Source organism: Anthonomus grandis, chromosome 3 (assembly GCF_022605725.1).
Source record: "Anthonomus grandis grandis chromosome 3, icAntGran1.3, whole genome shotgun sequence".
Taxonomy (NCBI): Eukaryota; Metazoa; Arthropoda; class Insecta; order Coleoptera; family Curculionidae; genus Anthonomus; species Anthonomus grandis.
In genome coordinates this window covers 33828273-33900361 of record NC_065548.1, presented here as the reverse complement: position 1 = coordinate 33900361, position 72089 = coordinate 33828273, and positions in this window count along the sequence as shown.

Below are 72089 nucleotides of genomic sequence, written 5' to 3'. Positions count from 1 at the left end.
TGGCTATCTCGTATATGTGAAATAGTAAATTTAAATTATATTTGAATAAAAGATAACAGTAATAGATTGAGATATAATTATTTTTTTTTAAAACAATACATCGGAAAAATTTTAAAAATAATTTACAGTAGATCAAATGAACTTCAAAAATTAAATTGGAATGAAATCGGACAATGCTATAATGATTTTTTGTTTTATTTTCTTAACCCTGGTTATGTCCAAAACTTAAAAAGGATCATTTGGGTCATCTTGTATAACCTAAATAATAATTTTAAAATAAATTTGAATAATAGATAACCGTAATTGAGTGAGATATGACTATTTTTTTTAAACACAATACATAAAACTATTTTTAAAAATCATTTAGGGTTAATCAAATTATATCTAAAATTTAAATTAAAATTAAATCTGAACAATCGTCAACGCTATTAGTTATTACATTTTCTTAACTCTGGTTGTGTTCAAACCGTAAAAAACATCATTTGGTTATCTCGTATATGCGAAATAGTAAATTTAAATTATATTCGAATAATAGATAACGCTAATAGAGTGAGATATAATTATTTTTTTAAAAAACGATTCATAATAAAAATTTTAAAAATAATTTACAGTACATCAAATGAACTTCAAAAAGTAAATTGGAGTCAAATCGGACAATGCTATAATGATTTTAAACACAATACATCAAAATATTTTTAAAAATCATTTAGGGTTAATCAAATTATATCTAAAAAATTAAATCGGAACAATCGTTAACGCTATTAGTTATTACATTTTCTTGACTCTGGTTGTGTTCAAACCTTAAAAAACATCATTTAGCTAACTTGTATATGCGAAATAGTAAATTTAAATTATATTCGAATAATAGATAACAGTAATAGAGTGAGATATAATAATTTTTTTAAAAAACAATTTATAAGAAATATTTTAAAAATAATTTACAGTACATCAAATGAACTTCAAAAATTAAATTGGAATCAAATCGCACAATGCTATAATGATTAATTGATCTATTTTCTTAACCCTGGTTATGTCCAAAACTTAAAAAGGATCATTTGGGTCATCTTGTATAACCTAAATATTTTATTTTTAAAATAAATTTGAATAATAGATAACCGTAATTGAGTGAGATATGACTATTTCTTTAAACACAATACAACAAAATATTTTTAAAAAATCATTTAGGGTTAATCAAATTATATCTAAAAATTGAATTAAAAAATCGGAACAATTGCCAACGCTATTAGTTATTATATTTTCTTAAAGAGTTAAGAAAATAGAAACCAGAGGTTTGTGTTTAAACCGTAAAAAAACATCATTTGGCTATCTCGTATATGCGAAATAGTAAATTTAAATTATATTCGAATAATAGATACAAGTAATAGAGTGAGATATAATTATTTTTTTAAAAAACAATTTATAAGAAAAATTTTAAAAATTATTTACAGTACATCAAATGAACTTCAAAAATTAAATTGGAATCAAATCCGACAATGCAATAATGATTAATTGTTCTATTTTCTTAACCCTGGTTATGTCCAAAACTTAAAAAGGATCATTTGGGTCATCTTGTATAACCTAAATATTAATTTTAAAATAATTTTGAATAATAGATAACCGTAATTGAGTGAGATATGACTATTTTTTTAAAACATATTACATAAAACTATTTTTAAAAACCATTTAGGGTTAATCAAATTATATCTAAAAATTGAATTAAAATTAAATCGGAACAATCGCCAACGCTATTAGTTATTACATTTTCTTAATTCTGGTTGTGTTGAAACCGTAAAAAACATCATTTGGCTATCCTGTATTTTAAAAATTTTTAAAAATAATTTACAATCCATCAAATGAACTTTAAATATTAATTTTAAAATAAATTTGAATAATAGATAACAGTAATTAACTGAGATATGACGTTTTTTTTTAAACACAATATATCAAAATATTTTTAAAAATCATTTAGGGTTAATCAAATTATTTAAATTATATTTGAATAATAGATAACCGTAATTGATTGAGATATGACTATTTTTTTAAAACATATTACATAAAACTATTTGTAAAAACCATTTAGGGTTAATCAAATTATATCTAAAAATTGAATTAAAATTAAATCGGAACAATCGCCAACGCTATTAGTTATTAGATTTTCTTAACTCTGGTTGTATTCAAACCGCAAAAAACATAATTTGGCAATTCTTGTATATGCGAAATAGTAAATTTAAATTATATTCGAATAATAAATAACAGTAATAGAGTGATATATAATTATTTTTTTAAAAAATAATTTATAAGAAAAATTTTAAAAATAATTTTCAGTACATCAAATGAACTTCAAAAATTAAATTGGAATCAAATCGCACAATGCTATAATGATTAATTGATCTATTTTCTTAACCCTGGTTATGTCCAAAACTTAAAAAGGATCATTTGGGTCATCTTGTATAACCTAAATATTTTATTTTTAAAATAAATTTGAATAATAGATAACCGTAATTGAGTGAGATATGACTATTTCTTTAAACACAATACAACAAAATATTTTTAAAAAATCATTTAGGGTTAATCAAATTATATCTAAAAATTAAATTAAAATTAAATCGGAACAGTCTTTAATGCTATTAGTTATTATATTTTCTTAATTCTGGTTGTGTTGAAACCGTAAAAAACATCATTTGGCTATCCTGTATTTTAAAAATTTTTAAAAATAATTTACAGTCCATCAAATGAACTTCAAAGATTAAATTGGAATCAAATCGCACAATGTTATAATGATTAATTGATCTATTTTCTTAACCCTGGTTATGTCCAAAACTTAAAAAGGATCATTTGGGTCATCTTGTATAACCTAAATATTAATTTTAAAATAAATTTGATAATAGATAACCGTAATTGAGTGAGATATGACTATTTCTTTAAACACAATACAACAAAATATTTTTAAAAAATCATTTAGGGTTAATCAAATTATATCTAAAAATTGAATTAAAATTAAATCGGAACAATCGCCAACGCTATTAGTTACTACATTTTCTTAACTCTGGTTATGTTCAAACCGTAAAAAACATCATTTGGATATCTTGTGTATGGGAAATAGTAAATTTAAATTAAATTTAAATAATAGATATCAGTAATAGAGTGAGATATAATTATTTTTTTAACAAACAAATCATAAGAAAAATTTTAAAAATAATTTACAGTCCATCAAATGAACTTTAAAGATTAAATTGGAATAGAATCGGACAATGCCTATAATGATTAAATGATCTATTTTCTTAACCCTGGTTATGTCCAAAACTTAAAAAGGATCATTTGGGTCATCTTGTATAACCTAAATATTTTATTTTTAAAATAAATTTGAATAATAGATAACCGTAATTGAGTGAGATATGACTATTTCTTTAAACACAATACAACAAAATATTTTTAAAAAATCATTTAGGGTTAATCAAATTATATCTAAAAATTAAATTAAAATTAAATCGGAACAGTCTTTAGTGCTATTAGTTATTATATTTTCTTAATTCTGGTTGTGTTGAAACCGTAAAAAACATCATTTGGCTATCCTGTATTTTAAAAATTTTAAAAAATAATTTACAGTCCATCAAATGAACTTCAAAGATTAAATTGGAATCAAATCGGACAATGCTATAATGATTAATTGTTCTATTTTCTTAACCCTGGTTATGTCCAAAACTTAAAAAGGATCATTTGAGTCATCTTGTATAACCTAAACATTAATTTTAAAATAAATTTGAATAATAGGTAACCGTAATTGACTGAGATATGACAATTTTTTTGAAACACAATATATCAAAATATTTTTAAAAATCATTTAGGTTTAATCAAATTATTTAAATTATATTGGAATAATAGATAACTGTAATTGATTGAGATATGACTATTTTTTTAAAACATATTACATAAAACAATTTTTAAAAATCATTTAAGGTTAATCAAATTATATCTAAAAATTGAATTAAAATTAAATCGGAACAATCGCCAACGCTATTAGTTATTAGATAATTAACTCTGGTTGTGTTCAAACCGTAAAAAACATCATTTGGCTATCTTGTATATGCGAAAAATTAAATTTAAATCATATTCGAATAATGGATTACAGTAATAGAGTGATATATAATTATTTTTTTAAAAAACAATTCATAAGAAAAATTTTAAAAATAATTTTCAGTACATCAAATGATCCTCAAAAATTAAATTGGAATCAAATCGCACAATGCTAGAAATGATTAATTGTTCCATTTTCTTAACCCTGGTTATGTCCAAAACCTAAAAAGGATCATTTGAGTCATCTTGTATAACTGAAATATTAATTTTAAAATAAATTTGAATAATAGATAACCGTAATTGAGTGAGATATGACTATTTCTTTAAACACAATAAAACAAAATATTTTTAAAAAATCATTTAGGGTTAATCTAATTATATCTAAAAATTGAATTAAAATTAAATCGGAACAATCGCCAACGCTATTAGTTATTACATTTTCTTAACTCTGGTTATGTTCAAACCGTAAAAAACATCATTTGGATATCTTGTGTATGGGAAATAGTAAATTTAAATTAAATTTGAATAATAGATATCAGTAATAGAGTGAGATATAATTATTTTTTTAACTAACAAATCATAAGAAAAATTTTAAAAATAATTTACAGTCTATCCAATGAACTTTAAAGATTAAATTGGAATAAAATCGGACAATGCTATAATGATTAATTGTTCTATTTTCTTAACCCTGGTTATGTCCAAAACTTAAAAAGGATCATTTGGGTCATCTTGTATAACCTAAATATTAATTTTAAAATAAATTTGAAAAATAGATAACCGTAATTGAGTGAGATATGACTATTTTTTTTAAACACAATATATCAAAATATTTTTAAAAATCATTTAGGGTTAATCAAATTATTTATATTATATTTAAATAATAGATAACCGTAATTGATTGAGATATGACTATTTTTTTAAAACATATTACATAAAACAATTTTTAAAAATCATTTAAGGTTAATCAAATTATATCTAAAAATTGAATTAAAATTAAATCGGAACAATCGCCAACGCTATTAGTTATTAGATTTTCTTAATTCTGGTTGTGTTCAAACCGCAAAAAACATAATTTGGCTATCTTGTATATGCGAAATAGTAAATTTTAGTTATATTTTTTTAATTCTGGTTGTGTTCAAACCGTAAAAAACATCATTTGGCTATCTTGTATATGCGAAATAGTAAATTTGACTTGACTAATTTCCTTTCTTAATTCTGGTTGTGTTCAAACCGTAAAGAACATCATTTGGCTATCTTGTATATGCGAAAAATTAAATTTAAATCATATTCGAATAATAGATTACAGTAATAGAGTGATATATAATTATTTTTTTAAAGAACAATTCAAAAAAAAATTTTGAAAATAATTTTCAGTACATAAAATGAACTTCAAAAATTAAATTGGAATCAAATCGCACAATGCTATAATGATTAATTGTATATTCTTAACCCTGGTTATGTCCAAAACTTAAAAAGGATCATTTGGGTCATCTTGTATAGCCTAAATATGAATTTTAAAATAAATTTGAATAATAGATAACCGTAATTGAGTGAGATATGATAATTTTTTTTTAACACAATACACTAAAATATTTTTAAAAATCATTTAGGGTTAATCAAATTATATCTAAAAATTAAATTAAAATTAAATCGAAACAATCGTTAGCGCTATTAGATATTATATTTTCTTAATTCTGGTTGTGTTCAAACCGTAAAAAACATCATTTGGCTATCTTGTATATGCGAAATAGTAAATTTAAATTATATTCGAATAATAGATAACAGTAATAGAGTGAGATATAATTATTTTTTTAAAAAACAATTCATAAGAAAAATTTTAAAAATACTTTAAAGTACATCAAATGAACTTCAAAAATTAAATTGGAATCAAATCGGACAAAGCTATAATAATTAATTGTTCTATTTTCTTAACCCTGGTTATGTCCAAAACTTAAAAAGGATCATTTGGGTCATCTTGTGTAACCTAAATATTAATTTTAAAATAAATTTGAATAATAGATAACCGTAATTGAGTGAGATATGACTATTTTTTTTAAACACAATACATCAAAATATTTTAAAAAATCATTTAGAGTTATTCAAATTATATCTAAAAATTAAATCGGAACAATCGTTAACGCTATTAGTTATTACATTTTCTTAACTCTGGTTGTGTTCAAACCATAAAAAACATCATTTGGCTATCTTGTATATGCGAAATAGTAAATTTAAATTATATTCGAATAATAGATAACACTAATAGAGTGAGATATAATTATTTTATTCTAAAAACAATTCATAATAAAAATTTTAAAAATAATTTACAGTACATTAAATGAACTTCAAAAATTAAATTGGAATGAAATCGGACAATGCTATAATGAATAATTGTTTTATTTTCTTAACCCTGGTTATGTCCAAAACTTAAAAAGGATCATTTGGGTCATCTTGTATAACCTAAATATGAATTTTAAAATAAATTTGAATAATAGATAACCGTTATTGAGCGAGATATGACTATTTTTTTTAAAAAACAATTCATAAGAAAAAATTTTAAAAATAATTTACAGTACATTAAACGAACTTCAAAAATTAAATTGGAGTCAAATCGGACAATGCTATAATGATTAATTGATCTATTTTCTTAACCCTTTTTATGTCCAAATCTTAAAAAGGATCATTTGGGTCCTCTTGTATAACCTAATTATTCATTTTAAAATAAATTTGAATAATAGATAACCGTAATTGAGTAAGATATGAATATTTTTTTTAAACACAATACATTAAAATATTTTTAATAATCATTTAGGGTTAATCAAATTATATCTAAAAATTAAATTAAAATTAAATCGGAACAATCGTTAACGGTATTAGTTTTTATATTTTCTTAATTTTGATTGTGTTCAAACCGTAAAAAACATCATTTGGCTATCTTGTGTATGCGAGATAGTAAATTTAAATTATATTCAAATAATAGATAACAGTAATAGAGTGAGATAAAATAATTTTTTTAAAAAACAATTCATAAAAAAAATTTTAAAAATATATTACAGTACATTAAATGAACTTCAAAAATTAAATTGGAGTCAAATCAGACAATGCTATAATGATTTTAAACACAATACATCAAAATATTTTTAAAAATCATTTAGGGTTAATCAAATTATATCTAAAAAATTAAATCGGAACAATCGTTAACGCTATTAGTTATTACATTTTCTTAACTCTGGTTGTGTTCAAACCGTAAAAAACATCATTTGGCTAACTTGTGTATGCGAGATAGTAAATTTAATTTATATTCGAATAATAGATAACAGTAACAGAGTGAGATAAAATAATTTTTTTAAAAAACAATTCATAAGAAAAATTTCAAAAATAATTTACAGTACATCAAATGAACTTCAAAAATTCAATTGGAATGAAATCGGACAATGCTATAATGATTAATTGTTTTATTTTCTCAACCCTGTTTATGTCCAAAACTTAAAAAGAATCATTTGGGTCATCTTGTATAACCTAAATATAAATTTTAAAATAAATTTGAAAAATAGATAACCGTAATTGAGTGAGATATGACTATTTTTTTTTAAAAACAATTCATAAGAAAAATTTTAAAAATAATTTACAGTACATTAAACGAACTTCAAAAATTAAATTGGAACCAAATCGGACAATGCTATAATGATTAATTGTTTTATTTTCTTAACCCTGGTTATGTCCAAAACTTTAAAAGGATAATTCGGGTCATCTTGTATAACCTAAATATTAATTTTAAAATAAATTTGAATAATAGATAACCGTAATTGAGTGAGATATGACTATTTTTTTTAAACACAATACATAAAACCATTTTTAAAAATCATTTAGGGTTAATCAAATTATATCTAAAAATTGAATCAAAATTAAATCGGAACAATCGCCGACGCTATTATTTATTATATTTTCTTAAAGTGTTAAGAAAATAGAAACCAGAGGGTTGTGTTCAAACCGTAAAAAACATCATTTGGCTATCTCGTATATGTGAAATAGTAAATTTAAATTATATTTGAATAAAAGATAACAGTAATAGATTGAGATATAATTATTTTTTTTTTAAACAATACATCAGAAAAATTTTAAAAATAATTTACAGTAGATCAAATGAACTTCAAAAATTAAATTGGAATGAAATCGGACAATGCTATAATGATTAATTGTTTTATTTTCTTAACCCTGGTTATGTCCAAAACTTAAAAAGGATCATTTGGGTCATCTTGTATAACCTAAATATGAATTTTAAAATAAATTTGAATAATAGATAACCGTAATTGAGTGAGATATGACTATTTTTTTTAAACACAATACATAAAACTATTTTTAAAAATCATTTAGGGTTAATCAAATTATATCTAAAAATTGAATTAAAATTAAATCGGAACAATCGCCAACGCTATTATTTATAATATTTTCTTAAAGTGTTAAGAAAATAGAAACCAGAGGGTTGTGTTCAAACCGTAAAAAACATCATTTGGCTATCTCGTATATGTGAAATAGTAAATTTAAATTATATTTGAATAAAAGATAACAGTAATAGATTGAGATATAATTATTTTTTTTTAAAACAATACATCGGAAAAATTTTAAAAATAATTTACAGTAGATCAAATGAACTTCAAAAATTAAATTGGAATAAAATCGGACAATGCTATAATGATTTTTTGTTTTATTTTCTTAACCCTGGTTATGTCCAAAACTTAAAAAGGATCCTTTGGGTCATCTTGTATAACCTAAATAATAATTTTAAAATAAATTTGAATAATAGATAACCGTAATTGAGTGAGATATGACTATTTTTTTTAAACACAATACATAAAACTATTTTTAAAAATCATTTAGGGTTAATCAAATTATATCTAAAATTTAAATTAAAATTAAATCTGAACAATCGTCAACGCTATTAGTTATTACATTTTCTTAACTCTGGTTGTGTTCAAACCGTAAAAAACATCATTTGGCTATCTCGTATATGCGAAATAGTAAATTTAAATTATATTCGAATAATAGATAACGCTAATAGAGTGAGATATAATTATTTTTTTAAAAAACGATTCATAATAAAAATTTTAAAAATAATTTACAGTACATCAAATGAACTTCAAAAAGTAAATTGGAGTCAAATCGGACAATGCTATAATGATTTTAAACACAATACATCAAAATATTTTTAAAAATCATTTAGGGTTAATCAAATTATATCTAAAAAATTAAATCGGAACAATCGTTAACGCTATTAGTTATTACATTTTCTTGACTCTGGTTGTGTTCAAACCTTAAAAAACATCATTTGGCTAACTTGTATATGCGAAATAGTAAATTTAAATTATATTCGAATAATAGATAACAGTAATAGAGTGAGATATAATTATTTTTTTAACAAACAAATCATAAGAAAAATTTTAAAAATAATTTACAGTCCATCAAATGAAACTTTAAAGATTAAATTGGAATAGAATCGGACAATGCCTATAATGATTAAATGATCTATTTTCTTAAGCCTGGTTATGTCCAAAACTTAAAAAGGATCATTTGGGTCATCTTGTATAACCTAAATATTTTATTTTTAAAATAAATTTGAATAATAGATAACCGTAATTGAGTGAGATATGACTATTTCTTTAAACACAATACAACAAAATATTTTTAAAAAATCATTTAGGGTTAATCAAATTATATCTAAAAATTAAATTAAAATTAAATCGGAACAGTCTTTAGTGCTATTAGTTATTATATTTTCTTAATTCTGGTTGTGTTGAAACCGTAAAAAACATCATTTGGCTATCCTGTATTTTAAAAATTTTAAAAAATAATTTACAGTCCATCAAATGAACTTCAAAGATTAAATTGGAATCAAATCGGACAATGCTATAATGATTAATTGTTCTATTTTCTTAACCCTGGTTATGTCCAAAACTTAAAAAGGATCATTTGAGTCATCTTGTATAACCTAAACATTAATTTTAAAATAAATTTGAATAATAGGTAACCGTAATTGACTGAGATATGACAATTTTTTTGAAACAAAATATATCAAAATATTTTTAAAAATCATTTAGGTTTAATCAAATTATTTAAATTATATTGGAATAATAGATAACTGTAATTGATTGAGATATGACTATTTTTTTAAAACATATTACATAAAACAATTTTTAAAAATCATTTAAGGTTAATCAAATTATATCTAAAAATTGAATTAAAATTAAATCGGAACAATCGCCAACGCTATTAGTTATTAGATAATTAACTCTGGTTGTGTTCAAACCGTAAAAAACATCATTTGGCTATCTTGTATATGCGAAAAATTAAATTTAAATGATATTCAAATAATGGATTACAGTAATAGAGTGATATATAATTATTTTTTTAAAAAACAATTCATAAGAAAAATTTTAAAAATAATTTTCAGTACATCAAATGATCCTCAAAAATTAAATTGGAATCAAATCGCACAATGCTAGAAATGATTAATTGTTCCATTTTCTTAACCCTGGTTATGTCCAAAACCTAAAAAGGATCATTTGAGTCATCTTGTATAACTAAAATATTAATTTTAAAATAAATTTGAATAATAGATAACCGTAATTGAGTAAGATATGACTATTTCTTTAAACACAATAAAACAAAATATTTTTAAAAAATCATTTAGGGTTAATCAAATTATATCTAAAAATTGAATTAAAATTAAATCGGAACAATCGCCAACGCTATTAGTTATTACATTTTCTTAACTCTGGTTATGTTCAAACCGTAAAAAACATCATTTGGATATCTTGTGTATGGGAAATAGTAAATTTAAATTAAATTTGAATAATAGATATCAGTAATAGAGTGAGATATAATTATTTTTTTAACAAACAAATCATAAGAAAAATTTTAAAAATAATTTACAGTCTATCCAATGAACTTTAAAGATTAAATTGGAATAAAATCGGACAATGCTATAATGATTAATTGTTCTATTTTCTTAACCCTGGTTATGTCCAAAACTTAAAAAGGATCATTTGGGTCATCTTGTATAACCTAAATATTAATTTTAAAATAAATTTGAAAAATAGATAACCGTAATTGAGTGAGATATGACTATTTTTTTTAAACACAATATATCAAAATATTTTTAAAAATCATTTAGGGTTAATCAAATTATTTATATTATATTTGAATAATAGATAACCGTAATTGATTGAGATATGACTATTTTTTTAAAACATATTACATAAAACAATTTTTAAAAATCATTTAAGGTTAATCAAATTATATCTAAAAATTGAATTAAAATTAAATCGGAACAATCGCCAACGCTATTAGTTATTAGAATTTCTTAATTCTGGTTGTGTTCAAACCGCAAAAAACATAATTTGGCTATCTTGTATATGCGAAATAGTAAATTTTAGTTATATTTTTTTAATTCTGGTTGTGTTCAAACCGTAAAAAACATCATTTGGCTATCTTGTATATGCGAAATAGTAAATTTGACTTGACTAATTTCTTTTCTTAATTCTGGTTGTGTTCAAACCGTAAAGAACATCATTTGGCTATCTTGTATATGCGAAAAATTAAATTTAAATCATATTCGAATAATAGATTACAGTAATAGAGTGATATATAATTATTTTTTTAAAGAACAATTCAAAAAAAAATTTTGAAAATAATTTTCAGTACATAAAATGAACTTCAAAAATTAAATTGGAATCAAATCGCACAATGCTATAATGATTAATTGTTCTATTTTCTTAACCCTGGTTATGTCCAGAACTTAAAAAGGATCATTTGAGTCATCTTGTATAACTTAAATATTAATTTTAAAATAAATTTGAATAATAGATAACCGTAATTGAGTGAGATATGACTATTTTTTTAAAACATATTACATACAACTATTTTTAAAAACCATTTATGGTTAATCAAATTATATCTAAAAATTGAATTAAAATTAAATCGGAACAATCGCCAACGCTATTAGTTATTAGATTTTCTTAACTCTGGTTGTATTCAAACAACCTCGAAAAACATAATTTGGCTATCTTGTATATGCGAAATAGTAAATTTAAATTATATTCGAATAATAGATAACAGTAATAGAGTGAGATATAATTATTTTTTTAAAAAACAATTCATAAGAAAAATTTTAAAAATAATTTACAGTACATCAAATGAACTTCAAAAATTAAATTGGGATCAAATCGGGCATTGCAATAATGATTAATTGTTCTATTTTCTTAACCCTGGTTATGTCCAAAATTAAAAAAGGATCATTTGAGTAATCTTGTATAACCTAAATATTTATTTTAAAATAAATTTGAATAATAGATAACCGTAATTGAGCGAGATATAACTTTTTTTTTAAACACAATACATTAATATATTTTTAAAAATCATTTAGGGTTAATCAAATTATATCTAAAAATTGAATTAAAATTAAATCGGAACAGTCTTTAGCGCCATTAGTTATTATATTTTCTGAATTCTGGTTGTGTTGAAACCGTAAAAAACATCATTTGGCTATCCTGTATATGCGAAATAGTAAATTTAAATTATATTCGAATAATAGATGACAGTAATAGAGTGAGATAGGGTAATTTTTTTTAAAAAACAATTCATAAGAAAAATTTTAAAAATAATTTACAGTCCATCAAATGAACTTCAAAGATTAAATTGAAATCAAATCGCACAATGCTATAATGATTAATTGATCTATTTTCTTAACCCTGTCAAAAACTTAAAAAGGATCATTTGGGTCATCTTGTATAACCTAAATATTAATTTTAAAATAAATTTGAAAAATAGATAACCGTAATTGAGTGAGATATGACTATTTTTTTTAAACACAATATATCAAAATATTTTTAAAAATCATTTAGGGTTAATCAAATTATTTATATTATATTTGAATAATAGATAACCGTAATTGATTGAGATATGACTATTTTTTTAAAACATATTACATAAAACAATTTTTAAAAATCATTTAAGGTTAATCAAATTATATCTAAAAATTGAATTAAAATTAAATCGGAACAATCGCCAACGCTATTAGTTATTACATTTTCTTAACTCTGGTTATGTTCAAACCGTAAAAAACATCATTTGGATATCTTGTGTATGGGAAATAGTAAATTTAAATTAAATTTGAATAATAGATATCAGTAATAGAGTGAGATATAATTATTTTTTTAACAAACAAATCATAAGAAAAATTTTAAAAATAATTTACAGTCCATCCAATGAACTTTAAAGATTAAATTGGAATAAAATCGGACAATGCTATAATGATTAATTGTTCTATTTTCTTAACCCTGGTTATGTCCAAAACTTAAAAAGGATCATTTGAGTCATCTTGTATAACCTAAACATTAATTTTAAAATAAATTTGAATAATAGGTAACCGTAATTGACTGAGATATGACTATTTTTTTGAAACACAATATATCAAAATATTTTTAAAAATCATTTAGGGTTAATCAAATTATTTATATTATATTTGAATAATAGATAACCGTAATTGATTGAGATATGACTATTTTTTTAAAACATATTACATAAAACAATTTTTAAAAATCATTTAATGTTAATCAAATTATATCTAAAAATTGAATTAAAATTAAATCGGAACAATCGCCAACGCTATTAGTTATTAGATTTTCTTAATTCTGGTTGTGTTCAAACCGCAAAAAACATAATTTGGCTATCTTGTATATGCGAAATAGTAAATTTTAGTTATATTTTTTTAATTCTGGTTGTGTTCAAACCGTAAAAAACATCATTTGGCTATCTTGTATATGCGAAATAGTAAATTTGACTTGACTAATTTCCTTTCTTAATTCTGGTTGTGTTCAAACCGTAAAGAACATCATTTGGCTATCTTGTATATGCGAAAAATTTTTTAAAAAAAAGACTTTTTTTTTAATCACAATACATTAAAATATTTTTAAAAATCATTTAGTGTTAATCAAATTATATCTAAAAATTGAATTAAAATTAAATCGGAACAATCGCCAACGCTATTAGTTATTACATTTTCTTAACTCTGGTTATGTTCAAACCGTAAAAAACATCATTTGGATATCTTGTGTATGGGAAATAGTAAATTTAAATTAAATTTGAATAATAGATATCAGTAATAGAGTGAGATATAATTATTTTTTTAACAAACAAATCATAAGAAAAATTTTAAAAATAATTTACAGTCCATCCAATGAACTTTAAAGATTAAATTGGAATAAAATCGGACAATGCTATAATGATTAATTGTTCTATTTTCTTAACCCTGGTTATGTCCAAAACTTAAAAAGGATCATTTGAGTCATCTTGTATAACCTAAACATTAATTTTAAAATAAATTTGAATAATAGGTAACCGTAATTGACTGAGATATGACTATTTTTTTGAAACACAATATATCAAAATATTTTTAAAAATCATTTAGGGTTAATCAAATTATTTATATTATATTTGAATAATAGATAACCGTAATTGATTGAGATATGACTATTTTTTTAAAACATATTACATAAAACAATTTTTAAAAATCATTTAAGGTTAATCAAATTATATCTAAAAATTGAATTAAAATTAAATCGGAACAATCGCCAACGCTATTAGTTATTAGATTTTCTTAATTCTGGTTGTGTTCAAACCGCAAAAAACATAATTTGGCTATCTTGTATATGCGAAATAGTAAATTTTAGTTATATTTTTTTAATTCTGGTTGTGTTCAAACCGTAAAAAACATCATTTGGCTATCTTGTATATGCGAAATAGTAAATTTGACTTGACTAATTTCCTTTCTTAATTCTGGTTGTGTTCAAACCGTAAAGAACATCATTTGGCTATCTTGTATATGCGAAAAATTTTTTTAAAAAAAGACTTTTTTTTTAATCACAATACATTAAAATATTTTTAAAAATCATTTAGTGTTAATCAAATTATATCTAAAAATTGAATTAAAATTAAATCGGAACAATCGCCAATGCTATTAGTTATTAGATTTTCTTAACTCTGGTTGTGTTCAAACCTCAAAAAACATAATTTGGCTATACCCTGGTTATAACCTGGTTTAACCCAGGTTATGTCCAGAACTTAAAAAGGATTATTTGTGTCATCTTGTATAACCTAAATATTAATTTTAAAATAAATTTGATTAATAGATAACTGTAATTGAGTGAGATATGACTATTTTTTTTAAACACAATACATCAAAAGATTTTTAAAAATCATTTAGGATTAATCAAATTATATCTAAAAATTAAATTAAAATTAAATCGGAACAATCGTTAACGCTATTAGTTATTATATTTTCTTATTTCTGGTTGTGTTCAAACCGTAAAAAATATCATTTGGCTATCTTGTATATGCGAAATAGTAAATTTAATTAATATTCGAATAATAGATAACACTAATAGAGTGGGATATGATTATTTTTTTAAAAAACAATCCATAAGAAAAATTTTAAAAATAATTTACAGTACATTAACTGAACTTCAAAAATGAAATTGTAGTCCAATCGGACAATGCTATAATGATTAATTGTTCTATTTTCTTAACCCTGGTTATGTCCAAAACTTAAAAAGGATCATTTGAGTCATCTTGTATAACCTAAATATTAATTTTAAAATAAATTTGAATAATAGATACCCGTAATTGAGTGAGATATGACTATTTTTTTTAAACACAATACATCAAAATATTTTTAAAAATCATTTAGGGTTAATCAAATTATATCTAAAAATTAAATTGAAATCATATCGGAACAATAGGTAATAGTAACCGATTTTCTTTATTCTGGTTATGTCCAAAACTTAAAAAGGATCATTTGAGTCATCTTGATAACGTAAATAATAATTTTAAATTATATTTGAATAATTAATAGCCGTAATAGACTAAGATATGACTATTTTTTTAAAACACAATACATAAAACTATTTTTAAAAATCACTTTGGGTTAATCAAATTATATCCAAAAATTAATTTAAAATTAAATCGGAACAATCGTTAACGCTATATATGCGAAATAGTAAATTTAAATTATATTCGAATAACAGATAACAGTAATAGAGGGAGATATGATTATTTTTTTTAAAAACAATACATCAGAAAAATTTTAAAAATAATTTACAGTACATTAACTGAACTTCAAAAATTAAATTGTAGTCCAATCGGACAATGCTATAATGATTAATTGTTCTATTTTCTTAACCCTGGTTATGTCCAAAACTTAAAAAGGATTATTTGTGTCATCTTGTATAACCTAAATATTAACTTTAAAATAAATTTGAATAATAGATAACCGTAATTGAGTGAGATATGACTATTTGTTTTAAACACATCAAAATATTTTTAAAAATCATTTAGGGTTAATCAAATTAAATCTAAAAATTAAATTAAAATTAAATCGGAACAATCGTTAGCGCTATTAGTTATTATATTTTCTGAATTCTGGTTGTGTTGAAACCGTAAAAAACATCATTTGGCTATCCTGTATATGCGAAATAGTAAATTTAAATTATATTCGAATAATAGATGACAGTAATAGAGTGAGATAGGGTAATTTTTTTTAAAAAACAATTCATAAGAAAAATTTTAAAAATAATTTACAGTCCATCAAATGAACTTTAAAGATTAAATTGAAATCAAATCGCACAATGCTATAATGATTAATTGATCTATTTTTTTAACCCTGGTTATGTCCAAAACTTTAAAAGGATAATTTGGGTCATCTTGTATAACCTAAATATTAATTTTAAAATAAATTAGAATAATAGATAACCGTAATTGAGTGAGATATGACTATTTTTATTAAACACAATACATCAAAATATTTTAAAAAAATACTTAAGGTTAAACAAATTATATCTAAAAATTAAATTAAAATTAAATCTGAACAATCGTTAACGCTATTAGTTATTACATTTTCTTTACTCTGGTTGTGTTCAAACCGTAAAAAACATCATTTGGCTAACTTGTATAATATGCGAAATAGTAAATTTAAATTATATTCGAATAATAGATAACAGTAATAGAGTGAAATATGATTATTTTTTTAAACACAATACATCAAAAAATTTGATAAAATTATTTACAGTACATCAAATGAACTTCAAAAATTAAATTGGAATCAAATCGGACAATGCTATAATAATTAATTGTTCTATTTTATTAACCCTGGTTATGACCAAAACTTAAAAAGGATCATTTGGGTCAACTTGTAGAACCTAAATATTAATTTTAAAATAAATTTGAATAATAGATAACCGTAATTGAGTGAGATATGACTATTTTTTTTAAACACAATACATCAAAATATTTTTAAAAATCATTTAGGGTTAATCAAATTATATCTAAAAATGAATTAAAAAATCGGAACAATTGCCAACGCTATTAGTTATTATATTTTCTTAGAGTTAATAAAATAGAAACCAGAGGGTTGTGTTTAAACCGTAAAAAACATCATTTGGCTATCTCGTATATGTGAAATAGCAAATTTAAATTATATTTGAATAATAGATAACAGTAATAGTGTGAAATATGATTATTTTTTTTTAAAACAATACATCAGAAAAATTTTTAAAATAATTTACAGTAGATCAAATGAACTTCAAAAATTAAATTGGAATGAAATCGGAAAATGCTATTAATTGTTTTATTTTCTTAACCCTGGTTATGTCCAAAACTTAAAAAGGATCATTTGGGTCATCTTGTGTAACCAAAATATGAATTTTAAAATAAATTTGAATAATAGATAACCGTAATTGAGTGAGATATGACTATTTTTTTTAAACACAATACATAAAACTATTTTTAAAAATTATTTAGGGTTAATCAAATTATATCTAAAAATTAAATTAAAATTAAATCCGAACAATCGTTAGCGCTATTAGATATTATATTTTCTTAATTCTGGTTGTGTTCAAAGTGTAAAAAACATCATTTGGCTATCTTGTATATGCGAAATAGTAAATTTAAATTATATTCTAATAATAGATAACAGTAATAGAGTGAGATATAATTATTTTTTTAAAAAACAATTCATAAGAAAAATTTTAAAATTAATTTACAGTACATTAAATGAAGTTCAAAAATTAAATTGGAGTCAAATCGGACAATGCTATAATGATTTTAAACACAATACATCAAAATATTTTTAAAAATCATTTAGGGTTAATCAAATTATATCTAAAAAATTAAATCGGAACAATCGTTAACGCTATTAGTAATTACATTTTCTTAACTCTGGTTGTGTTCAAACCGTAAAAAACATCATTTGGCTAACTTGTATATGCGAAATAGTAAATTTAAATTATATTCGAATAATAGATAACAGTAATAGAGTGAGATATAATTAATTTTTTAAAAAACAATTCATAAGAAAAATTTTAAAAATAATTTACAGTACATCAAATGAACTTCAAAAATTAAATTGGAATTAAATCGGACAATACTGTAATGATTAATTGTTCTATTTTCTTAAGCCTGGTTATGTCCAAAACTTAAAAAGGATCATTTGGGTCATTTTGTATAACCTAAATATGAATTTTAAAATAAATTTGAATAATAGATAACCGTAATTGAGTGAGATATGACTATTTTTTTTAAACACAATACACTAAAATATTTCTAAAAATGATTTAGGGTTAATCAAATTATATCTAAAAATTAAATTAAAATTAAATCGGAACAATCGTTAACGCTATTAGTTATTACATTTTCTTAACTCTGGTTGTGTTCAAACCGTAAAAAACATCATTTGGCTAACTTGTATATGCGAAATAGTAAATTTAAATTATATTCGAATAATAGATAACAGTAATAGAGTGAGATATAATTATTTTTTTAAAAAACAATTCATAAGAAAAATTTTAAAATTAATTTACAGTACATCAAATGAACTTCAAAAATTAAATTGGAATCAAATCGGACAATGCTATAATAATTAATTGTTTTATTTTATTAACCCTGGTTATGTCCAAAACTTAAAAAGGATCATTTGGGTCATCTTGTAGAACCTAAATATTAATTATAAAATAAATTTGAATAATAGATAACCGTAATTGAGTGAGATATGACTATTTTTTTTAAACACAGTACATCAAAATATTTTTAAAAAATTCTTAAGGTTAAACAAATTATATCTAAAAATTAAATTAAAATTAAATCTGAACAATCGTTAACGCTATTAGTTATTACATTTTCTTAATTTTGGTTTTGTTCAAACCGTAAAAAACATAATTTGGCTATCTCGTATATGCGAAATAGTAAATTTAAATTATATTCGAATAATAGATAACAGTAATAGAGTGAGATATAATTATTTTTTTAAAAAACAATTCATAAGAAAAATTTTAAAAATAATTTAAAGTACATCAAATGAACTTAAAAATTAAATTGGAATTAAATCGGACAATACTGTAATGATTAATTGTTCTATTTTCTTAACCCTGGTTATGTCCAAAACTTAAAAAGGATCATTTGGGTCATCTTGTATAACCTAAATATTAATTTTAAAATAAATTTGAATAATAGATAACCGTAATTGAGTGAGATATGGCTATTTTTTTTAAACACAATACATTAAAATTTTTTTTTTAAATCATTTTGGGTTAATCAAATTATATCCAAAAATGAAATTAAAATTAAATCGGAACAATCGCCAACGCTATTAGTTATTATATTTTCTTAAAGAGTTAAGAAAATAGAAACCAGAGGGTTGTGTTCAAACCGTAAAAAACATCATTTGGCTATCTCGTATATGCGAAATAGTAAATATAAATTATATTCGAATAATAGATAACGGTAATAGAGTGAGATATAATTATTTTTTTTTAAAAACAATTCATAAGAAAAATTTTAAAAATAATTTACAGTACATTAAACGAACTTCAAAAATTAAATTGGAGTCAAATCGGACAATGCTATAATGATTAATTGTTCTATTTTCTTAACCCTTGTTATGTCCAAATCTTAAAAAGGATCATTTGGGTCCTCTTGTATAACCTAAATATTCATTTTAAAATAAACTTGAATAATAGATAACCGTAATTCAGTGAGATATGACTATTTTTTTAAAACACAATACATCAAAATATTTTTAAAAATCATTTAGGGTTAATCAAATTATATCTAAAAATTAAATCGGAACAATCGTTAACGCTATTAGTTATTACATTTTCCTTACTCTGGTTGTGTTCAAACCGTAAAAAACATCATTTGGGTTATCTTGTATAACCTAAATATTAATTTTGAATTAAATTTGAATAATAGATAACCGTAATTGAGTGAGATATGATTATTTTTTTAAACACAAGACATCAAAATATTTTTGAAAATCATTTAGGGTTAATCAAATTATATCTAAAAATTAAATGGGAACAATCGTTAACGCTATTAGTTATTACATTTTCTTAACTCTGGTTGTGTTCAAACCGTAAAAAACATCATTTAGCTATCTTGTATATGCGAAATAGTAAATATAAATTATATTCGAATAATAAATAACAGTAATAGAGTGAGATATAAAATTTTTTTTAAAAAACAATTCATAATAAAAATTTTAAAAATAATTTACAGTACATTAAATGAACTTCAAAAATTAAATTGGAATTAAATCGGACAATACTGTAATGATTAATTGTTCTATTTTCTTAACCCTGGTTATGTTCAAAACTTAAAAAGGATCATTTGGGTCATCTTGTATAACCTAAATATTAATTTTAAAATAAATTTGAATAATAGATAACCGTAATTGAGTGAGATATGACTATTTTTTTAAAACAAAATACATAAAACTATTTTTAAAAATCATTTAGGGTTAATCAAATTATATCTAAAAATTGAATTAAAATTAAATCGGAACAATCGCCAACGCTATTAGTTATTATATTTTCTTAAAGAGTTAAGAAAATAGAAACCAGAGGGTTGTGTTCAAACCGTAAAAAACATCATTTGGCTATCTCGTATATGTGAAATAGTAAATATAAATTATATTTGAATAATAGATAACAGTAATAGTGTGAAATATGATTATTTTTTTTAAAAACAATACATCAGAAAAATTTTAAAAATAATTTACAGTAGATCAAATGAACTTCAAAAATTAAATTGGAATGAAATCGGACAATGCTATAATGATTAATTGTTTTATTTTCTTAACCCTGGTTATGTCCAAAACTTAAAAAGGATCATTTGGGTCATCTTGTATAACCTAAATATGAATTTTAAAATAAATTTGAATAATAGATAACCGTAATTGAGTGAGATATGACTATTTTTTTTAAACACAATACATTAAAATTTTTTTTAAAATCATTTTGGGTTAATCAAATTATATCCAAAAATGAAATTAAAATTAAATTGGGAACAATCGTTAACGCTATTAGTTATTATATTTTCTTAATTCTGGTTTTGTTCAAACCGTAAAAAACATCATTTGGCTAAATCGTATATGTGAAATAGTAAATTTAAATTATATTTGAATAATAGATAACAGTAATAGTGTGAAACATGATTATTTTTTTTAAAAACAATACATCAGAAAAATTTTAAAAATATTACAGTAGATCAAATGAACTTCAAAAATTAAATTGGAATGAAATCGGACAATGCTATTAATGATTAATTGTTTTATTTTCTTAACCCTGGTTATGTCCAAAACTTAAAAAGGATCATTTGGGTCATCTTGTATAACCTAAATATGAATTTTAAAATAAATTTGAATAATAGATAACCGTAATTGAGTGAGATATGACTATTTTTTTTAAACACAATACACTAAAATATTTTTAAAAATTATTTAGGGTTAATCAAATTATATCTAAAAATTAAATTAAAATTAAATCGGAACAATCGTTAACGCTATTAGTTATTACATTTTCTTAACTCTGGTTGTGTTCAAACCGTAAAAAACATCATTTGGCTAACTTGTATATGCGAAATAGTAAATTTAAATTATATTCGAATAATAGATAACAGTAATAGAGTGAGATATAATTATTTTTTTAAAAAACAATTCATAAGAAAAATTTTAAAATTAATTTACAGTACATCAAATGAACTTCAAAAATTAAATTGGAATCAAATCGGACAATGCTATAATAATTAATTGTTTTATTTTATTAACCCTGGTTATGTCCAAAACTTAAAAAGGATCATTTGGGTCATCTTGTAGAACCTAAATATTAATTATAAAATAAATTTGAATAATAGATAACCGTAATTGAGTGAGATATGACTATTTTTTTTAAACACAGTACATCAAAATATTTTTAAAAAATTCTTAAGGTTAAACAAATTATATCTAAAAATTAAATTAAAATTAAATCTGAACAATCGTTAACGCTATTAGTTATTACATTTTCTTAATTTTGGTTGTGTTCAAACCGTAAAAAACATAATTTGGCTATCTCGTATATGCGAAATAGTAAATTTAAATTATATTCGAATAATAGATAACAGTAATAGAGTGAGATATAATTATTTTTTTAAAAAACAATTCATAAGAAAAATTTTAAAAATAATTTAAAGTACATCAAATGAACTTAAAAATTAAATTGGAATTAAATCGGACAATACTGTAATGATTAAATGTTCTATTTTCTTAACCCTGGTTATGTCCAAAACTTAAAAAGGATCATTTGGGTCATCTTGTATAACCTAAATATTAATTTTAAAATAAATTTGAATAATAGATAACCGTAATTGAGTGAGATATGGCTATTTTTTTTAAACACAATACATTAAAATTTTTTTTTAAATCATTTTGGGTTAATCAAATTATATCCAAAAATGAAATTAAAATTAAATCGGAACAATCGCCAACGCTATTAGTTATTATATTTTCTTAAAGAGTTAAGAAAATAGAAACCAGAGGGTTGTGTTCAAACCGTAAAAAACATCATTTGGCTATCTCGTATATGCGAAATAGTAAATATAAATTATATTCGAATAATAGATAACGGTAATAGAGTGAGATATAATTATTTTTTTTTAAAAACAATTCATAAGAAAAATTTTAAAAATAATTTACAGTACATTAAATGAACTTCAAAAATTAAATTGGAATTAAATCGGACAATACTGTAATGAATTATTGTTCTATTTTCTTAACCCTGGTTATGTCCAAAACTTAAAAAGGATTATTTGGGTCATCTTGTATAACCTAAATATTAATTTTAAAATAAATTTGAATAATAGATAACCGTAATTGAGTGAGATATGACTATTTTTTTAAAACAAAATACATAAAACTATTTTTAAAAATCATTTAGGGTTAATCAAAATATATCTAAAAATTGAATTAAAATTAAATCGGAACAATCGCCAACGCTATTAGTTATTATATTTTCTTAAAGAGTTAAGAAAATAGAAACCAGAGGGTTGTGTTCAAACCGTAAAAAACATCATTTGGCTATCTCGTATATGCGAAATAGTAAATATAAATTATATTCGAATAATAGATAACGGTAATAGAGTGAGATATAATTATTTTTTTTTTAAAACAATTCATAAGAAAAATTTTAAAAATAATTTACAGTACATTAAACGAACTTCAAAAATTAAATTGGAGTCAAATCGGACAATGCTATAATGATTAATTGTTCTATTTTCTTAACCCTTGTTATGTCCAAATCTTAAAAAGGATCATTTGGGTCCTCTTGTATAACCTAAATATTCATTTTAAAATAAACTTGAATAATAGATAACCGTAATTCAGTGAGATATGACTATTTTTTTAAAACACAAAACATCAAAATATTTTTAAAAATCATTTAGGGTTAATCAAATTATATCTAAAAATTAAATCGGAACAATCGTTAACGCTATTAGTTATTACATTTTCCTTACTCTGGTTGTGTTCAAACCGTAAAAAACATCATTTGGGTTATCTTGTATAACCTAAATATTAATTTTAAATTAAATTTGAATAATAGATAACCGTAATTGAGAGAGATATGACTATTTTTTTAAACACAAGACATCAAAATATTTTTGAAAATCATTTAGGGTTAATCAAATTATATCTAAAAATTAAATGGGAACAATCGTTAACGCTATTAGTTATTACATTTTCTTAACTCTGGTTGTGTTCAAACCGTAAAAAACATCATTTAGCTATCTTGTATATGCGAAATAGTAAATATAAATTATATTCAAATAATAAATAACAGTAATAGAGTGAGATATAATAATTTTTTTAAAAAACAATTCATAATAAAAATTTTAAAAATAATTTACAGTACATTAAATGAACTTCAAAAATTAAATTGGAATTAAATCGGACAATACTGTAATGATTAATTGTTCTATTTTCTTAACCCTGGTTATGTCCAAAACTTAAAAAGGATCATTTGGGTCATCTTGTATAACCTAAATATTAATTTTAAAATAAATTTGAATAATAGATAACCGTAATTGAGTGAGATATGACTATTTTTTTAAAACAAAATACATAAAACTATTTTTAAAAATCATTTAGGGTTAATCAAATTATATCTAAAAATTGAATTAAAATTAAATCGGAACAATCGCCAACGCTATTAGTTATTATATTTTCTTAAAGAGTTAAGAAAATAGAAACCAGAGGGTTGTGTTCAAACCGTAAAAAACATCATTTGGCTATCTCGTATATGTGAAATAGTAAATATAAATTATATTTGAATAATAGATAACAGTAATAGTGTGAAATATGATTATTTTTTTTAAAAACAATACATCAGAAAAATTTTAAAAATAATTTACAGTAGATCAAATGAACTTCAAAAATTAAATTGGAATGAAATCGGACAATGCTATAATGATTAATTGTTTTATTTTCTTAACCCTGGTTATGTCCAAAACTTAAAAAGGATCATTTGGGTCATCTTGTATAACCTAAATATGAATTTTAAAATAAATTTGAATAATAGATAACCGTAATTGAGTGAGATATGACTATTTTTTTTAAACACAATACATTAAAATTTTTTTTTAAATCATTTTGGGTTAATCAAATTATATCCAAAAATGAAATTAAAATTAAATTGGGAACAATCGTTAACGCTATTAGTTATTATATTTTCTTAATTCTGGTTGTGTTCAAACCGTAAAAAACATCATTTGGCTAAATCGTATATGTGAAATAGTAAATTTAAATTATATTTGAATAATAGATAACAGTAATAGTGTGAAACATGATTATTTTTTTTAAAAACAATACATCAGAAAAATTTTAAAAATATTACAGTAGATCAAATGAACTTCAAAAATTAAATTGGAATGAAATCGGACAATGCTATTAATGATTAATTGTTTTATTTTCTTAACCCTGGTTATGTCCAAAACTTAAAAAGGATAATTTGGGTCATCTTGTATAACCTAAATATGAATTTTAAAATAAATTTGAATAATAAATAACCGTAATTGAGTGAGATATGACTATTTTTTTTAAACACAATACATTAAAATTTTTTTAAAAATCATTTTGGGTTAATCAAATTATATCCAAAAATGAAATTAAAATTAAATCGGAACAATCGCCAACGCTATTAGTTATTATATTTTCTTAAAGAGTTAAGAAAATAGAAACCAGAGGGTTGTGTTCAAACCGTAAAAAACATCATTTGGCTATCTCGTATATGCGAAATAGTAAATTTAAATTATATTCGAATAATAGATAACGGTAATAGAGTGAGATATAATTATTTTTTTTAATAAACAATTCATAAGAAAAATTTTAAAAATAATTTACAGTACATTAAACGAACTTCAAAAATTAAATTGGAGTCAAATCGGACAATGCCATAATGATTAATTGTTCTATTTTCTTAACCCTTGTTATGTCCAAATCTTAAAAAGGATCATTTGGTTCCTCTTGTATAACCTAAATATTCATTTTGAAATAAATTTGAATAATAGATAACCGTAATTGAGTGAGATATGAATATTTCTTTTAAACACAATACATGAAAATATTTTTAAAAATCATTTAAGGTTAATCAAATTATATCTGAAAATTAAATCGGAACAATCGTTAACGCTATTAGTTATTACATTTTCTTAACTCTGGTTGTGTTCAAACCGTAAAAAACATCATTTGGGTTATCTTGTATAACCTAAATATTAATTTTAAATTAAATTTGAATAATAAATAACCGTAATTGAGTGAGATATGACTATTTTTTTAAAACAAAATACATAAAACTATTTTTAAAAATCATTTAGGGTTAATCAAATTATATCTGAAAATTAAATCGGAACAATCGTTAACGCTATTAGTTATTACATTTTCTTAACTCTGGTTGTGTTCAAACCGTAAAATACATCATTTGGGTTATCTTGTATAACCTAGATATTAATTTTAAATTAAATTCGAATAATAGATAACAGTAATAGTGTGAAATATGATTATTTTTTTTAAAAACAATACATCAGAAAAATTTTAAAACTAATTTACAGTACATCAAATGAACTTTAAATTAAATTGGAATGAAATCGGAAAATGCTATAATGATTAATTGTTTTATTTTCTTAACCCTGGTTATGTCCAAAACTTAAAAATGATCATTTGGGTCATCTTGTATAACCTAAATATTAATTTTAAAATAAATTTGAATAATAGATAACCGTAATTGAGTGAGATATGACTATTTTTTTTAAATACAATACATCAAAATATTTTTAAAAATCATTTAGGGTTAATCAAATTATATCTAAAAAATTAAATCGGAACAATCGTTAACGCTATTAGTTATTACATTTTGTTATTTCTGGTTGTGTTCAAACCGTAAAAAACATCATTTGGCTATCTTGTATATGCGAAATAGTAAATTTAAATTACATTCGAATAATAAATAACAGTAATAGAGTGAGATATATATATTTTTTTTTTAAAAACAATTTATAATAAAAATTTTAAAAATAATTTACAGTACATGAAATGAACTTCAAAAATTAGATTGGAATGAAATCGGACAATGCTATAATAATTAATTGTTCTATTTTATTAACCCTGGTTATGTCCTAAACTTAAAAAGGATCATTTGGGTCATCTTGTAGAACCTAAATATTAATTTTTAAATAAATTTGAATAATAGATAACCGTAATTGAGTGAGATATGACTATTTTTTTTAAACACAATACATCAAAATATTTTTAAAAAATTCTTAAGGTTAAACAAATTATATCTAAAAATTAAATTAAAATTAAATCTTAACAATCGTTAACGCTATTAGTTATTACATTTTCTTAACTCTGGTTGTGTTCAAACCGTAAAAAACATCATTTGGCTATCTTGTATATGCGAATAGTAAATTTAAATTATATTCGAATAATAGATAACGGTAATAGAGTGAGATATAATTATTTTTTTTTAAAAACAATTCATAAGAAAAATTTTGAAAATAATTTACAGTACATTAAACGAACTTCAAAAATTAAATTGGAGTCAATTCGGACAATGCTATAATGATTAATTGTTCTATTTTCTTAACCCTGGTTATGTCCAAAACTTAAAAAGGATCATTTGGGTCATCTTGTAGAACCTAAATATTAATTTTAAAATAAATTTGAATAATAGATAACCGTAATTGAGTGAGATATGACTATTTTTTTTAAACACAATACATCAAAATATTTTTAAAAATCAGTTAGAGTTATTCAAATTATATCTAAAAATTAAATCGGAACAATCGTTAACGCTATAAGTTATTACATTTTCTTAACTCTGGTTGTGTTCAAACCGTAAAAAACATCATTTGGCTATCTCGTATATGTGAAATAAAAAATATAAATTATATTTGAATAATAGATAACAGTAATAGTGTGAAATATGATTATTTATTTTAAAAACAATACATCAGAAAAATTTAAAAAATAATTTACAGTAGATCAAATGAACTTTAAAAATTGAATTGGAATGAAATCGGACAATGCTATAATGATTAATTGTTTTATTTTCTTAACCCTGGTTATGTCCAAAACTGAAAAAGGATCATTTGGGTCATCTTGTATAACCTAAATATGAATTTTAAAATAAATTTGAATAATAGATAACCGCAATTGAGTGAGATATGACTATTTTTTTTAAACACAATACATTAAAATTTTTTTTTAAATCATTTTGGGTTAATCAAATTATATCCAAAAATGAAATTAAAATTAAATCGGAACAATCGTTAACGCTATTAGTTATTATATTTTCTTAATTCTGGTTGTGTTCAAACCGTAAAAAACATCATTTGGCTATCTCGTATATGTGAAATAGTAAATTTAAATTATATTTGAATAATAGATAACAGTAATAGTGTGAAATATGATTATTTTTTTTAAAAACAATACATCAGAAAAATTTTAAAAATAATTTACAGTACATCAAATGAACTTTAAAAATTAAATTGGAATGAAATCAGAAAATGCTATAATGATTAATTGTATATTCTTAACCCTGGTTATGTCCAAAACTTAAAAAGGATCATTTGGGTCATCTTGTATAACCTAAATATGAATTTTAAAATAAATTTGAATAATAGATAACCGTAATTGAGTGAGATATGATAATTTTTTTTTAACACAATACACTAAAATATTTTTAAAAATCATTTAGGGTTAATCAAATTATATCTAAAAATTAAATTAAAATTAAATCGGAACAATCGCCAACGCTATTAGTTATTATATTTTCTTTACTCTGGTTGTGTTCACAACCGTAAAAAACATCATTTGGCTATCTCGTATATGTGAAATAAAAAATATAAATTATATTTGAATAATAGATAACAGTAATAGTGTGAAATATGACTATTTATTTTAAAAACAATACATCAGAAAAATTTAAAAAATAATTTACAGTACATCAAATGAACTTCAAAAATTAAATTGGAATCAAATCGGACAAAGCTATAATAATTAATTGTTCTATTTTCTTAACTCTGGTTATGTCCAAAACTTAAAAAGGATCATTTGGGTCATCTTGTGTAACCTAAATATTAATTTTAAAATAAATTTGAATAATAGATAACCGTAATTGAGTGAGATATGACTATTTTTTTAAAACAAAATACATAAAACTATTTTTAAAAATCATTTAGGGTTAATCAAAATATATCTAAAAATTGAATTAAAATTAAATCGGAACAATCGCCAACGCTATTAGTTATTATATTTTCTTAAAGAGTTAAGAAAATAGAAACCAGAGGGTTGTGTTCAAACCGTAAAAAACATCATTTGGCTATCTCGTATATGCGAAATAGTAAATATAAATTATATTCGAATAATAGATAACGGTAATAGAGTGAGATATAATTATTTTTTTTTTAAAACAATTCATAAGAAAAATTTTAAAAATAATTTACAGTACATTAAACGAACTTCAAAAATTAAATTGGAGTCAAATCGGACAATGCTATAATGATTAATTGTTCTATTTTCTTAACCCTTGTTATGTCCAAATCTTAAAAAGGATCATTTGGGTCCTCTTGTATAACCTAAATATTCATTTTAAAATAAACTTGAATAATAGATAACCGTAATTCAGTGAGATATGACTATTTTTTTAAAACACAAAACATCAAAATATTTTTAAAAATCATTTAGGGTTAATCAAATTATATCTAAAAATTAAATCGGAACAATCGTTAACGTTATTAGTTATTACATTTTCCTTACTCTGGTTGTGTTCAAACCGTAAAAAACATCATTTGGGTTATCTTGTATAACCTAAATATTAATTTTAAATTAAATTTGAATAATAGATAACCGTAATTGAGAGAGATATGACTATTTTTTTAAACACAATACATCAAAGTATTTTTAACAATCATTTAGGGTTAATCAAATTATATCTAAAAATTAAATCGGAACAATCGTTAACGCTATTAGTTATTACATTTTCTTAACTCTGGTTGTGTTCAAACCGTAAAAAACATCATTTAGCTATCTTGTATATGCGAAATAGTAAATATAAATTATATTCAAATAATAAATAACAGTAATAGAGTGAGATATAATAATTTTTTTAAAAAACAATTCATAATAAAAATTTTAAAAATAATTTACAGTACATTAAATGAACTTCAAAAATTAAATTGGAATTAAATCGGACAATACTGTAATGATTAATTGTTCTATTTTCTTAACCCTGGTTATGTCCAAAACTTAAAAAGGATCATTTGGGTCATCTTGTATAACCTAAATATTAATTTTAAAATAAATTTGAATAATAGATAACCGTAATTGAGTGAGATATGACTATTTTTTTAAAACAAAATACATAAAACTATTTTTAAAATCATTTAGGGTTAATCAAATTATATCTAAAAATTGAATTAAAATTAAATCGGAACAATCGCCAACGCTATTAGTTATTATATTTTCTTTACTCTGGTTGTGTTCACAACCGTAAAAAACATCATTTGGATATCTCGTATATGCGAAATAGTACATTTAAATTATATTCGACTAATAGATAACAGTAATAGTGTAAAAAATGATTATTTTTTTTTAAAACAATACATCAGAAAAATTTTAAAAATAATTTACAGTACATCAAATGAACTTTAAAAATTAAATTGGAATGAAATCGGAAAATGCTATAATGATTAATTGTTTTATTTTCTTAACTTTGGTTATGTCCAAAACTTAAAAAGGATCATTTGGGTCATCTTGTAGAACCTAAATATTAATTTTAAAATAAATTTGAATAATAGATAACCGTAATTGAGTGAGATATGACTATTTTTTTTAAACACAATACATCAAAATATTTTTAAAAATCATTTAGAGTTATTCAAATTATATCTAAAAATTAAATCGGAACAATCGTTAACGCTATAAGTTATTACATTTTCTTAACTCTGGTTGTGTTCAAACCGTAAAAAACATTTGGCTATCTTGTATATGCGAAATAGTAAATTTAAATTATATTCGAATAATAGATAACACTAATAGAGTGAGATATAATTATTTTATTCTAAAAACAATTCATAATAAAAATTTTAAAAATAATTTACAGTAGATCAAATGAACTTCAAAAATTAAATTGGAATGAAATCGGACAATGCTATAATGATTAATTGTTTTATTTTCTTAACCCTGGTTATGTCCAAAACTTAAAAAGGATCATTTGGGTCATCTTGTATAACCTAAATATGAATTTTAAAATAAATTTGAATAATAGATAACCGTAATTGAGTGAGATATGACTATTTTTTTTAAACACAATACATTAAAATTTTTTTTTAAATCATTTTGGGTTAATCAAATTATATCCAAAAATTAAATTAAAATTAAATTGGGAACAATCGTTAACGCTATTAGTTATTATATTTTCTTAATTCTGGTTGTGTTCAAACCGTAAAAAACATCATTTGGCTAAATCGTATATGTGAAATAGTAAATTTAAATTATATTTGAATAATAGATAACAGTAATAGTGTGAAACATGATTATTTTTTTTAAAAACAATACATCAGAAAAATTTTAAAAATATTACAGTAGATCAAATGAACTTCAAAAATTAAATTGGAATGAAATCGGACAATGCTATTAATGATTAATTGTTTTATTTTCTTAACCCTGGTTATGTCCAAAACTTAAAAGGGATCATTTGGGTCATCTTGTATAACCTAAATATGAATTTTAAAATAAATTTGAATAATAGATAACCGTAATTGAACCTAAATATTAATTTTAAAATAAATTTGAATAATAGATAACCGTAATTGAGTGAGATATGACTATTTTTTTTAAATACAATACATCAAAATATTTTTAAAAATCATTTAGGGTTAATCAAATTATATCTAAAAAATTAAATCGGAACAATCGTTAACGCTATTAGTTATTACATTTTGTTATTTCTGGTTGTGTTCAAACCGTAAAAAACATCATTTGGCTATCTTGTATATGCGAAATAGTAAATTTAAATTACATTCGAATAATAAATAACAGTAATAGAGTGAGATATATATATTTTTTTTTTAAAAACAATTTATAATAAAAATTTTAAAAATAATTTACAGTACATGAAATGAACTTCAAAAATTAGATTGGAATGAAATCGGACAATGCTATAATAATTAATTGTTCTATTTTATTAACCCTGGTTATGTCCTAAACTTAAAAAGGATCATTTGGGTCATCTTGTAGAACCTAAATATTAATTTTTAAATAAATTTGAATAATAGATAACCGTAATTGAGTGAGATATGACTATTTTTTTTAAACACAATACATCAAAATATTTTTAAAAAATTCTTAAGGTTAAACAAATTATATCTAAAAATTAAATTAAAATTAAATCTTAACAATCGTTAACGCTATTAGTTATTACATTTTCTTAACTCTGGTTGTGTTCAAACCGTAAAAAACATCATTTGGCTATCTTGTATATGCGAATAGTAAATTTAAATTATATTCGAATAATAGATAACACTAATACAGTGAGATATAATTATTTTTTTTTAAAACAATTCATAATAAAAATTTTAAAAATAATTTACAGTACATTAAATGAACTTCAAAAATTAAATTGGAATTAAATCGGACAATACTGTAATGATTAATTGTTCTATTTTCTTAAGCCTGGTTATGTCCAAAACTTAAAAAGGATCATTTGGGTCATCTTGTATAACCTAAATATGAATTTTAAAATAAATTTGAATAATAGATAACCGTAATTGAGTGAGATATGACTATTTTTTTTAAACACAATACACTAAAATATTTTTAAAAATTATTTAGGGTTAATCAAATTATATCTAAAAAGTAAATTAAAATGAAATCGGAACAATCGTTAGCGCTATTAGATATTATATTTTCTTAATTCTGGTTGTGTTCAAACCGTAAAAAACATCATTTGGCTATCTTGTATATGCGAAATAGTAAATTTAAATTATATTCGAATAATAGATAACAGTAATAGAGTGAGATATAATTATTTTTTTAAAAAACAATTCATAAGAAAAATTTTAAAAAAAATTTAAAGTACATCAAATGAACTTAAAAATTAAATTGGAATTAAATCGGACAATACTGTAATGATTAATTGTTCTATTTTCTTAACCCTGGTTATGTCCAAAACTTAAAAAGGATCATTTGGGTCATCTTGTATAACCTAAATATTAATTTTAAAATAAATTTGAATAATAGATAACCGTAATTGAGTGAGATATGACTATTTTTTTTAAACACAATACATTAAAATTTTTTTTTAAATCATTTTGGGTTAATCAAATTATATCCAAAAATGAAATTAAAATTAAATCGGAACAATCGCCAACGCTATTAGTTATTATATTTTCTTAAAGAGTTAAGAAAATAGAAACCAGAGGGTTGTGTTCAAACCGTAAAAAACATCATTTGGCTATCTCGTATATGCGAAATAGTAAATATAAATTATATTCGAATAATAGATAACGGTAATAGAGTGAGATATAATTATTTTTTTTTAAAAACAATTCATAAGAAAAATTTTGAAAATAATTTACAGTACATTAAACGAACTTCAAAAATTAAATTGGAGTCAATTCGGACAATGCTATAATGATTAATTGTTCTATTTTCTTAACCCTGGTTATGTCCAAAACTTAAAAAGGATCATTTGGGTCATCTTGTAGAACCTAAATATTAATTTTAAAATAAATTTGAATAATAGATAACCGTAATTGAGTGAGATATGACTATTTTTTTTAAACACAATACATCAAAATATTTTTAAAAATCATTTAGAGTTATTCAAATTATATCTAAAAATTAAATCGGAACAATCGTTAACGCTATAAGTTATTACATTTTCTTAACTCTGGTTGTGTTCAAACCGTAAAAAACATCATTTGGCTATCTCGTATATGTGAAATAAAAAATATAAATTATATTTGAATAATAGATAACAGTAATAGTGTGAAATATGATTATTTATTTTAAAAACAATACATCAGAAAAATTTAAAAAATAATTTACAGTAGATCAAATGAACTTAAAAAATTGAATTGGAATGAAATCGGACAATGCTATAATGATTAATTGTTTTATTTTCTTAACCCTGGTTATGTCCAAAACTGAAAAAGGATCATTTGGGTCATCTTGTATAACCTAAATATGAATTTTAAAATAAATTTGAATAATAGATAACCGCAATTGAGTGAGATATGACTATTTTTTTTAAACACAATACATTAAAATTTTTTTTTAAATCATTTTGGGTTAATCAAATTATATCCAAAAATGAAATTAAAATTAAATCGGAACAATCGTTAACGCTATTAGTTATTATATTTTCTTAATTCTGGTTGTGTTCAAACCGTAAAAAACATCATTTGGCTATCTCGTATATGTGAAATAGTAAATTTAAATTATATTTGAATAATAGATAACAGTAATAGTGTGAAATATGATTATTTTTTTTAAAAACAATACATCAGAAAAATTTTAAAAATAATTTACAGTACATCAAATGAACTTTAAAAATTAAATTGGAATGAAATCAGAAAATGCTATAATGATTAATTGTATATTCTTAACCCTGGTTATGTCCAAAACTTAAAAAGGATCATTTGGGTCATCTTGTATAACCTAAATATGAATTTTAAAATAAATTTGAATAATAGATAACCGTAATTGAGTGAGATATGATAATTTTTTTTTAACACAATACACTAAAATATTTTTAAAAATCATTTAGGGTTAATCAAATTATATCTAAAAATTAAATTAAAATTAAATCGGAACAATCGCCAACGCTATTAGTTATTATATTTTCTTTACTCTGGTTGTGTTCACAACCGTAAAAAACATCATTTGGCTATCTCGTATATGTGAAATAAAAAATATAAATTATATTTGAATAATAGATAACAGTAATAGTGTGAAATATGATTATTTATTTTAAAAACAATACATCAGAAAAATTTAAAAAATAATTTACAGTACATCAAATGAACTTCAAAAATTAAATTGGAATCAAATCGGACAAAGCTATAATAATTAATTGTTCTATTTTCTTAACTCTGGTTATGTCCAAAACTTAAAAAGGATCATTTGGGTCATCTTGTGTAACCTAAATATTAATTTTAAAATAAATTTGAATAATAGATAACCGTAATTGAGTGAGATATGACTATTTCTTTAAACACAATACAACAAAATATTTTTAAAAAATCATTTAGGGTTAATCAAATTATATCTAAAAATTGAATTAAAAAATCGGAACAATTGCCAACGCTATTAGTTATTATATTTTCTTAGAGTTAAGAAAATAGAAACCAGAGGTTTGTGTTTAAACCGTAAAAAAACATCATTTGGCTATCTCGTATATGCGAAATAGTAAATTTAAATTATATTCGAATAATAGATAACACTAATAGAGTGAGATATATTTATTTTTTTACAAAACAATTCATAATAAAAATTTTAAAAATAATTTACAGTACATCAAATGAACTTCAAAAATTAAATTGGAGTCAAATCGGACAATGCTATAATGATTTTAAACACAATAAATCAAAATATTTTTAAAAATCATTTAGGGTTAATATAATTATATCTAAAAATTGAATTAATCATTATAGCATTGTCCGAATTGACTCCAATTTAATTCTTGAAGTTCGTTTAATGTACTGTAAATTATTTTTAAAATTTTTCTTATGAATTGTTTTTAAAAAAAAATAATTATATCTCACTCTATTACCGTTATCTATTATTCGAATATTATTTATATTTACTATTTCGCATATACGGGATAGCCAAATGATGTTTTTTACGGTTTGAACACAACCCTCTGGTTTCTATTTTCTTAACTCTTTAAGAAAATATAATAACTAATAGCGTTGGCGATTGTTCCGATTTAATTTTAATTTCATTTTTGGATATAATTTGATTAACCCAAAATGATTTAAAAAAAATTTTAATGTATTGTGTTTAAAAAAAATAGTCATATCTCACTCAATTACGGTTATCTATTATTCAAATTTATTTTAAAATTAATATTTAGGTTATACAAGATGACCCAAATGATCCTTTTTAAGTTTTGGACATAACCAGGGTTAAGAAAATAGAACAATTAATCATTACAGTATTGTCCGATTTAATTCCAATTTAATTTTTAAGTTCATTTGATGTACTTTAAATTATTTTTAAAATTTTTCTTATGAATTGTTTTTTAAAAAAATAATTATATCTCACTCTATTACTGTTATCTATTATTCGAATATAATTTAAATTTACTATTTCGCATATACAAGTTAGCCAAATGATGTTTTTTACGGTTTGAACACAACCAGAATTAAGAAAATATAATATCTAATAGCGCTAACGATTGTTCCGATTTCATTTTAATTTAACTTTTAGATATAATTTGAATAACCCTAAATAATTTTTTAAAATATTTTAGTGTATTGTGTTTAAAAAAAATAGTCATATCTCACTCAATTACGGTTATCTATTATTCAAATTTATTTTAAAATTCATATTTAGGTTATACAAGATGACCCAAATGATCCTTTTTAAGTTTTGGACATAACCAGGCTTAAGAAAATAGAACAATTAATCATTACAGTATTGTCCGATTTAATTCCAATTTAATTTTTGAAGTTCATTTAATGTACTGTAAATTATTTTTAAAATTTTTATTATGAATTGTTTTAAAAAAAAATAATTATATCTCACTGTATTAGTGTTATCTATTATTCGAATATAATTTAAATTTACTATTCGCATATACAAGATAGCCAAATGATGTTTTTTACGGTTTGAACACAACCAGAGTTAAGAAAATGTAATAACTAATAGCGTTAACGATTGTTAAGATTTAATTTTAATTTAATTTTTAGATATAATTTGTTTAACCTTAAGAATTTTTTAAAAATATTTTGATGTATTGTGTTTAAAAAAAATAGTCATATCTCACTCAATTACGGTTATCTATTATTCAAATATTAATATTTAGGTTATACAAGATGACCCAAATTATCCTTTTAAAGTTTTGGACATAACCAGGGTTAAGAAAATAGAACAATTAATCATTATAGCATTGTCCGATTTGATTCCAATTTAATTTTTGAAGTTCATTTGATGTACTGTAAATAATTTTTAAAATTTTTCTTATAAATTGTTTTATAAAAAAAAAAATTATATCTCACTCTATTTTACTTGTATCTATTATTCGAATATAATTCTAATTTACTATTTCGCATATACAAGTTAGCCAAATGATGTTTTTTACGGTTTGAACACAACCAGAGTTAAGAAAATGTAATAACTAATAGCGTTAACGATTGTTAAGATTTAATTTTAATTTAATTTTTAGATATAATTTGTTTAACCTTAAGAATTTTTTAAAAATATTTTGATGTATTGTGTTTAAAAAAAATAGTCATATCTCACTCAATTACGGTTATCTATTATTCAAATATTAATATTTAGGTTATACAAGATGACCCAAATTATCCTTTTAAAGTTTTGGACATAACCAGGGTTAAGAAAATAGAACAATTAATCATTATAGCATTGTCCGATTTGATTCCAATTTAATTTTTGAAGTTCATTTGATGTACTGTAAATAATTTTTAAAATTTTTCTTATAAATTGTTTTATAAAAAAAAAAATTATATCTCACTCTATTTTACTTGTATCTATTATTCGAATATAATTCTAATTTACTATTTCGCATATACAAGTTAGCCAAATGATGTTTTTTACGGTTTGAACACAACCAGAGTTAAGAAAATATAATAACTAATAGCGTTGGCGATTGTTCCGATTTAATTTTAATTCAATTTTTAGATATAATTTGATTAACCTTAAATGATTTTTAAAAATAGATTTATGTATTTTGTTTTAAAAAAATAGTCATATCTCACTCATTTACGGTTATCTATTATTCAAATTTATTTTAAAATTAATATTTAGGTTATACAAGATGACCCAAATGATCCTTTTTAAATTTTGAACTTAACCAGGGTTAAGAAAATAGAACAATTAATCATTACAGTATTGTCCGATTTAATTCCAATTTAATTTTTGAAGTTCATTTAATGTACTGTAAATTATTTTTAAAATTTTTATAAAGAATTGTTTTTTAAAAAAATTATTATATCTCACTCTATTACTGTTATTTATTATTCGAATATAATTTAAATTTACTATTTCGCATAACAAGATAGCCAAATGATGTTTTTTACGGATTGAACATACCCAGAGTTCAGAAAATGTAATAACTAATAGCGTTAACGATTGTTCCGATTTAATTTTTAGATATAATTTGATTAACCCTAAATGATTGTTAAAAATACTTTGATGTATTGTGTTTAAAAAAAATAGTCATATCTCACTCAATTACGGTTATCTATTATTCAAATTTATTTTAAAATTAATATTTAGGTTATACAAGTTGACCCAAATGATGTTTTTTACGGTTTGAACACAAGCAGAGTTAAGATCCTTTTTAAGATTTGGACATAACAAGGGTTAAGAAAATAGAACAATTAATCATTATAGCATTGTCCGATTTGACTCAATTTAATTTTTGAAGTTCATTTAATGTACTGTAAATTATTTTTAAAATTTTTCTTATGAATTGTTGTTTAAAAAAATAATTCTATCTCACTCTATTAGTGTTATCTATTAATCGAATATAATTTAAATTTACTATTTCGCATATACAAGATACCCAAATAATGTTTTTTACGGTTTGAACACAACCAGAATTAAGAAAATATAATAACTAATATCGTTAACGATTGTTCCGATTTAATTTTAATTTAATTTTTAGATATAATTTGATTAACCCTAAATGATTTTTAAAAATATTTTGATGTATTGTGTTTAAAAAAAATAGTCATATCTCACTCAATTACGGTTATCTATTATTCAAATATTAATATTTAGGTTATACAAGATGACCCAAATTATCCTTTTAAAGTTTTGGACATAACCAGGGTTAAGAAAATAGAACAATTAATCATTATAGCATTGTCCGATTTGATTCCAATTTAATTTTTGAAGTTCATTTGATGTACTGTAAATAATTTTTAAAATTTTTCTTATAAATTGTTTTTTAAAAAAATAATTATATCTCACTCTATTACTTGTATCTATTATTCGAATATAATTCAAATTTACTATTTCGCATATACAAGTTAGCCAAATGATGTTTTTTACGGTTTGAACACATCCAGAATTAAGAAAATATAATAACTAATAGCGATAACGATTGATCCGATTTAATTTCAATTTAATTTTTAGATATACTTTGTTTAACCTATTAAGTAATTTTTTAAAATATTTTGCTGTATTGTGTTTAAAAAAAATAGTCATATCTCACGCATTACGGTTATCTATTATTCAAATTTATTTTAAAATTAATATTTAGGTTATACAAGATGACCCAAATTATCCTTTTAAAGTTTTGGACATAACCAGGGTTAAGAAAATAGAACAATTAATCATTATAGCATTTTTCGACTTCATTCCAATTTAATTTTTGAAGTTCATTTAATGTCCTGTAAATTATTTTAAAAATTTTTCTTATGAATTGTTTTTTAAAAAAATTATTATATCTCACTCAATTACTGTTATCTATTATTCGAATATAATTTAAATTTACTATTTCACATATAGGAGATAGCCAAATAAAGTTTTTTACGGTTTGAACACAACCCTCTGGTTTCAATTTTCTTAACTCTTTAAGAAAATATAATAACTAATAGCGTTGGTGATTGTTCCGATTTAATTTTAATTCAATTTTTAGATATAATTTGATTAACCCTTAATGATTTTTAAAAATAGTTTTATGTATTGTGTTTAAAAAAAATAGTCATATCTCACTCAATTACGGTTATCTATTATTCGAATATAATTCAAATTTACTATTTCGCATATACAAGTTAGCCAAATGATGTTTTTTACGGTTTGAACACAACCAGAGTAAAGAAAATGTAATAACTAATAGCGTTAACGATTGTTCAGATTTAATTTTAATTTAATTTTTAGATATAATTTGTTTAACCTTAAGTATTTTTTAAAAATATTTTGATGTATTGTGTTTAAAAAAAATAGTCATATCTCACTCAATTACGGTTATCTATTATTCAAATTTATTTTAAAATTAATATTTAGGTTCTACAAGATGACCCAAATGATCCTTTTTAAGTTTTGGACATAACCAGGGTTAAGAAAATAGAACAATTAATCATTACAGTATTGTCCGATTTAATTCCAATTTAATTTTTGAAGTTCATTTAATGTACTGTAAATTATTTTTAAAATTTTAATTATGAATTTTTTTTTTTTTAAAAATTATTATATCTCACTCTATTACTGTTATTTATTATTCGAACATAATTTAAATTTACTATTTTGCATAACAAGATAGTCAAATGATGTTTTTTACGGTTTGAACACAACCAGAATTAAGAAAATATAATAACTAATAGCGTTAACGATTGATCCGATTTAATTTCAATTTAATTTTTAGATATACTTTGTTTAACCTATTAAGTAATTTTTTAAAATATTTTGATGTATTGTGTTAAAAAAAAATTATCTATTATCGTTATCTATTATTAGAATATAATTTAAATTTACTATTTCGCATATACAAGATAGCCAAATGATGTTTTTTACAGTTTGAACACAACCAGAATTAAGAAAATATAATATCTAATAGCGCTAACGATTGTTCGGATTTAATTTTAATTTAATTTTTAGATATAATTTGATTAACCCTAAATAATTTTTAAAAATAGTTTTATGTATTGTGTTTAAAAAAAATAGCCATATCTCACTCAATTACGGTTATCTATTATTCAAATTTATTTTAAAATTAATATTTAGGTTCTACAAGTTGACCCAAATGATCCTTTTTAAGTTTTGGACATAACCAGGGTTAATAAAATAGAACAATTAATTATTATAGCATTGTCCGATTTGATTCCAATTTAATTTTTGAAGTTCATTTGATGTACTGTAAATAATTTTATCAAATTTTTTGATGTATTGTGTTTAAAAAAATAATCATATTTCACTCTATTACTGTTATCTATTATTCGAATATAATTTAAATTTACTATTTCGCATATACAAGTTAGCCAAATGATGTTTTTTACGGTTTGAACACAACCAGAGTAAAGAAAATGTAATAACTAATAGCGTTAACGATTGTTCAGATTTAATTTTAATTTAATTTTTAGATATAATTTGTTTAACCTTAAGTATTTTTTTAAAATATTTTGATGTATTGTGTTTAATAAAAATAGTCATATCTCACTCAATTACGGTTATCTATTATTCTAATTTATTTTAAAATTAATATTTAGGTTATACAAGATGACCCAAATTATCCTTTTAAAGTTTTGGACATAACCAGGGTTAAGAAAATAGATCAATTAATCATTATAGCATTGTGCGATTTGATTTCAATTTAATCTTTGAAGTTCATTTGATGGACTGTAAATTATTTTTAAAATTTTTCTTATGAATTGTTTTTTAAAAAAAATTACCCTATCTCACTCTATTACTGTCATCTATTATTCGAATATAATTTAAATTTACTATATCGCATATACAGGATAGCCAAATGATGTTTTTTACGGTTTCAACACAACCAGAATTCAGAAAATATAATAACTAATAGCGCTAACGATTGTTCCGATTTAATTTTAATTTAATTTTTAGATTTAATTTGATTAACCCTAAATGATTTTTAAAAATATTTTGAAGTGTTTAAAACAAATAGTCATATCTCACTCAATTACGGTTATCTATTATTCAAATTTATTTTAAAGTTAATATTTAGGTTATACAAGATGGCACAAATAATCCTTTTTAAGTTTTGGACATAACCAGGGTTAAGAAAATAGAACAATTAATCATTATAGCATTGTCCGATTGGACTACAATTTAATTTTTGAAGTTCAGTTAATGTACTGTAAATTATTTTTAAAATTTTTCTGATGTATTGTTTTTAAAAAAAATAATCATATCTCCCTCTATTACTGTTATCTGTTATTCGAATATAATTTAAATTTACTATTTCGCATATATAGCGTTAACGATTGTTCCGATTTAATTTTAAATTAATTTTTGGATATAATTTGATTAACCCAAAGTGATTTTTAAAAATAGTTTTATGTATTGTGTTTTAAAAAAATAGTCATATCTCAGTCTATTAATTATTCAAATATTATTTAAAATTATTATTTACGTTATCAAGATGACTCAAATGATCCTTTTTAAGTTTTGGACATAACCAGAATAAAGAAAATCGGTTACTATTACCTATTGTTCCGATATGATTTCAATTTAATTTTTAGATATAATTTGATTAACCCTAAATGATTTTTAAAAATATTTTGATGTATTGTGTTTAAAAAAAATAGTCATATCTCACTCAATTACGGTTATCTATTATTCAAATTTATTTTAAAATTAATATTTAGGTTATACAAGATGACTCAAATGATCCTTTTTAAGTTTTGGACATAACCAGGGTTAAGAAAATAGAACAATTAATCATTATAGCATTGTCCGATTGGACTACAATTTCATTTTTGAAGTTCAGTTAATGTACTGTAAATTATTTTTAAAATTTTTCTTATGGAATGTTTTTTAAAAAAATAATCATATCCCACTCTATTAGTGTTATCTATTATTCGAATATTAATTAAATTTACTATTTCGCATATACAAGATAGCCAAATGATATTTTTTACGGTTTGAACACAACCAGAAATAAGAAAATATAATAACTAATAGCGTTAACGATTGTTCCGATTTAATTTTAATTTAATTTTTAGATATAATTTGATTAACCCTAAATGATTTTTAAAAATCTTTTGATGTATTGTGTTTACAAAAAATAGTCATATCTCACTCAATTACAGTTATCTATTAATCAAATTGATTTTAAAATTAATATTTAGGTTATACAAGATGACACAAATAATCCTTTTTAAGTTCTGGACATAACCTGGGTTAAACCAGGTTATAACCAGGGTATAGCCAAATTATGTTTTTTGAGGTTTGAACACAACCAGAGTTAAGAAAATCTAATAACTAATAGCATTGGCGATTGTTCCGATTTAATTTTAATTCAATTTTTAGATATAATTTGATTAACACTAAATGATTTTTAAAAATATTTTAATGTATTGTGATTAAAAAAAAAGTCATATCTCACTCAATTACGGTTATCTATTATTCAAATTTATTTTAAAATTAATATTTAGGTTATACAAGATGACTCAAATGATCCTTTTTAAGTTTTGGACATAACCAGGGTTAAGAAAATAGAACAATTAATCATTATAGCATTGTCCGATTTGATTCCAATTTAATTTTTGAAGTTCATTTGATGTACTGAAAATTATTTTTAAAATTTTTCTTATGAATTGTTTTTTAAAAAAATAATTATATCTCACTCTATTACTGTTATCTATTATTCGAATAGAATTTAAATTTACAATTTTTTTTTCATATACAAGATAGCCAAATAATGTTTTTTACGGTTTGAACACAACCAGAGTTAAGAAAATGTAATAACTAATAGCGTTGGCGATTGTTCTGATTTAATTTTAATACAATTTTTAGATATAACTTGATTAACCCTAAATGATTTATATAAATAGTTTTATGTATTATGTTTTAAAAAAATAGTCATATCTTACTCAATTACGGTTATCTATTATTCAAATAAAATTTAAAATTAATATTTAGGTTACAAGATGACCCAAATGATCCTCTTTAAGTTTTGGACATAACCAGGGTTAAGAAAATAGATCAATTAATCATTATAGCATTGTGCGATTTGATTTCAATTTAATCTTTGAAGTTCATTTGATGGACTGTAAATTATTTTTAAAATTTTTCTTATGAATTGTTTTTTGAAAAAAATTACCCTATCTCACTCTATTACTGTCATCTATTATTCGAATATAATTTAAATTTACTATTTCGCATATACAGGATAGCCAAATGATGTTTTTTACGGTTTCAACACAACCAGAATTAAGAAAATATAATAACTAATAGCGCTAAAGACTGTTCCGATTTAATTTTAATTTAATTTTTAGATATAATTTGATTAACCCTAAATGATTTTTTAAAAATACTTTGTTGTATTGTGTTTAAAAAAACAGTCATATCTCACTCAATTACGGTTATCTATTATTTAAATTTATTTTAAAATTAATATTTAGGTTATGCAAGATGACCCAAATGATCCTTTTTAAGTTTTGGACATAACCAGGGTTAAGAAAATAGATCAATTAATCATTATAGCATTGTGCGATTTGATTTCAATTTAATCTTTGAAGTTCATTTGATGGACTGTAAATTATTTTTAAAATTTTTCTTATGAATTGTTTTTTAAAAAAAATTACCCTATCTCACTCTATTACTGTCATCTATTATTCGAATATAATTTAAATTTACTATTTCGCATATACAGGATAGCCAAATGATGTTTTTTACGGTTTCAACACAACCAGAATTCAGAAAATATAATAACTAATGGCGCTAAAGACTGTTCCGATTTAATTTTAATTCAATTTTTAGATATAATTTGATTAACCCTAAATGATTTTTAAAAATATATTAATGCATTGTGTTTAAAAAAAAAGTTATATCTCGCTCAATTACGGTTATCTATTATTCAAATTTATTTTAAAATAAATATTTAGGTTATACAAGATGACTCAAATGATCCTTTTTTAATTTTGGACAACCAGGGTTAAGAAAATAGAACAATTAATCATTATTGCAATGCCCGATTTGATCCCAATTTAATTTTTGAAGTTCATTTGATGTACTGTAAATTATTTTTAAAATTTTTCTTATGAATTGTTTTTTAAAAAAATTATTATATCTCACTCTATTACTGTTATCTATTATTCGAACATAATTTAAATTTACTATTTCGCATATACAAGATAGCCAAGTTATGTTTTTTGAGGTTGTTTGAACACAACCAGAGTTAAGAAAATCTAATAACTAATAGCGTTGCCGATTGTTCCGATTAATTTTAATTCAATTTTTAGATATAATTTGATTAACCATAAATGGTTTTTAAAAATAGTTGTATGTAATATGTTTTAAAAAAATAGTCATATCTCACTCAATTACGGTTATCTATTATTCAAATTTATTTTAAAATTAATATTTAAGTTATACAAGATGACTCAAATGATCCTTTTTAAGTTTTGGACATAACCAGGGTTAAGAAAATAGAACAATTAATCATTATAGCATTGTGCGATTTGATTCCAATTTAATTTTTGAAGTTCATTTGATGTACTGAAAATTATTTTTAAAATTTTTTTTTGAATTGTTCTTTAAAAAAATAATTATTTATCACTCTATTACTGTAATCTATTATTCGAATATGATTTAAATTTAATTTTTCGCATATACAAGATAGCCAAATGATGTTCTTTACGGTTTGAACACAACCAGAATTAAGAAAGGAAATTAGTCAAGTCAAATTTACTATTTCGCATATACAAGATAGCCAAATGATGTTTTTTACGGTTTGAACACAACCAGAATTAAAAAAATATAACTTAAATTTACTATTTCGCATATACAAGATACCCAAATTAGGTTTTTTGCGGTTTGAACACAACCAGAATTAAGAAAATCTAATAACTAATAGCGTTGGCGATTGTTCCGATTTAATTTTAATTCAATTTTTAGATATAATTTGATTAACCTTAAATGATTTTTAAAAATAGTTTTATGTAATATGTTTTAAAAAAATAGTCATATCTCACTCAATTACGGTTATCTATTATTCAAATATAATATAAATAATTTGATTAACCCTAAATGATTTTTAAAAATATTTTGATGTATTGTGTTTAAAAAAAATAGTCATATCTCACTCAATTACGGTTATCTATTTTTCAAATTTATTTTAAAATTAATATTTAGGTTATACAAGATGACCCAAATGATCCTTTTTAAGTTTTGGACATAACCAGGGTTAAGAAAATAGAACAATTAATCATTATAGCATTGTCCGATTTTATTCCAATTTAATCTTTAAAGTTCATTGGATGGACTGTAAATTATTTTTAAAATATTTCTTATGAATTGTTTTTTTTAGAAAATTACCTTATCTCACTCTATTACTGTCATCTATTATTCGAATATAATTTAAATTTACTATTTCGCATATACAGGATAGCCAAATGATGTTTTTTACAGTTTCAACACAACCAGAATTCAAAAAATATAATAACTAATGGCGCTAAAGACTGTTCCGATTTCATTTTAATTTAATTTTTAGATATAATTTGATAAACCCTAAATAATTTTTTAAAAATATTTTGTTGTATTGTGTTTAAAAAAAATAGTCATATCTGACTCAATTACGGTTATCTATTATTCAAATTTATTTTAAAATTAATATTTAGGTTATACAAGATGACCCAAATGATCCTTTTTAAGTTTTTTTTAAATTTAAATTTACTATTTCGCATATACAGGATAGCCAAATGATGTTTTTTACGGTTTCAACACAACCAGAATTAAGAAAATATAATAACTAATAGCGCTAAAGACTGTTCCGATTTAATTTTTAGATATAATTTGATTAACCTTAAATGATTTTTAAAAATAGTTTTATGTAATATGTTTTAAAAAAATAGTCATATCTCACTCAATTACGGTTATCTATTATTCAAATATAATATAAATAATTTGATTAACCCTAAATGATTTTTAAAAATATTTTGATGTATTGTGTTTAAAAAAACAGTCATATCTCACTCAATTACGGTTATCTATTATTCAAATTTATTTTAAAATTAATATTTAGGTTATACAAGATGACACAAATAATCCTTTTTATGTTTTGGACATAACCAGGGTTAAGAAAATAGAACAATTAATCATTATAGCATTGTCCGATTGGACTACAATTTAATTTTTGAAGTTCAGTTAATGTACTGTAAATTATTTTTAAAATTTTTCTTATGGATTGTTTTTTAAAAAAATAATCATATCCCACTCTATTAGTGTTATCTATTATTCGAATATTAATTAAATTTACTATTTCGCATATACAAGATAGCCAAATGATATTTTTTACGGTTTAAACACAACCAGAATTAAGAAAATATAATAACTAATAGCGTTAACGATTGTTCCGATTTAATTTTAATTTAATTTTTAGATATAATTTGATTAACCCTAAATGATTTTTAAAAATCTTTTGATGTATTGTGTTTAAAAAAAATAGTCATATCTCACTCAATTACAGTTATCTATTAATCAAATTTATTTTAAAATTAATATTTAGGTTAGACAAGATGACACAAATAATCCTTTTTAAGTTTTGGACATAACCTTGGTTAAACCAGGTTATAACCAGGGTATAGCCAAATTATGTTTTTTGAGGTTTGAACACAACCAGAGTTAAGAAAATCTAATAACTAATAGCATTGGCGATTGTTCCGATTTAATTTTAATTCAATTTTTAGATATAATTTGATTAACCCTAAATGATTTTTAAAAATATTTTAATGTATTGTGTTTAAAAAAAAAGTCATATCTCACTCAATTACGGTTATCTATTATTTAAATTTATTTTAAAATTAATATTTAGGTTATACAAGATGACTCAAATGATCCTTTTTAAGTTTTGGACATAACCAGGGTTAAGAAAATAGAACAATTAATCATTATAGCATTGTCCGATTGGACTACAATTTAATTTTTGAAGTTCAGTTAATGTACTGTAAATTATTTTTAAAATTTTTCTTATGGATTGTTTTTTAAGAAAATAATCATATCCCACTCTATTAGTGTTATCTATTATTCGAATATTAATTAAATTTACTATTTCGCATATACAAGATAGCCAAATGATATTTTTTACGGTTTGAACACAACCAGAATTAAGAAAATATAATAACTAATAGCGTTAACGATTGTTCCGATTTAATTTTAATTTAATTTTTAGATATAATTTGATTAACCCTAAATGATTTTTAAAAATCTTTTGATGTATTGTGTTTAAAAAAAATAGTCATATCTCACTCAATTACAGTTATCTATTAATCAAATTTATTTTAAAATTAATATTTAGGTTAGACAAGATGACACAAATAATCCTTTTTAAGTTTTGGACATAACCTTGGTTAAACCAGTTTATAACCAGGGTATAGCCAAATTATGTTTTTTGAGGTTTGAACACAACCAGAGTTAAGAAAATCTAATAACTAATAGCATTGGCGATTGTTCCGATTTAATTTTAATTCAATTTTTAGATATAATTTGATTAACCCTAAATGATTTTTAAAAATATTTTAATGTATTGTGTTTAAAAAAAAAGTCATATCTCACTCAATTATGGTTATCTATTATTTAAATTTATTTTAAAATTAATATTTAGGTTATACAAGATGACTCAAATGATCCTTTTTAAGTTTTGGACATAACCAGGGTTAAGAAAATAGAACAATTAATCATTATAGCATTGTCCGATTTGATTCCAATTTAATTTTTGAAGTTCATTTGATGTACTGAAAATTATTTTTAAAATTTTTCTTATGAATTGTTTTTAAAAAAAATAATTATATCTCACTCTATTACTGTTATCTATTATTCGAATAAAATTTAAATTTACTATTTTTTTTTCATATACAAGATAGCCAAATGATGTTTTTTACGGTTTGAACACAAGTAGAGTTAAGAAAATGTAATAACTAATAGCGTTGGCGATTGTTCCGATTTAATTTTAATTTAATTTTTAGATATAATTTGATTAACCCTAAATGATTTTTTAAAAATACTTTGTTGTATTGTGTTTAAAAAAACAGTCATATCTCACTCAATTACGGTTATCTATTATTCAAATTTATTTTAAAATTAATATTTAGGTTATACAAGATGACCCAAATGATCCTTTTTAAGTTTTGGACATAACCAGGGTTAAGAAAATAGATCAATTAATCATTATAGCATTGTGCGATTTGATTTCAGTTTAATCTTTGAAGTTCATTTGATGGACTGTAAATTATTTTTAAAATTTTTCTTATGAATTGTTTTTTAAAAAAAATTACCCTATCTCACTCTATTACTGTCATCTATTATTCGAATATAATTTAAATTTACTATTTCGCATATACAAGATAGCCAAATTATGTTTTTTGAGGTTGTTTGAATACAACCAGAGTTAAGAAAATCTAATAACTAATAGCGTTGGCGATTGTTCCGATTTAATTTTAATTTAATTTTTAGATATAATTTGATTAACCCTAAATGATTTTTTAAAAATACTTTGTTGTATTGTGTTTAAAAAAACAGTCATATCTCGCTCAATTACGGTTATCTATTATTCAAATTTATTTTAAAATAAATATTTAGGTTATACAAGATGACTCAAATGATCCTTTTTTAATTTTGGACATAACCAGGGTTAAGAAAATAGAACAATTAATCATTATTGCAATGCCCGATTTGATCCCAATTTAATTTTTGAAGTTCATTTGATGTACTGTAAATTATTTTTAAAATTTTTCTTATGAATTGTTTTTTAAAAAAATAATTATATCTCACTCTATTACTGTTATCTATTATTCGAATATAATTTAAATTTACTATTTCGCATATACAAGATAGCCAAATTATGTTTTTTGAGGTTGTTTGAATACAACCAGAGTTAAGAAAATCTAATAACTAATAGCGTTGGCGATTGTTCCGATTTAATTTTAATTCAATTTTTAGATATAATTTGATTAACCATAAATGGTTTTTAAAAATAGTTGTATGTAATATGTTTTAAAAAAATAGTCATATCTCACTCAATTACGGTTATCTATTATTCAAATTTATTTTAAAATTAATATTTAAGTTATACAAGATGACTCAAATGATCCTTTTTAAGTTCTGGACATAACCAGGGTTAAGAAAATAGAACAATAATTCATTATAGCATTGTGCGATTTGATTCCAATTTAATTTTTGAAGTTCATTTTATGTACTGAAAATTATTTTCAAAATTTTTTTTTGAATTGTTCTTTAAAAAAATAATTATATATCACTCTATTACTGTAATCTATTATTCGAATATGATTTATATTTAATTTTTCGCATATACAAGATAGCCAAATGATGTTCTTTACGGTTTGAACACAACCAGAATTAAGAAAGGAAATTAGTCAAGTCAAATTTACTATTTCGCATATACAAGATAGCCAAATGATGTTTTTTACGGTTTGAACACAACCAGAATTAAGAAAATCTAATAACTAATAGCGTTGGCGATTGTTCCGATTTAATTTTAATTCAATTTTTAGATATAATTTGATTAACCTTAAATGATTTTTAAAAATTGTTTTATGTAATATGTTTTAAAAAAATAGTCATATCTCAATCAATTACGGTTATCTATTATTCCAATATAATTTAAATAATTTGATTAAACCTAAATGATTTTTAAAAATATTTTGATATATTGTGTTTCAAAAAAATAGTCATATCTCAGTCAATTACGGTTACCTATTATTTAAATTTATTTTAAAATTAATGTTTAGGTTATACAAGATGACTCAAATGATCCTTTTTAAGTTTTGGACATAACCAGGGTTAAGAAAATAGAACAATTAATCGTTATAGCATTGTCCGATTTTATTCCAATTTAATCTTTAAAGTTCATTGGATGGACTGTAAATTATTTTTAAAATTTTTCTTATGATTTGTTTGTTAAAAAAATAATTATATCTGACTCTATTACTGATATCTATTATTCAAATTTAATTTAAATTTACTATTTCCCATACACAAGATATCCAAATGATGTTTTTTACGGTTTGAACATAACCAGAGTTAAGAAAATGTAATAACTAATAGCGTTGGCGATTGTTCCGATTTAATTTTAATTCAATTTTTAGATATAATTTGATTAACCTTAAATGATTTTTAAAAATTGTTTTATGTAATATGTTTTAAAAAAATAGTCATATCTCAATCAATTACGGTTATCTATTATTCAAACATAATATAAATAATTTGATTAACCCTAAATGATTTTTAAAAATATTTTGATATATTGTGTTTAAAAAAAATAGTCATATCTCACTCAATTACGGTTATCTATTTTTCAAATTTATTTTAAAATTAATATTTAGGTTATACAAGATGACCCAAATGATCCTTTTTAAGTTTTGGACATAACCAGGGTTAAGAAAATAGATCAATTAATCATTATAGCATTGTGCCATTTGATTTCAATTTAATCTTTGAAGTTCATTTTATTATATAATTTCAATTTAATTTTTGAAGTTCATTTGATGTACTGAAAATTATTTTTAAAATTTTTCTTATGAATTGTTTTTAAAAAAAATAATTATATCTCACTCTATTACTGTTATCTATTATTCGAATAAAATTTAAATTTACTATTTTTTTTTCATATACAAGATAGCCAAATGATGTTTTTTACGGTTTGAACACAAGTAGAGTTAAGAAAATGTAATAACTAATAGCGTTGGCGATTGTTCCGATTTAATTTTAATTTAATTTTTAGATATAATTTGATTAACCCTAAATGATTTTTTAAAAATACTTTGTTGTATTGTGTTTAAAAAAACAGTCATATCTCACTCAATTACGGTTATCTATTATTCAAATTTATTTTAAAATTAATATTTAGGTTATACAAGATGACCCAAATGATCCTTTTTAAGTTTTGGACATAACCAGGGTTAAGAAAATAGATCAATTAATCATTATAGCATTGTGCGATTTGATTTCAGTTTAATCTTTGAAGTTCATTTGATGGACTGTAAATTATTTTTAAAATTTTTCTTATGAATTGTTTTTTAAAAAAAATTACCCTATCTCACTCTATTACTGTCATCTATTATTCGAATATAATTTAAATTTACTATTTCGCATATACAAGATAGCCAAATTATGTTTTTTGAGGTTGTTTGAATACAACCAGAGTTAAGAAAATCTAATAACTAATAGCGTTGGCGATTGTTCCGATTTAATTTTAATTTAATTTTTAGATATAATTTGATTAACCCTAAATGATTTTTTAAAAATACTTTGTTGTATTGTGTTTAAAAAAACAGTCATATCTCGCTCAATTACGGTTATCTATTATTCAAATTTATTTTAAAATAAATATTTAGGTTATACAAGATGACTCAAATGATCCTTTTTTAATTTTGGACATAACCAGGGTTAAGAAAATAGAACAATTAATCATTATTGCAATGCCCGATTTGATCCCAATTTAATTTTTGAAGTTCATTTGATGTACTGTAAATTATTTTTAAAATTTTTCTTATGAATTGTTTTTTAAAAAAATAATTATATCTCACTCTATTACTGTTATCTATTATTCGAATATAATTTAAATTTACTATTTCGCATATACAAGATAGCCAAATTATGTTTTTTGAGGTTGTTTGAATACAACCAGAGTTAAGAAAATCTAATAACTAATAGCGTTGGCGATTGTTCCGATTTAATTTTAATTCAATTTTTAGATATAATTTGATTAACCATAAATGGTTTTTAAAAATAGTTGTATGTAATATGTTTTAAAAAAATAGTCATATCTCACTCAATTACGGTTATCTATTATTCAAATTTATTTTAAAATTAATATTTAAGTTATACAAGATGACTCAAATGATCCTTTTTAAGTTCTGGACATAACCAGGGTTAAGAAAATAGAACAATAATTCATTATAGCATTGTGCGATTTGATTCCAATTTAATTTTTGAAGTTCATTTTATGTACTGAAAATTATTTTCAAAATTTTTTTTTGAATTGTTCTTTAAAAAAATAATTATATATCACTCTATTACTGTAATCTATTATTCGAATATGATTTAAATTTAATTTTTCGCATATACAAGATAGCCAAATGATGTTCTTTACGGTTTGAACACAACCAGAATTAAGAAAGGAAATTAGTCAAGTCAAATTTACTATTTCGCATATACAAGATAGCCAAATGATGTTTTTTACGGTTTGAACACAACCAGAATTAAGAAAATCTAATAACTAATAGCGTTGGCGATTGTTCCGATTTAATTTTAATTCAATTTTTAGATATAATTTGATTAACCTTAAATGATTTTTAAAAATTGTTTTATGTAATATGTTTTAAAAAAATAGTCATATCTCAATCAATTACGGTTATCTATTATTCCAATATAATTTAAATAATTTGATTAAACCTAAATGATTTTTAAAAATATTTTGATATATTGTGTTTCAAAAAAATAGTCATATCTCAGTCAATTACGGTTACCTATTATTTAAATTTATTTTAAAATTAATGTTTAGGTTATACAAGATGACTCAAATGATCCTTTTTAAGTTTTGGACATAACCAGGGTTAAGAAAATAGAACAATTAATCGTTATAGCATTGTCCGATTTTATTCCAATTTAATCTTTAAAGTTCATTGGATGGACTGTAAATTATTTTTAAAATTTTTCTTATGATTTGTTTGTTAAAAAAATAATTATATCTGACTCTATTACTGATATCTATTATTCAAATTTAATTTAAATTTACTATTTCCCATACACAAGATATCCAAATGATGTTTTTTACGGTTTGAACATAACCAGAGTTAAGAAAATGTAATAACTAATAGCGTTGGCGATTGTTCCGATTTAATTTTAATTCAATTTTTAGATATAATTTGATTAACCTTAAATGATTTTTAAAAATTGTTTTATGTAATATGTTTTAAAAAAATAGTCATATCTCAATCAATTACGGTTATCTATTATTCAAACATAATATAAATAATTTGATTAACCCTAAATGATTTTTAAAAATATTTTGATATATTGTGTTTAAAAAAAATAGTCATATCTCACTCAATTACGGTTATCTATTTTTCAAATTTATTTTAAAATTAATATTTAGGTTATACAAGATGACCCAAATGATCCTTTTTAAGTTTTGGACATAACCAGGGTTAAGAAAATAGATCAATTAATCATTATAGCATTGTGCCATTTGATTTCAATTTAATCTTTGAAGTTCATTTGATGGACTGTAAATTATTTTTAAAATTTTTCTTATGAATTGTTTTTTAAAAAAAATTACCCTATCTCACTCTATTACTGTCATCTATTATTCGAATATAATTTAAATTTAGTATTTCGCATATACAGGATAGCCAAATGATGTTTTTTACGGTTTCAACACAACCAGAATTCAGAAAATATAATAACTAATGGCGCTAAAGACTGTTCCGATTTAATTTTAATTCAATTTTTAGATATAATTTGATTAACCCTAAATGATTTTTAAAAATATATTAATGTATTGTGTTTAAAAAAAAAGTTATATCTCGCTCAATTACGGTTATCTATTATTCAAATTTATTTTAAAATAAATATTTAGGTTATACAAGATTACTCAAATGATCCTTTTTTAATTTTGGACATAACCAGGGTTAAGAAAATAGAACAATTAATCATTATTGCAATGCCCGATTTGATCCCAATTTAATTTTTGAAGTTCATTTGATGTACTGTAAATTATTTTTAAAATTTTTCTTATGAATTGTTTTTTAAAAAAATAATTATATCTCACTCTATTACTGTTATCTATTATTCGAATATAATTTAAATTTACTATTTCGCACATACAAGATAGCCGAATTATGTTTTTTGAGGTTGTTTGAATACAACCAGAGTTAAGAAAATCTAATAACTAATAGCGTTGGCGATTGTTCCGATTTAATTTTAATTGTTCTATTTTCTTAACCCTGGTTATGTCCAAAACTTAAAAAGGATCATTTGGGTCATCTTGTATAACCTAAATATGAATTTTAAAATAAATTTGAATAATAGATAACCGCAATTGAGTGAGATATGACTATTTTTTTTAAACACAATACATCAAAATATTTTTAAAAATCATTTAGGGTTATTCAAATTATATCTAAAAATTAAATCGGAACAATCGTTAACGCTATAAGTTATTACATTTTCTTAACTCTGGTTGTGTTCAAACCGTAAAAAACATCATTTGGCTATCTCGTATATGTGAAATAAAAAATATAAATTATATTTGAATAATAGATAACAGTAATAGTGTGAAATATGATTATTTATTTTAAAAACAATACATCAGAAAAATTTAAAAAATAATTTACAGTAGATCAAATGAACTTCAAAAATTGAATTGGAATGAAATCGGACAATGCTATAATGATTAATTGTTTTATTTTCTTAACCCTGGTTATGTCCAAAACTTAAAAAGGATCATTTGGGTCATCTTGTATAACCTAAATATGAATTTTAAAATAAATTTGAATAATAGATAACCGTAATTGAGTGAGATATGACTATTTTTTTTAAACACAATACATTAAAAATTTTTTTTAAATCATTTTGGGTTAATCAAATTATATCCAAAAATGAAATTAAAATTAAATCGGAACAATCGTTAACGCTATTAGTTATTATATTTTCTTAATTCTGGTTGTGTTCAAACCGTAAAAAACATCATTTGGCTATCTCGTATATGTGAAATAGTAAATTTAAATTATATTTGAATAATAGATAACAGTAATAGTGTGAAATATGATTATTTTTTTTAAAAACAATACATCACAAAAATTTTAAAAATAATTTACAGTACATCAAATGAACTTTAAAAATTAAATTGGAATGAAATCGGAAAATGCTATAATGATTAATTGTATATTCTTAACCCTGGTTATGTCCAAAACTTAAAAAGGATCATTTGGGTCATCTTGTATAACCTAAATATGAATTTTAAAATAAATTTGAATAATAGATAACCGTAATTGAGTGAGATATGATAATTTTTTTTTAACACAATACACTAAAATATTTTTAAAAATCATTTAGGGTTAATCAAATTATATCTAAAAATTAAATTAAAATTAAATCGGAACAATCATTAGCGCTATAAGATATTAAATTTTCTTAATTCTGGTTGTGTTCAAACCGTAAAAAACATCATTTGGCTATCTTGTATATGCGAAATAGTAAATTTAAATTATATTCGAATAATAGATAACAGTAATAGAGTGAGATATAATTATTTTTTTAAAAAACAATTCATAAGAAAAATTTTAAAAATACTTTAAAGTACATCAAATGAACTTCAAAAATTAAATTGGAATCAAATCGGACAAAGCTATAATAATTAATTGTTCTATTTTCTTAACCCTGGTTATGTCCAAAACTTAAAAAGGATCATTTGGGTCATCTTGTGTAACCTAAATATTAATTTTAAAATAAATTTGAATAATAGATAACCGTAATTGAGTGAGATATGACTATTTTTTTTAAACACAATACATCAAAATATTTTAAAAAATCATTTAGAGTTATTCAAATTATATCTAAAAATTAAATCGGAACAATCGTTAACGCTATTAGTTATTACATTTTCTTAACTCTGGTTGTGTTCAAACCATAAAAAACATCATTTGGCTATCTTGTATATGCGAAATAGTAAATTTAAATTATATTCGAATAATAGATAACACTAATAGAGTGAAATATAATTATTTTATTCTAAAAACAATTCATAATAAAAATTTTAAAAATAATTTACAGTACATTAAATGAACTTCAAAAATTAAATTGGAATGAAATCGGACAATGCTTAATGAATAATTGTTTTATTTTCTTAACCCTGGTTATGTCCAAAACTTAAAAAGGATCACATGGGTCATCTTGTATAACCTAAATATGAATTTTAAAATAAATTTGAATAATAGATAACCGTTATTGAGTGAGATATGACTATTTTTTTTAAAAAACAATTCATAAGAAAAAATTTTAAAAATAATTTACAGTACATTAAACGAACTTCAAAAATTAAATTGGAGTCAAATCGGACAATGCTAAAATGATTAATTGTTCTATTTTCTTAACCCTTTTTATGTCCAAATCTTAAAAAGGATCATTTGGGTCCTCTTGAATAACCTAATTATTCATTTTAAAATAAATTTGAATAATAGATAACCGTAATTGAGTGAGATATGACTATTTTTTTTAAACACAATACATGAAAATATTTTTAAAAATCATTTAGGGTTAATCAAATTATATCTAAAAATTAAATCGGAACAATCGTTAACGCTATTAGTTATTACATTTTCTTAACTCTGGTTGTGTTCAAACCGTAAAAAACTTTATTTGGCTAACTTGTATATGCGAAATAGTAAATTTAAATTATATTTGAATAATAGAAAACAGTAATAGAGTGAGATATATTTATTTTTTTAAAAAACAATTCATAAGAAAAATTTTAAAAATTATTTACAGTACATCAAATGAACTTTAAAAATTAAATTGGAATCAAATCGGACAATACTATAATAATTAATTGTTCTATTTTCTTAACCCTGGTTATGTCCAAAACTTTAAAAGGATAATTCGGGTCATCTTGTATAACCTAAATATTAACTTTAAAATAAATTTGAATAATAGATAACCGTAATTGAGTGAGATATGACTATTTTTTTTAAACACAATACATAAAACTATTTTTAAAAATCATTTAGGGTTAATCAAATTATATCTAATAATTGAATTAAAATTAAATCGGAACAATCGCCAACGCTATTATTTATTATATTTTCTTAAAGTGTTACGAAAATAGAAACCAGAGGGTTGTGTTCAAACCGTAAAAAACATCATTTGGCTATCTCGTATATGTGAAATAGTAAATTTAAATTATTTTTGAATAAAAGATAACAGTAATAGTGTGAAATATGATTATTTTTTTAAAAACAAAACATCAGAAAAATTTTAAAAATAATTTACAGTAGATCAAATGAACTTCAAAAATTAAATTGGAATCAAATCGGACAATGCTATAATTGTTCTATTTTCTTAACCCTGGTTATGTCCAAAACTTTAAAAGGATAATTCGGGTCATCTTGTATAACCTAAATATTAACTTTAAAATAAATTTGAATAATAGATAACCGTAATTGAGTGAGATATGACTATTTTCTTTAAACACAATACAAAAAACTATTTTTAAAAATCATTTAGGGTTAATCAAATTATATCTAAAAATTGAATTAAAATTAAATCGGAACAATTGCCAACGCTATTATTTATTATATTTTCTTAAAGTGTTAAGAAAATAGAAACCAGAGGGTTGTGTTCAAACCGTAAAAAACATCATTTGGCTCTCTCGTATATGTAAAATAGTAAATTTAAATTATATTTGAATAATAGATAACAGTAATAGTGTGAAATATGATTATTTTTTTTTAAAACAATTCATCAGAAAAATTTAAACAATAATTTACAGTAGATCAAATGAACTTCAAAAATTAAATTGGAATGAAATCGGACAATGCTATAATGATTAATTGTTTTATTTTCTTAACCCTGGTTATGTCCAAAACTTAAAAAGGATGATTTGGGTCATCTTGTATAACCTAAATATGAATTTTAAAATAAATTTGAATAAAAGATAACCGTAATTGAGTGAGATATGACTATTTTTTTTAAACACAATAGATCAAAATATTTTTAAAAATCATTTAGGGTTAATCAAATTATATCTAAAAAATTAAATCGGAACAATCGTTAACGCTATAGTTATTACATTTTCTTAACTCTGGTTGTGTTCAAACGGTAAAAAACATCATTTGGGTCAGCTTGTATAACCTAAATATTAATTTTAAAATAAATTTGAATAATAGATAACCGTAATTGAATGAGATATGACTATTTTTTTTAAACACAATACATCAAAATATTTTTAAAAATCATTTAGGGTTAATCAAATTATATCTAAAAATTAAATCGGAACAATCGTTAACGCTATAGTTATTACATTTTCTTAACTCTGGTTGTGTTCAAACCATAAAAAACATCATTGGGCTATCTTGTATATGCGAAATAGTAAATTTAAATTATATTCGAATAATAGAAAACACTTATAGAGTGAGATATAATTATTTTATTCTAAGAACAATTCATAATAAAAATTTTAAATATAATTTACAGTACATTAAATGAACTTCAAAAATTAAATTGGAATGAAATCGGACAATGCTATAATGATTAATTGTTTTATTTTCTTAACCCTGGTTATGTCCAAAACTTAAAAAGGATCATTTGGGTCATCTTGTATAACCTAAATATGAATTTTAAAATAAATTTGAATAATAGATAACCGTTAATGAGTGAGATATGACTATTTTTTTTCAAAAACAATTCATAAGAAAAAATTTTAAAAATAATTTACAGTACATTAAACGAACTTCAAAAATTAAATTGGAGTCAAATCGGACAATGCTATAATGATTAATTGTTCTATTTTCTTAACCCTGGTTATGTCCAAATCTTAAAAAGGATCATTTGGGTCCTTTTGTATAACCTAATTATTCATTTTAAAATAAATTTGAATAATAGATAACCGTAATTGAGTGAGATATGACTATTTTTTTTAACACAATACATAAAAATATTTTTAAAAATCATTTAGGGTTAATCAAATTATATCTAAAAATTAAATCGGAACAATCGTTAACGCTATTAGTTATTACATTTTCTTAACTCTGGTTGTGTTCAAACGGTAAAAAACATCATTTGGGTCAGCTTGTATAACCTAAATATGAATTTTAAAATAAATTTGAATAATAGATAACCGTAATTGAGTGAGATATGACTATTTTTTTTAAACACAATACATCAAAATATTTTTAAAAATCATTTAGGGTTAATCAAATTATATCTAAAAAATTAAATCGGAACAATCGTTAACGCTATAGTTATTACATTTTCTTAACTCTGGTTGTGTTCAAACGGTAAAAAACATCATTTGGGTCAGCTTGTATAACCTAAATATTAATTTTAAAATAAATTTGAATAATAGATAACCGTAATTGAATGAGATATGACTATTTTTTTTAAACACAATACATCAAAATATTTTTAAAAATCATTTAGGGTTAATCAAATTATATCTAAAAATTGAATTAAAATTAAATCGGAACAATCGACAACGCTATTATTTATTATATTTTCTTAAAGTGTTAAGAAAATGGAAACCAGAGGGTTGTGTTCAAACCGTAAAAAACATCATTTGGCTATCTCGTATATGTGAAATAGTAAATTTAAATTATATTTGAATAATAGATAACAGTAATTGAGTGAGATATAATAATTTTTTTTTAAAACAATTCATAAGAAAAATTTTAAAAATAATTTACAGTACATTAAATGAACTTCAAAAATTAAATTGGAATGAAATCGGAAAATGCTATAATGATTAATTGTTCTATTTTCTTAACCCTGGTTATGTCCAAAACTTTAAAAGGATAATTCGGGTCATCTTGTATAACCTAAATATTAATTTTAAAATAAATTTGAATAATAGATAACCGTAATTGAGTGACATATAATTATTTTTTTTAAATACATCAAAATATTTTTAAAAATCATTTAGGGTTAATCAAATTATATCTAAAAATTAAATCGGAACAATCGTTAACGCTATTAGTTATTACATTTTCTTAACTCTGGTTGTGTTCAAACCGTAAAAAACATCAATCAACATATCAACATAATTGTTTTTTTAAAAAACAATTCATAAGAAAAATTTTAAAAATAATTTACAGTAGATCAAATGAACTTCAAAAATTAAATTGGAATGAAATCGGACAATGCTATAATGATTAATTGTTTTATTTTCTTAACCCTGGTTATGTCCAAAACTTAAAAAGGATGATTTGGGTCATCTTGTATAACCTAAATATGAATTTTAAAATAAATTTGAATAAAAGATAACCGTAATTGAGTGAGATATGACTATTTTTTTTAAACACAATAGATCAAAATATTTTTAAAAATCATTTAGGGTTAATCAAATTATATCTAAAAAATTAAATCGGAACAATCGTTAACGCTATAGTTATTACATTTTCTTAACTCTGGTTGTGTTCAAACGGTAAAAAACATCATTTGGGTCAGCTTGTATAACCTAAATATTAATTTTAAAATAAATTTGAATAATAGATAACCGTAATTGAATGAGATATGACTATTTTTTTTAAACACAATACATCAAAATATTTTTAAAAATCATTTAGGGTTAATCAAATTATATCTAAAAATTGAATTAAAATTAAATCGGAACAATCGCCAACGCTATTATTTATTATATTTTCTTAAAGTGTTAAGAAAATGGAAACCAGAGGGTTGTGTTCAAACCGTAAAAAACATCATTTGGCTATCTCGTATATGTGAAATAGTAAATTTAAATTATATTTGAATAATAGATAACAGTAATTGAGTGAGATATAATAATTTTTTTTTAAAACAATTCATAAGAAAAATTTTAAAAATAATTTACAGTAAATGAACTTCAAAAATTAAATTGGAATGAAATCGGAAAATGCTATAATGATTAATTGTTCTATTTTCTTAACCCTGGTTATGTCCAAAACTTTAAAAGGATAATTCGGGTCATCTTGTATAACCTAAATATTAATTTTAAAATAAATTTGAATAATAGATAACCGTAATTGAGTGACATATAATTATTTTTTTTAAATACATCAAAATATTTTTAAAAATCATTTAGGGTTAATCAAATTATATCTAAAAATTAAATCGGAACAATCGTTAACGCTATAGTTATTACATTTTCTTAACTCTGGTTGTGTTCAAACGGTAAAAAACATCATTTGGGTCAGCTTGTATAACCTAAATATTAATTTTAAAATAAATTTGAATAATAGATAACCGTAATTGAATGAGATATGACTATTTTTTTTAAACACAATACATAAAACTATTTTTAAAAATCATTTAGGGTTAATCAAATTATATCTAATAATTGAATTAAAATTAAATCGGAACAATCGCCAACGCTATTATTTATTATATTTTCTTAAAGTGTTACGAAAATAGAAACCAGAGGGTTGTGTTCAAACCGTAAAAAACATCATTTGGCTATCTCGTATATGTGAAATAGTAAATTTAAATTATTTTTGAATAAAAGATAACAGTAATAGTGTGAAATATGATTATTTTTTTTAAAAACAAAACATCAGAAAAATTTTAAAAATAATTTACAGTAGATCAAATGAACTTCAAAAATTAAATTGGAATCAAATCGGACAATGCTATAATTGTTCTATTTTCTTAACCCTGGTTATGTCCAAAACTTTAAAAGGATAATTCGGGTCATCTTGTATAACCTAAATATTAACTTTAAAATAAATTTGAATAATAGATAACCGTAATTGAGTGAGATATGACTATTTTCTTTAAACACAATACAAAAAACTATTTTTAAAAATCATTTAGGGTTAATCAAATTATATCTAAGAATTGAATTAAAATTAAATCGGAACAATTGCCAACGCTATTATTTATTATATTTTCTTAAAGTGTTAAGAAAATAAAAACCAGAGGGTTGTGTTCAAACCGTAAAAAACATCATTTGGCTCTCTCGTATATGTAAAATAGTAAATTTAAATTATATTTGAATAATAGATAACAGTAATAGTGTGAAATATGATTATTTTTTTTTAAAACAATTCATCAGAAAAATTTAAACAATAATTTACAGTAGATCAAATGAACTTCAAAAATTAAATTGGAATGAAATCGGACAATGCTATAATGATTAATTGTTTTATTTTCTTAACCCTGGTTATGTCCAAAACTTAAAAAGGATGATTTGGGTCATCTTGTATAACCTAAATATGAATTTTAAAATAAATTTGAATAAAAGATAACCGTAATTGAGTGAGATATGACTATTTTTTTTAAACACAATAGATCAAAATATTTTTAAAAATCATTTAGGGTTAATCAAATTATATCTAAAAAATTAAATCGGAACAATCGTTAACGCTATAGTTATTACATTTTCTTAACTCTGGTTGTGTTCAAACGGTAAAAAACATCATTTGGGTCAGCTTGTATAACCTAAATATTAATTTTAAAATAAATTTGAATAATAGATAACCGTAATTGAATGAGATATGACTATTTTTTTTAAACACAATACATCAAAATATTTTTAAAAATCATTTAGGGTTAATCAAATTATATCTAAAAATTAAATCGGAACAATCGTTAACGCTATAGTTATTACATTTTCTTAACTCTGGTTGTGTTCAAACCATAAAAAACATCATTGGGCTATCTTGTATATGCGAAATAGTAAATTTAAATTATATTCGAATAATAGATAACACTTATAGAGTGAGATATAATTATTTTATTCTAAGAACAATTCATAATAAAAATTTTAAATATAATTTACAGTACATTAAATGAACTTCAAAAATTAAATTGGAATGAAATCGGACAATGCTATAATGATTAATTGTTTTATTTTCTTAACCCTGGTTATGTCCAAAACTTAAAAAGGATCATTTGGGTCATCTTGTATAACCTAAATATGAATTTTAAAATAAATTTGAATAATAGATAACCGTTAATGAGTGAGATATGACTATTTTTTTTCAAAAACAATTCATAAGAAAAAATTTTAAAAATAATTTACAGTACATTAAACGAACTTCAAAAATTAAATTGGAGTCAAATCGGACAATGCTATAATGATTAATTGTTCTATTTTCTTAACCCTGGTTATGTCCAAATCTTAAAAAGGATCATTTGGGTCCTTTTGTATAACCTAATTATTCATTTTAAAATAAATTTGAATAATAGATAACCGTAATTGAGTGAGATATGACTATTTTTTTTAACACAATACATAAAAATATTTTTAAAAATCATTTAGGGTTAATCAAATTATATCTAAAAATTAAATCGGAACAATCGTTAACGCTATTAGTTATTACATTTTCTTAACTCTGGTTGTGTTCAAACGGTAAAAAACATCATTTGGGTCAGCTTGTATAACCTAAATATGAATTTTAAAATAAATTTGAATAATAGATAACCGTAATTGAGTGAGATATGACTATTTTTTTTAAACACAATACATCAAAATATTTTTAAAAATCATTTAGGGTTAATCAAATTATATCTAAAAAATTAAATCGGAACAATCGTTAACGCTATAGTTATTACATTTTCTTAACTCTGGTTGTGTTCAAACGGTAAAAAACATCATTTGGGTCAGCTTGTATAACCTAAATATTAATTTTAAAATAAATTTGAATAATAGATAACCGTAATTGAATGAGATATGACTATTTTTTTTAAACACAATACATCAAAATATTTTTAAAAATCATTTAGGGTTAATCAAATTATATCTAAAAATTGAATTAAAATTAAATCGGAACAATCGCCAACGCTATTATTTATTATATTTTCTTAAAGTGTTAAGAAAATGGAAACCAGAGGGTTGTGTTCAAACCGTAAAAAACATCATTTGGCTATCTCGTATATGTGAAATAGTAAATTTAAATTATATTTGAATAATAGATAACAGTAATTGAGTGAGATATAATAATTTTTTTTTAAAACAATTCATAAGAAAAATTTTAAAAATAATTTACAGTACATTAAATGAACTTCAAAAATTAAATTGGAATGAAATCGGAAAATGCTATAATGATTAATTGTTCTATTTTCTTAACCCTGGTTATGTCCAAAACTTTAAAAGGATAATTCGGGTCATCTTGTATAACCTAAATATTAATTTTAAAATAAATTTGAATAATAGATAACCGTAATTGAGTGACATATAATTATTTTTTTTAAATACATCAAAATATTTTTAAAAATCATTTAGGGTTAATCAAATTATATCTAAAAATTAAATCGGAACAATCGTTAACGCTATTAGTTATTACATTTTCTTAACTCTGGTTGTGTTCAAACCGTAAAAAACATCATTTGGCTATCTTGTATATGCGAAATAGTAAATTTAAATTATATTCGAATAATAAATAACAGTAATAGAGTGAGATATAATTGTTTTTTTAAAAAACAATTCATAAGAAAAATTTTAAAAATAATTTAAAGTACATTAAATGAACTTCAAAAATTAAATTGGAATCAAATCGGACAATGCTATAATGATTCATTGTTCTATTTTCTTAACCCTGGTTATGTCCAAAACTTAAAAAGGATCATTTGGGTCATCTTGTAGAACCTAAATATTAATTTTAAATAAATTTGAATAATAGATAACCGTAATTGAGTGATATATGACTATTTTTTTTAAACACAATACATCAAAATATTTTTAAAAAATACTTAAGGTTAAACAAATTATATCTAAAAATTAAATTAAAATTAAATCTGAACAATCGTTAACGCTATTAGTTATTACATTTTCTTTACTCTGGTTGTGTTCAAACCGTAAAAAACATCATTTGGCTAACTTGTATATGCGAAATAGTAAATTTAAATTATATTCCAATAATAGATAACCGTAATTGAGTGAGATATGACTATTTTTTTAAACACAATACATAAAACTATTTTTAAAAATCATTAAGGGTTAATCAAATTATATCTAAAAATTGAATTAAAATTAAATCGGAACAATCACCAACGCTATTAGTTATTATATTTTCTTAAAGAGTTAAGAAAATTGAAACCAGAGGGTTGTGTTCAAACCGTAAAAAACATCATTTGGCTATCTCGTATATGTGAAATAGTAAATTTAAATTATATTCGAATAATAGATAACAGTAATAGAGTGAGATATAATTATTTTTTTAAAAAACAATTCATTAGAAAAATTTTAAAAATAATTTACAGTACATCAAATGAACTTCAAAAATTAAATTGGAATCAAATCGGACAATGCTATAATAATTAATTGTTCTATTTTCTTAACCCTGGTTATGTCCAAAACTTAAAAAGGATCATTTGGGTCATCTTGTAGAACCTAAATATTAATTTTAAAATAAATTTGAATAATAGATAACCGTAATGCGTGAGATATGATAATTTTTTTTAAACACAATACATCAAAATATTTTAAAAAATTACTTAATAGGTTAAACAAAGTATATCTAAAAATTAAATTGAAATTAAATCGGATCAATCGTTAACGCTATTAGTTATTATATTTTCTTAATTCTGGTTGTGTTCAAACCGTAAAAAACATCATTTGGCTAACTTGTATATGCGAAATAGTGAATTTAAATTATATTCCAATAATAGATAACAGTAATTGAGTGAGATATAATAATTTTTTTAAAAAACTATTCATAAGAAAAATTTTTAAAATAATTTACAGTACATTAAATGAACTTCAAAAATTAAATTGGAATGAAATCGGAAAATGCTATAATGATTAATTGTTCTATTTTCTTAACCCTGGTTATGTCTAAAACTTTAAAAGGATAATTAGGGTCATCTTGTATAACCTAAATATTAACTTTAAAATAAATTTGAATAATAGATAACCGTAATTGAGTGAGATATGACTATTTTTTTTAAACACAATACATCAAAATATTTTTAAAAATCATTTAGGGTTAATCAAATTATATCTAAAAAATTAAATCGGAACAATCGTTAACGCTATAGTTATTACATTTTCTTAACTCTGGTTGTGTTCAAACGGTAAAAAACATCATTTGGGTCAACTTGTATAACCTAAATATTAATTTTAAAATAAATTTGAATAATAGATAACAGTAATAGTGTGAAATATGATTATTTTTTTTTAAAACAATTCATCAGAAAAATTTAAAAAATAATTTACAGTAGATTAAATGAACTTCAAAAATTAAATTGGAATGAAATCGGACAATGCTATAATGATTAATTGTTTTATTTTCTTAACCCTGGTTATGTCCGAAACTTAAAAAGGATCATTTGGGTCATCTTGTATAACCTAAATATTAATTTTAAAATAAATTTGAATAATAGATAACCGTAATTGAGTGAAACTATTTTTTTTAAACACAATACATCAAAATATTTTTAAAAATCATTTAGGGTTAATCAAATTATATCTAAAAAATTAAATCGGAACAATCGTTAACGCTATAGTTATTACATTTTCCTAACTCTGGTTGTGTTCAAACGGTAAAAAACATCATTTGGGTCAGCTTGTATAACCTAAATATTAATTTTAAAATAAATTTGAATAATAGATAACCGTAATTGAATAAGATATGACTATTTTTTTTAAACACAATACATCAAAATATTTTTAAAAATCATTTAGGGTTAATCAAATTATATCTAAAAATTAAATCGGAACAATCGTTAACGCTATTAGTTATTACATTTTCTGAACTCTGGTTGTGTTCAAACCGTAAAAAACATCATTTGGCTATCTCGTTATGCGAAATAGTAAATTTAAATTATATTCGAATAATAAATAACCATAATAGAGTGACATATAATAATTTTTTTAAAAAACAATTCATAATAAAAATTTTAAAAATAATTTACAGTACATTAAATGAACTTCAAAAATTAAATTGTAATTAAATCGGACAATACTGTAATGATTAATTGTTCTATTTTCTTAACCCAGGTTATGTCCAAAACTTAAAAAAGATCATTTGGGTCATCTTGTATAACCTAAATATTAATTTAAAAATAAATTGGAATAATAGATAACCGTAATTGAGTGAGATATGACTATTTTTTTTAAACAAAATACATCAAAATATTTTAAAAAAATACTTAAGGTTAAACAAATTATATCTAAAAATTAAATTAAAATTAAATCTGAACAATCGTTAACGCTATTAGTTATTACATTTTCTTTACTCTGGTTGTGTTCAAACCGTAAAAAACATCATTTGGCTAACTTGTATATGCGAAATAGTAAATTTAAATTATGTTCGACTAATAGATAACCGTAAATGAGTGAGATATGACTATTTTTTTTAAAACAAAATACATAAATCTATTTTTAAAAATCATTTAGGGTTAATCAAATTATATCTAAAAATTGATTTAAAATTAAATCGGAACAATCGCCAACGCTATTAGTTATTATATTTTCTTAACTCTGGTTGTGTTCACAACCGTAAAAAACATTATTTGGCTGTCTTGTATATGCGAAATAGTAAATTTAAATTATATTCGAATAATAGATAACACTAATAGAGTGAGATATAATTATTTTTTTAAAAAACAATTCATAAGAAAAATTTTAAAAATAATTTACAGTACATCAAATGAACTTCAAAAATTAAATTGGAATCAAATCGGACAATGCTATAATACTTAATTGTTCTATTTTCTTAACCCTGGTTAGGTCCAAAGTTAAAAAGGATCATTTGGGTCATCTTGTATAACCTAAATATTAATTTTAAAATAAATTTGAATAATAGATAACCGTAATTGAGAGAGATATGACTATTTTTTTTAAACACAATACATCAAAATATTTTTAAAAAATACTTAAGGTTAAACAAATTATATCTAAAAATTAAATTAAAATTAAATCTGAACAATCGTTAACGCTATTAGTTATTACATTTTCTTAACTCTGGTTGTGTTCAAACCGTAAAAAACATCATATGGGTCATCTTGTATAACCTAAATATTAATTTAAAAATAAATTTGAATAATTGATAACCGTAATTGAGTGAGATATAACTATTTTTTTTAAACACAATACATAAAACTATTTTTAAAAATCATTTAGGGTTAATCAAATTATATCTAAAAATTGAATTAAAATTAAATCGGAACAATCGCCAACGCTATTAGTTATTATATTTTCTTAACTCTGGTAGTGTTCACAACCGTAAAAAACATCATTTGGCTGTCTCGTATATGCGAAATAGTAAATTTAAATTATATTCGAATAATAGATAACACTAATAGAGTGAGATATAATTATTTTTTTAAAAAACAATTCATAAGAAAAATTTTAAAAATAATTTACAGTACATCAAATGAACATCAAAAATTAAATTGGAATCAAATCGGACAATGCTATAATAATTAATTGTTCTATTTTCTTAACCCTGGTTATGTCCAAAGTTAAAAAGGATCATTTGGGTCATCTTGGATAACCTAAATATTAATTTTAAAATAAATTTGAATAATAGATAAGCGTAATTGAGTGAGATATGACTATTTTTTTTAAACACAATACATCAAAATATTTTAAAAAAATACTTAAGGTTAAACAAATTATATCTAAAAATTAAATTAAAATTAAATCTGAACAATCGTTATCGCTATTAGTTATTACATTTTCTTAACTCTGGTTGTGTTCAAACCGTAAAAAACATCATTTATCTAACTTCTGTATGCGAGATAGTAAATTTAAATTATATTCGAATAATAGATAACAGTAATAGAGTAAGATAAAATAATTTTTTTAAAAAACAATTCATAAGAAAAATTTTAAAAATAATTTACAGTACAACAAATGAACTTCAAAAATTAAATTGGAATCAAATCGGACAATGATTAATTGTTCTATTTTCTTAACCCTGGTTATGTCCAAAACTTTAAAAGGATAATTTGGGTCATCTTGTATAACCTAAATATTAATTTTAAAATAAATTCGAATAATAGATAACCGTAATTGAGTGAGATATGACTATTTTTTTTAAACACAATACATCAAAATATTTTTAAAAATCATTTAGGGTTAATCAAATTATATCTAAAAATTAAATTAAAATTAAATCGGAACAATCGTTAACGCTATTAGTTATTATATTTTCTTAATTCTGGTTGTGTTCAAACCGTAGAAAACATCATTTGGCTAACTTATATATGCGAAATAGTAAATTTAAATTATATTCGAATAATAGATACAAGTAATAGAGTGAGATATAATTATTTTTTTAAAAAACAATTAATAAGAAAAATTTTAAAAATAATTTACAGTACATCAAATGAACTTCAAAAATTAAATTGGAATCAAATCGGACAATGCTATAATAATTAATTGTTCTATTTTCTTAACCCTGGTTATGTCCAAAACTTAAAAAGGATCATTTGGGTCATCTTGTAGAACCTAAATATTAATTTTAAAATAAATTTGAATAATAGATAACCGTAATTGAGTGAGATATGACTATTTTTTTTAAACACAATACATCAAAAATTTTTTAAAAAAAAATTAAGGTTAAACAAATTATATCTAAAAATTAAATTAAAATTAAATCTGAACAATCGTTAACGCTATTAGTTATTACATTTTCTTAACTCTGGTTGTGTTCAAATTGTAAAAAACATAATTTGGCTATCTCGTATATGCGAAATAGTAAATTTAAATAATATTCGAATAATAGATAACACTAATAGAGTGAGATATAATTATTTTTTTAAAAAACAATTCATAATTTATTTAATTAAAAAACAATTAAATTGGAATCAAATTGGACAATGCTATAATGATTAATTGTTCTATTTTCTTAACCCTGGTTATGTCCAAAACTTTAAAAGGATAATTCGGGTCATCTTGTATAACCTAAATATTAACTTTAAAATAAATTTGAATAATAGATAACCGTAATTGAGTGAGATATGACTATTTTTTTTAAACACAATACATAAAACTATTTTTAAAAATCATTTAGGGTTAATCAAATTATATCTAAAAATTGAATTAAAATTAAATCGGAACAATCGCCAACGCTATTATTTATTATATTTTCTTAAAGTGTTAAGAAAATAGAAACCAGAGGGTTGTGTTCAAACCGTAAAAAACATCATTTGGCTATCTCGTATATGTGAAATAGTAAATTTAAATTATTTTTGAATAAAAGATAACAGTAATAGTGTGAAATATGATTATTTTTTTTAAAAACAAAACATCAGAAAAATTTTAAAAATAATTTACAGTAGATCAAATGAACTTTAAAAATTAAATTGGAATCAAATCGGACAATGCTATAATTGTTCTATTTTCTTAACCCTGGTTATGTCCAAAACTTTAAAAGGATAATTCGGGTCATCTTGTATAACCTAAATATTAACTTTAAAATAAATTTGAATAATAGATAACCGTAATTGAGTGAGATATGACTATTTTTTTTAAACACAATACATCAAAATATTTTTAAAAATCATTTAGGGTTAATCAAATTATATCTAAAAAATTAAATCGGAACAATCGTTAACGCTATAGTTATTACATTTTCTTAACTCTGGTTGTGTTCAAACGGTAAAAAACATCATTTGGGTCAGCTTGTATAACCTAAATATTAATTTCAAAATAAATTTGAATAATAGATAACCGTAATTGAATGAGATATGACTATTTTTTTTAAACACAATACATCAAAATATTTTTAAAAATCATTTAGGGTTAATCAAATTATATCTAAAAATTAAATCGGAACAATCGTTAACGCTATTAGTTATTACATTTTCTGAACTCAGGTTGTGTTCAAACCGTAAAAAACATCATTTGGCTATATTGTTATGCGAAATAGTAAATTTAAATTACATTCGAATAATAAATAACAGTAATAGAGTGAGATATAATAATTTTTTTAAAAAACAATTCATAATAAAAATTTTAAAAATAATTTACAGTACATTAAATGAACTTCAAAAATTAAATTGTAATTAAATCGGACAATACTGTAATGATTAATTGTTCTATTTTCTTAACCCAGGTTATGTCCAAAACTTAATAAATAAACTTATAAATTTGAATAATAGATAACCGTAAATGAGTGAGATATGACTATTTTTTTAAAACAAAATACATAAATCTATTTTTAAAAATCATTTAGGGTTAATCAAATTATATCTAAAAATTGATTTAAAATTTAATCGGAACAATCGCCAACGCTATTAGTTATTATATTTTCTTAACTCTGGTTGTGTTCAGAACCGTAAAAAACATCATTTGGCTGTCTTGTATATGCGAAATAGTAAATTTAAATTATATTCGAATAATAGATAACACTAATAGAGTGAGATATAATTATTTTTTTAAAAAACATTTCATAAGAAAAATTTTAAAAATAATTTACAGTACATCAAATGAACTTCAAAAATTAAATTGGAATCAAATCGGACAATGCTATAATACTTAATTGTTCTATTTTCTTAACCCTGGTTAGGTCCAAAGTTAAAAAGGATCATTTGGGTCATCTTGTATAACCTAAATATTAATTTTAAA